The 60,948-nt window shown below is 37.2% G+C and overlaps 3 protein-coding genes across 5 annotated transcripts; 1 reads left to right on the top strand and 2 right to left on the bottom strand.

The window, feature by feature from the left end:
* Window positions 1-229: 229 nt before the first annotated feature.
* LOC112186329 (probable L-type lectin-domain containing receptor kinase VII.2) lies at window positions 230-2,563 on the bottom strand. The gene is made up of 2 exons (XM_040514633.1): window positions 2,493-2,563; window positions 230-2,454 (listed from the first exon to the last, which is right to left on the bottom strand). The coding sequence occupies exon 2, from the start codon at window positions 2,435-2,437 to the stop codon at window positions 326-328; it is 2,112 nt and encodes a 703-aa protein (XP_040370567.1). The 5' UTR covers window positions 2,438-2,454; window positions 2,493-2,563; the 3' UTR covers window positions 230-325.
* Window positions 2,564-3,037: 474 nt separating this feature from the next.
* Window positions 3,038-8,835, bottom strand: LOC112186328 (probable serine/threonine-protein kinase At1g54610). Of its 2 annotated transcripts, XM_024324705.2 has the most exons (9): window positions 8,679-8,835; window positions 7,886-8,424; window positions 7,420-7,704; window positions 6,995-7,312; window positions 5,891-6,118; window positions 5,486-5,586; window positions 5,293-5,401; window positions 3,823-4,272; window positions 3,038-3,681 (listed from the first exon to the last, which is right to left on the bottom strand). In XM_024324705.2, the coding sequence occupies exons 2-9, from the start codon at window positions 8,315-8,317 to the stop codon at window positions 3,493-3,495; spliced, it is 2,112 nt and encodes a 703-aa protein (XP_024180473.1). In that variant the 5' UTR covers window positions 8,318-8,424; window positions 8,679-8,835; the 3' UTR covers window positions 3,038-3,492. The 2 variants fall into 2 exon arrangements, with proteins under 2 accessions (XP_024180473.1, XP_024180472.1); XM_024324704.2 differs by having other exon boundaries at window positions 7,886-8,828.
* Window positions 8,836-55,873: 47,038 nt separating this feature from the next.
* On the top strand, window positions 55,874-56,979 carry LOC112187658. Of its 2 annotated transcripts, none has more exons than XM_040514787.1 (2): window positions 55,874-55,892; window positions 56,086-56,979. In XM_040514787.1, the coding sequence occupies exon 2, from the start codon at window positions 56,204-56,206 to the stop codon at window positions 56,729-56,731; it is 528 nt and encodes a 175-aa protein (XP_040370721.1). In that variant the 5' UTR covers window positions 55,874-55,892; window positions 56,086-56,203; the 3' UTR covers window positions 56,732-56,979. The 2 variants fall into 2 exon arrangements, with proteins under 2 accessions (XP_040370721.1, XP_024182307.1); XM_024326539.2 differs by lacking the exon at window positions 55,874-55,892 and adding an exon at window positions 55,973-55,990.
* Window positions 56,980-60,948: the final 3,969 nt, after the last annotated feature.

Here is a 60,948-nt window from a genome sequence, read left to right as displayed (position 1 = left end):
AAACTGCACAATTGAATTTGCCAAAAACGCCTTTCTGGTAGCATTTTCTGATATAAGTCTAGCTCAAAAACGCCTATCTGGATCAACTATTGAATTTGCCAAATGATGCTCTCCAACGTTCTGTCTTGGAGTTGATTTCTTTATTGGGTTGTTTGGGTGGTTTCCATGTTGTTTAATTTGTACTTGACAAGTTGATTTATGTAAATTATGGGTTATGGACATATCCAGAAAGTAAATGTATTGCAAAATTTGGTATATAAGAATGGACCAATCTTAATGTGTTGGAACACACAAAACCAAAGCAAACAAATCCTGACATCCTTGATCATCTACCAACTCGAATTATGTCTGATCCAAACAATGATGAAGAACCTAAAGATTGCTTGATATCTTCAAATGTAGGGTGTCCCCTTCCTCCCAGCTTCAGTGGGTAAGTAGACCACATTGAGGTTGTTATCATTTTTTGCAGTAAATTTACTTCAATTCCTTCCCCTTCTTGCCCTTCAGACCGATCAATGCTTATATCAGTTGCCCCTTCCAGAACTTTCATAACTTGCCTCATTGTTGGGCGACCACGAGGCTCAGGATATGCGCACAACAAACCCAAACGAAGAAAACTCTCAACCTCCTCAATGCTAAATCCACCTGCACTCTTCAACCGCTCATCAAGACCATGAATCATTTCCCCTCTTTCCATTAATGTACAAACCCAATCGACCAACCCTGGCTGTCCTGCTTCAATCGGTCTTCGTCCACACACCACTTCTAGGATCAATATCCCAAAACCAAACACATCAATCTCAGCTGAGGCTCGTCCTGTTCGAACCAATTCTGGTGCCATGTAGCCCACCGTCCCAACCACTTGTGTCGTTGTGCCCCTCAGTTCACCCGGATGGTGCATTCTGGCCAACCCGAAATCCCCCAACCTTGCATTCATATCCTTATCAAGCAGCACATTGCTTGCCTTAATGTCTCTATGCAAAATCTTAGCTTCCCAACCTTCATGCAGATACAATATCCCGCAAGCCACATCTTTCAGGACCTTTATTCTCTCTTCCCAACTCAACATCATTGTCTCAGTGCAGTCAAATAGCCTCTTATCCAAGCTCCCATTTTTCATGTAATCGTAAACCAAAATCAGGCTGCCTTTCTCTTTCTTGCACCAACCCCTCAATCCCACTAAATTTCTATGCTTCAGTCTTCCTAAGCTTGACACCTCAGCCAAGAACTCTCTCAACCCATCTTCACCTTCATGTGAAATTCTTTTAATTGCAACTTCTTCTCCTGCCAGCACCCCCTTATAGACCTTCCCAATCCCTCCGGTTCCAATCACATTTTTCTCCGAAAATCCCTCCGTTGCCTTACGAATCTCTTGATAATCAATCCGGTGTGGCCAATATTCCGATTCCCAAACTTCAATGTCCTCCGTTTCCCCATCCCTTTTCCTCCTTTTGGTCTTCACAAAAAGCACATACCCCAAAACCCCACACCAAATGACCAAAACACTACCAACACTAATTCCTATAATAAACTCTTTTGATCCAAACACGTAGGCCTCAGAAACCACAAATGAAGGCAAATTCTGAGTGACCAAAGCGTCACCGATTGAAAAATTCGAATTACTAAAGCTCCAAGCCAATATCCTATGGCTCTCTACCAATGCCCCGGTTGCTCCACTAAACCCCACATACATTTCATCCAAAAGCACCCTAGAAAGATCAACTACCTCACTGATCAATGGCTTCTGAGGCTTTTTAACACCTGCATGAGCCATCGTCACATTAATAGTTGAACCCTGAAAATCAATCCACACTTGGTAATTGACCCCATTATTGAGTTTCAGCTCCTTGAAATTCCCACCATCCTCACTACTAGTCCAATGCCCTGCAGCCTCTGAACGAATAGACGTGAGCGAGTTAATATCCACACCAACATGGTTATTATTAGGATCCTCAAATTCTTGGTTCTTAAACACATCAAATTCAATACCAAGAATACTGTTATTGGGGTCACCATTATTGGTGAAGTTGAATAAACCCAAATGCTGAGCGGAGCTGGCACCAGTTAAATCAGAAGAGGGCAAGAACACAAAGGCAAAACCATGGCCGGGCTGGAGGTCTTGGACAGGTGCAAGGGAGAAAATGAAGGAGGTTGAGAAGGGAATTGGAGATGAAGAGTTGGCGAGTTTTGTCTGGACTTTCTGAGCATACAAAGCACGTCCCATAGAGAATGTTGATTCATCTGTGAGGCTGAGGATGGAGGATTGGATTGTGGCGTTTCCATTGAGAAGGAGGCTGGTGGAGTTGAAGTTGGTGTTGAAGACAAACTCGGTGGTGGATGAAACTGAGTTTGATAAGCAGCTGAGGATTAATGTTATTTCAAGCACGAGTATGGTTGAAATATTGAGGCAGAGAAAGAGGGTTGGTCGAGAAGACATTTAGAGGTAGAGAAAAAGAGCTTACAGAAGGCAATTATTTGTTCTTGTTAAACAAAGGAAGTGCATGTGCATCTTGGGGGCTATCATGTTTGTATTTAGATAAGTCTAGTTTTGTTATCACTTGTTTCTTCATGAAGGTAAACCTTAATTGACCTCTTTGTGAACTGTTCATTAGTTGGACATTGTTGAAAACGTGTTTATGTTTGTCTCCAAGGCCTTGTTTCTAATTTTCTTCGCATTGCTTAAACTTGTTTGAATGTTTCAAGTTGAGCTTTATTGACTTCTATGATCATGACTGCTTCCAGACGCAAGGGATACAACTTCAGCATTTGACCATTGACTATTGATTTGGTAACATTAGTGCTGTTGGGCATACATTTTTATTTTGTAACAATTTGGATGAACTGTAAACTAGGTTTATCCTGTGAGATTATGAGTGATTATTTACTGTATTGCATATTTCAGTTTTACTGTATTAAGATTATTCGTTTCAGAGTTACCCACAGAATGCATTCCACCTTACTAATCAAACCTCAGTACAACTTACAAGAATTAGTTACCCATGTGGGCTTGACAGGGTCGTACCTTCTTTCTGGCAAGTGTCCCATAATGCAAAATTTTATTTTACCATCGGCAAGTCTCACAGCAGGGTCATCCCATACTTGGTTCCCAAAAATACCAAAGAATAGACAAAGGTACCAGTTTGACTAACAGATAACTATATGTACAATTTGGAATTATCAATCTATGGAAGCTCTTTTTTCTTTCTAATAAAGGGTAAAGCTGGCACAAGTATGCGACTGGGTACAACAGCACCAAAATTGGTCATTCTGATATTTCTTCTTACCAAGTATGCGACTGGCTTATCTGATGAAGCAGGACTCTTACATTAGTACTTACTATACAGGGTACAATACTATATTAGAGGGGAGCTTAGCTCTCTCTATCTCTCCTCCGTGTGTGTATGTGTTATATGGTCAAAGGGATCCAGGGACCCTGCTCGACGCTTGTTGAGGAAAATGAATAGAAATGATTGATGGAATAGCTCATACAGCTTAATGCCTTGAAGCAGAAGATGAATTTGTCGTCCCTTGCTTACCAGGCCTATTCTTGTCAAGTCGTGCCCGTCGAGCATATTCTTGGATCCGACGATCATGCTCTTTAAGCATCTGATCAACATTGTTTGACGAAACAAGTAACGGGCCAGAGACATATATTTTGTTTCCCTTGGAACCACGACCATTCTGAAAAGAATTTTGAGGATCAATCCAAGTTCAACTAACTATGAAACAGAATCTGACAAGAATCCAGGGTATCACACAAAAACTGGGTAAACTATGACAGGTAAGAGATAAGAGAATGTTGTAGAGAAAAACAAAACTAACCAGATTTGCTTTCTCATCTTCTATCTGATGACCACCGGTGATTCTCTGCGGGTGACGCATCTGATCCTGCCTTTTGGTGAAATCCTCTCCATCAAATGACCCTTGAAATCTGCCTACTTGTCTTGCTGTTTCAGGCCGTGAAGTACCTGGTTTCTCTTTTTGATCTTCAGAGGGAGCAGTCGTCCTAGCCAATACTAAACCAGATAACTTTGACAAGTTGGTTCTATTAGAATCACCACGTTCCCTCCCAGATTTAGCCCATGCAGGTCCATGGATGAGTGGTCCGGATACTGAAGTCCTCTTATTATGGTTCTCTGAGAAATCCTTTCTAGCGTCTTTATCCGTTCGCAACTGTTTGGATGGATCGATCATGAAACTAGAAACAGCTTCCTCCCTATGAGGATTGAACATTTCGCTTCGTATATTTGGATTGGAATATCCCTGTCTTTTCTGTGCGTATAGAGGAACTGACATCAGACAAAACTAAACCAGAGACAGATGCATTTTAAAATTTCTATTAGCACACCTCAATTTCAAAAATAAAGGGCAAAACAATTATACAGCAAAAGTATAATATAAGATCTGCATGTGTTGAAGATGAAATCTTCAAAAACCATAAACAAAGACCATGGAAATATGTCTTAAAAAGAAAAGAAAAGAAAGTTTCTTTTGAAACGTGTACATCCAAGCAATTTTGAAAGAAGCTGCAGTTTAATCTTGATGCATAATACTCAAAAGAAAAAATTGAGATTCTTCGGAAAACAAACTACTTGTTCTGATTTGTGACACTCAATCAACTGGCATTCTGTAGTAGAGGGAGCTAACCTCCGATATGATATATACATCTACATTCCTAGTATCTTCCTTCTAACATTCGATATGGACAGCATGAAGTTAAATGTTTAAAAAACAAAGTATCCATAAGCCCAAGACACTTGTAAGTGAAGGATTCACTGCTTGAAACACAAAAAGTCCAAGAAGCCCATAACAGGTTTTAACTAACTCTCAGATTCAATTAAGAGACAAAGTTCAAGAGTTCAGAAACGAAGGGGTCATGTTGAATTGATAGTCACTACACAACTTGCCCTCCTATGGCATACAATTAAGTAAATCTAAGCCATGGGCAAAGTCAACTAGAAATGGCTGCAAAACATCATAATTTTAGACAATGATTTAAGACAATTGTAAATCCGTGCCCTTGGTAGAATATAAGAGGAAAGTTCCATTTTCTGATATTAATGTCTTTTTTCAGGGTCCACTGTTATATTTTCTTATCTTAGGTAACAAATGAAAACATCAGTTTTTCTTTTCGAGTGTAAAACCTCATTTCAGAAGTATGTTTGCTTAATATTAAATTTTTTTCACCACATTTATAAAAAAAAAAACTTCTATTAACTTCATTTTAACCAAAGGACGAGACTTCATGCCGCAACGGCGCAACACTAGGATTAAAAACTTAAATAAAGTTACCTGTACTGATGTAGTTGACTCAGCATTAGCATTTGATGCAGAAATTGCTGAGGGTGGTCCTCTGGTTCCTAGGTCTGATTTCTGTGCCCTTCCTCCACTTGCTCCTTGCCTAAAAGAAGTGTTCCAAAAATTAAAGTTCCATCATCCTTGTACAATATCCAAAAGAGTACCGATCTTAGGAATTAAAATGTACCTTCTAGCTTCTTCTTCTCTCAATTTTGCATCAATCTCTTTGCTTGGGGGGTACTTAGGCAAACTTGAAGGCTCACAAGCCAGAGGTTTGGTGGTAAAGTACTGTAGAAAGAATATTATATGGTTACTACAGCTAAAAGAATTCATGGACCCCATTGGTTATCAATAAACAGCTCCTAAACAAAACAAATCATTGATTTCTTTTAGGAGGTTTAGAAAATGCAAGTTTTCAGGTAATGTTTTGACAGCTATTAAAATAGAATTCTTATTGTTGGTTTGGAAGAAAAAGCGTTGTTAAACACTTCATAATAATAAATAGATACAAAAATATGTATCAGCATTCATAACACTAGTGGTGTTGCAATTAAAAATATATGTGTGTGTGTGTGTGTCTGTATCCGAGCACCTCACTACTGAGAGCAATAGCAGCAGTTCCTCGATCAGCAGGATCCACAGATAGTAAACTTTCCATAAGCTGCAGAGCAACAGGAGGAAGGTCCTTAAAAGTCTCTGCAACACATCTTCTATAAGGTTGTGGCGGTCTTATCACTGTTGAATGTCGCAAGTGTAATTTACGCCAATAATCCTCAGATGGTGAGCCACAGAGCTTAAAAATTTTATGCAACTGTTCAACCTACAACATACAGATAAACTACTCAAAATAATAATAATAATAATAATAATAAAGAATAAAGATGCTTATAGGCACCATATAATACAATCATGATAGATTGGAGAAATGATTAACCAACGGATTTCTTAACATATGTGCATATGTTTATCTGTCAGAAGACAGAAGGGTAAGTTCACTTCAAATCTGAAAAGGACAGAGAACAGATGTACCTCTGAAGAACATATGAACCTTACATGATTCCATTTGTGCTCTTCCTTATTACAGTAGATCATAAAAATGATTGGTCTCAACTTTATTTTTCATACAATACAAGCATGATATATTGGAGGAACGATTAACCAACAGATTTCTTAACAAATGTGCATATGTTTATCTGTCAAAAGACAGAAGGGAAAATTCACTTCGAATCTGAAATGGACAGAGAACAGATGTACCTCTGAAGAACATATGAGCTTATAAGACGGCTCTTCCTTGTTACAGTTGACCATAACAATGATTGGTCAACTTTTATTTTTTGTATATAATGATGAGTCATTTGAATTCAACTATTACCATCCAAGAATTATTGCAGATATAATTAGTGAAAAACTCTGTCAATGACATGATTATCATATCTAATCAAGCTTCTATAACTAGCCCTTATACATGAAATAAAATATACTTCCCATGCAACTTCCAATCTCAACAACGTCTATATAAGCCAAAATTGAAAATAAGAATCAAGAAAATAGAGTCATAATTCAATTTTATACTTAAGTCTAATTAAAACTGTGATAATTCCACAGTATAACAATGATTTAATCCAGCCCACGAGGTCATAAATGATGGATGCATCTCAGAGAAGGGGAGAGGCGGAGGAAATTGTAAATTTGTTACCTCAGTTTTTCCTGGCAGGATTGGTTTTCCAGAATATAATTCTCCTAGAATGCAACCAGTGCTCCACAAATCCACTGCAACCCCATATTTAGAGGCTCCAAGTAGAAGTTCTGGAGGTCGATACCAGAGAGTTACCACACGGCTTGTCAGTGCAACACTGTGATGTGGATCATAAAAGCTTGCCAAGCCAAAGTCCGCAATTTTCAAGATTCCATTGTTGTCAACAAGAAGATTTGACCCCTTTATGTCACGGTGCAAAACACCATGACTATGACAGTGATCAAGTCCACTGAGAAGTTGCTGCATGTAGCACTTAACCTAATATGACATAAAGATTCTAGAAGTTAGGTATGAAGATGACTAGCAAAAGTTAAGCTTAAGGTGAAAGTACTAGAATGATCAGAAGTGTAAAATTGTCAAACTACCTGAGGTTCAGAGAAATTAATCCCTGGTCGTGATGCAAGTCCTGTAAGATCATGTTCCATATACTCAAAAACAAGGTACAAGCTGCTTGATGTCCGTGATGTAATCAATCCTTCCAATTTTATTACATTAGGATGATCAAGCCTACGCAAGAAAAGGATTTCCCTTGCCATAAACTTGACACTCTCAGTGTCAAGATTATCAAATCTTACTTTTTTCAAAGCAACAAATTTATCATTCAGTACATCACGGGCCTTGTAGACGCTACTATAAGTTCCTTGCCCAATCTGAAAGAAGTAGATGCCAAAACATGACGAAGAAAGCAAGAATCAGTAAATATTAAAAAAAGAAAAGAAAGAAAAAAAAGGGAGTAATAAGGTAATATTAAAGCTCAGTCTAGATCTATATTTACACAAGACCAGATGAGAAAAATTGAGTATCAAATATCAAGTAAAGAACACAGCATACTTTATTTAACTTCTGGAAAGTATCAGCTCGACGAGGTGTCCAGCCGTTGATAGCTTCAGCTGCAGCTGCAGAGAGCCAGCCAGGCCACCCGGCGGCTACCTGCTCAGCCACAGTAGCATTTGGAATTCTTCTTGAACCCGGATGATCAAGAACAGTAACCTCAGGCTTTTCTATCTTCTTACTCTTATTCTGGTCATCATATAATCGCACAGAACCACTGATTGCCTTGTCAATCAACATAACTTTCACAGCACCACCGGCCCCAGCAGCACCATCCAATCTATCTTTAGTACGAACAACCTCTCTTTTTGAAGAATTCAACCGCGGAACCTTGATCCCTGAGTGTCTCTTACTCGAAGCCAAAGACGATCTTTTTGGTGGGCTTTCCCGGCTATCTTCAACCGCAGAAGGCTTCCCACATATTAAACCCATTTTGAACTACAAACAATAAATATCCCCCTCCAAAACCCTCCTTCACAAGCCAAAAAAAAACCAATCCAAACCTCCTTCTTTACCCAACTATAGAACAAAGAATCTACCTGCACAATCAAATGTCCTCACATACTTGATCCAATACCCATTTCTTAAGATAAACACCCGATTCAAGGTCAAGACCAATGATCAGCCAGCAAAATGAACTATAACAACCCAAATTCAATACCCACGTCACCAAATTCAACCCAACAAGACCTCAAAGACACTAGCTTTTTTAATCAATAAACCCAGAAAAACTCAACACTAAGGCTGTTGCTGCGGAAAGTAGGAAACTTTTTTGAGCAAGTGAGATGAATACCTTGAGAAAAACAGACCCAGAAAAAGGCAATCAAGAATTGAGCAATGAATGGATTGACGGAGGCTTAATTACCAAGAAAGAGCAGCAGAAGCAAGCAGGGGGCTTTTTTTTGGGGTTGATTGTTCAAACTTCAACGCGTATTCAAAACTTATATATTGATTTGTGCATAAAAAAAATAATTAAAAATATATGAGACGGCCTTTGCCGGCTATTTTTCTCAGTCAACAAAACACACACTCCTAACCTCGCTTCTAGTTTTCCACTTCGACTATGCACTAAAAGTAAAAAAAAAAAAAAAAAAAAAAAATACAGTTGGAGTTGGTTTTGCGTTCAAAGTAGGTTAGTGGGTTCTGTTTGGAACTTTGATGCTTGCATTAACGCGTTTTTATTCAACCAGTAACCACCTTCTTCAATATGTTTAAATAAAATAAATCCTGGGTACCAATCAAAATTAGGGTCTTGATGATGGTCGGGGAAGGCTAACGGAGAGAATAGGATTTTGGGCCTTCGGCCATGTACAAAACTCGGCTATAATTGTCATATTCTATTTTAGATATATGAAGTCAAAGGATGGAATATAAAACCTAGATGAGAATTCAGACGGAGGATATGACAATTATTTTAGACTGAAACGATCAAAGACTAGAAGCCGAAAGATCATTAACATGGTGACTATTGAGTCATGCATGGCTACAATTCAAGTGGTACGGCCTAAATTAGCCATAGCAGTCAGAACGTACAGGGTCGTCTTTTTGTATTGAATGGTTGTTTTGAGCCTCTAAATAGAGTTTACAATGAATTTCGAGTCATATTCCGATTGGGGGTTTGTTGAAACTTTGCACATTTCTTGCACCAGCTTAAATTGAAAGCAGCTATGGCTTTTAGCTTATAAAAGCTACTTTTTACCAACTTCTATAAGTAGCAACTTAATTGTGTAACTTTTGAAATAAACTGCTTTATTTAATTTTACCAAACACCTTTTGCTACTTAACACACCTTAAGCAGTTTTTTGCATAGCATAAGTTATGCCACTGAGCCTAAATCTCATCTGCTTATCCATGAATTTGACAATGACTTACACCCCCTACGGGTTAATGTCTAAGGTCAAACACATGTTCCAATAAGGGAAAAGAAGCGTTGATTATTTAGCTAAGTTCAATTCGACAGCTAATTGTAGGATTGTGGTTCTGGATAAGATTATTGTTGATGATATTTGTGGTGTTTCTCTTCGCAACCTGGTGCCTAATAACATAGTTTAATTCTTTTTTTTTTCTTTTTTTTTGCTTGGGTCTTTGGCCCTTGGCCCCATGTAACCACACACACACACACACACATAAAAATTTGACTCAAAATGAACCCAAAATGATGGAACAAAGAAAATGCTACATTTTCATTCATCTCCACCTTCAACTTCAACTATATCATTATCATGTTGAGAAAACGTAAAAGTTGTTCTCCTTCTAAAGTTTTCTTTCTCTATTGCATATCTGTTTTGAGAGTCGGAGGTGAAATCCACCAACCGGTATTTTGCCCCATTGTTTTTCGAATCGTCTTTACCAAAATCTTTGCTCTCTTCATCTTCTATCCGTTTCTTATCTCTTCTCTTTTGTTTCATGGCTTCACTGCTCTGCTAGGAAGCAGGCCCGGACCTGAGATTTTCAGACCTTAGGCGAACTCTAGGAGCTGGACCCTCAAATCATAGTGTGCATTAAAAAAAAAATCTGAAACTAAAGCTATAAACTCAAAATCTGATAGTAAAACAACAAACAACATGTAATATCTAAAAATATTTAGATTATAAGTAAATAATATATCCGAAGATTTCTTAAAACAATATTTAAAAGATTAAGCTAAAAATATAGCCAAATTAAAAATATAAGAAATAAACTAAAGATGAACTAGACAAAACAAAACTAAAGCTAGAAACGTTGACAAGAAGCTATATTTGGAGATCATCATACATCACACGCTCCCTTGAAGCATCAAATGTTTACTTAAATACCACTCGCCTTGCAGTTTTGGAGGCAAACATAGTAATTAAGTTTGCATAATCAAGTTTTTCAACCACTTTTTTCTCAATTGATAACATAGCCAATCCATTCAATCTTTCTTGTGACATAGTTGATCAAAGATAAGTCTTGATTAACTTCAACTTGGAGAAGTTTCTTTCTGCAGATGCAACTATAACTGGTATAGTCAGCAAGATTATGTAAGCAACATAAGCATTCGGAAAACTGTTGTAAAAATTTGGGTTTTTTTTCCTTTGTAAAATTGATTAAAATAGAAAATAAATTTGGTAAAATAAAAGAAAGAAAAGTTAAGATAAAAATAGATAGGCTAATATATATATATATATATATATATATATATATATATAGTAAAACCAAGGTGAGAAAACAAGCCTGGTATAGTGAAGCACGTCAAAAGACGCTGTCCTAAAGCTTTTGTAGCCTCCCTACGTTCAGGTGCTGATGGTCTACAAGACTCCAAGATACGACCCCAATACAAGCAACCAAAAGTCCGCTATGAGCACGTTCACAGTCGGATAGAATCTCCAAGTCACAGAACCGTTGCCCAAAATAATGGTAAAATATGGAAAGTAGTAATCGAAGTGGTAGTATGTAAATGAGGAGTAGAGATAATCCTTTTGTTGTTAACAACTTGGGAAACATTTTTTCCTTTTATAGGCTCCAATTATCTCATGTAACCTCCATCACAAAACACATCATAAAATCAGAAAATTGAATCCAAATTGAAACTCCTATAACCCCCAAAATAATTATAGGATTAAAAGCATAAGTTACAATTGAAAATCAAATTAAATTAAATTAAAGATTTTAAAATCTTTTAAAATACCAACAATCCCCCACAAAAGGTTTTAAAATCTTTAAAAGCAAAGAAAATAATATATATACATAGGGGCAACATAATACTATGCAGTAGGTGTAGGTGCCTTCCGGGCTTAAACCTACACTTAGTGATGATAGTTTCCATATGAGTGATAGGCGCATTTTAATGTGATATTTTAAATGTTAATTCCTCACATTTTGCTTAGTTATTCCTTAACGAATCGATTTTTAACTTAATTTCTAATTTTAGGTACATTGGAGTAGATGAAGAAGAAATGAGTGTTACGTCCATAATTACCTAGAAATGATGGAGAAGAATGAAAATGCACTAAAAAGTCAACCTTGAATATTTTCTTACTCCGGCTAGGAGAATCAGAGCCAAGCAAGGAAGAAGGAGCGGCCACCTGACCAAATGAACTTGAAATGAGCTGAAAATCTCCAGATACATTCTAGACACCCAAATGATCATTTCTTATGAAGAGTTCCAGAGAAAAATATGAGTGGAAGGCCTTCAAACAATCAGCCCAATTTTCTACATAAGTAAAACCGGAAAACTGGACCTGTAAGAGGTCCAACAGCATTTCCGGCCCAACCACATGGAATAAAGCTCTAAAAATTTGTCAGGATGATCTACACTCATAGTGGAACATTTTTTATGAAGAAGTCGAAGGCTCATTCTGAAGTTTTGATGGAGAAATAATTGAAGGAATAAAGGGGAAGAAACTGACCTGAAAACAGCTCAACACCACATATTCATGTTTCCCACCCATATGAAGAAAGCATTTCTTTTTCCTTGGATACATTTTTTCTACTCTAAAACATCATCATCACTTCCACATTTCTTCACCTTCATGCTTTGCTTTCATCATTACCTCATCTTTTACATATTTTACAAACCACTTTCATACTCCACTTTCATTATTTTTCTTCATCTCATCATTTCACTCTTCTTTTCTTCCCTATTTAAACACATTCTCCTCTCACTCTCAATCACATATTCCTTCATCCATTTCATCTCCTTGTCTCTCCATTTCCTTTCCATTTTTCTTAGTCACATATTCCTTCATCCATCTCATCTTCTTTGTCTCTCCATTTCCTTTCCATTTTCCTTTTCCATTCTCTAGTTTTAAGTTTCTGCATTTTCAAGCAAGGAGAGGAAGAAGAAGAAGGAGCCGTGAAGATCATATCCTCCATCATCCACCTTGAAGGCTTGCTTCCAAGATTCAAGATCCAACCATCTAGCTCTCCATCTCCATCTCCACTCACGGTGTAATTCGTTCCTTTTCCTTGTAACCTTTTTGGTTTCCTTGTTTGATTTCGTATGAACTTGTTCTTGTTAACCTAACGTTTAGGGCAAAGTTTAAGCCCAATTTCTATGTTTAAATAAAGTTTTTGAATTCTATAATTGTGATTCTAAGTTGCTTATGTGAGTTTGTTCGATTAAATTTGCTTTACAGAAAACTTTTATATGTTTATCTTATTTGGGTCGACACTTATAGGATTTGCATGTAATTGGTGCTAGGTTTAAGAACATGAAATCGACTTTTCGTTTTGTGTAACTTGAATCAAAAGTAGTAAAGGTTCTGGACAAGAATCGAATTTAATTGAAGAGGATTGCAATTAGGTGGACTTTTCCATAACTAAGTTGTACACTTGAGTTGATAGCCTTTCTCTATGTCTAATGCGTTGAACATGTCATGATTGACTAGCTTTCTAGGGCTTGATTGCATGTTTGATAGGATTAATCTAGGTGCTTTCGCTTAGGTTAATTAGCATTGAAAAGTAAAATATGGGAAATCATTTGCTTTCGAATGTTTCACATGATCAACTCCTCTCTCATGACTTGGAAGAACAATTATAGGGTTTGAATCGAATTTGATTACATGGAATTGATTTTGATCTTTGTTCCTTGCGTTCCACCCTTGTATATATGTTTTTACATTTTCTTTACTTTATTTATTTTAATTTTAAGAATCCTAAACCCCCCCCCCCCCTTATTTGTGTTTACTTGTATATATTTATTCTTTATTTTATTTTTGTAAATAATACTTTATTATTTTAATTCTTTATTTGTTTATACAATTGTATATATTTATATTCTTTATTTTATTTTTGTAAATAATACTTTTCTTTATTTGTTTCACAATTACAAGTGTACCCTCAATCCCCGGATAGAACGATCCCTATTTGCTTATACTACTAACGATATTTTCAGGGTTAAATTGCGCGCTTGCCATGAGCGCATCAATTTTTGGCGCCGTTGCCGGGGATTGAAAAATCACTTGCTAAATTGTGTCATTTATTGTATATATTTGTTGTATATAAATTGTTTAAAACTTAGTTTAAATATTATTTATATTATTGAACACGAATTTTAATTGTAGGTTGTAAATTGAGAGGAATAGGTGAAGTCTCTTTTGTTAATATTGGCCTAAACCCCTTATTGGTACCTAGCTCAGGTCCTTTAAGGTTGAGGGCGGCCTTTATTAACACTTGTTGAATTGTCTTCACACTTATGAACTTTTTCATCTTAGTAAGTATAGCCTATGTGGAATGGTGTCTAGGAAGGGGATAACGTTCATGACGGGTTTTTGAATCCAGAAGTGCTTGCAAATGGGCGTAAACCACTATGTGGGAGTAGCTCATGCCAAAATGGATTTTTCCTCTCGTGTTCGTCCTCCCCCACCTGGCCATTTCAGTAAGGTTGCCCAAACGATTTGAAAGGGAGTTTGTGTCTAGGCGACTATACTTGGGCCGCACGTCCACTTGATTTACCGCTTGGAATTTGATTCAATATCAATAATGTTTATAATAAAAGAAATACTTGTGAATACTCTATACGTGTAAATTATTTTGTTGTTTCACACTTTAAACTTGTAAAAATACTTTTCACGTTTTATACTCACTTGAGTACTTAACTTGTGTCTTATGTACAATATACTTGTTAATTATACTTGTAGTTTGTAATTAATAGTTATACTTGTTTTTATTTTGTATTTCTTTGTTAATTATAGTTACTAACTTTATTTAATGTAGGTACCGTCTGGCTGCAAGACGTAAAATACAAGCGCTACTTGGGAGGCAACCCAATTCAGAATATAATCAAATTTGCTTTCTCTTTCCCTATTTCTTTTTATTTTTCAATTTTTCTCTATTGTTTTTATTTTAGGATTTGTTTTCGTAAATGTCTTCTATCTATGCTTACTTATTTCATTGCATGCTTTTAATTGATTACATTGAAGATAATGCAATATTTAAGTGTGGGGGAAGAGATTTATATTTTTGTCTTTCATTTTGAGTCCTATATATATTTTTGTCTTTTATTTTTGAGTCCTTTATAAAAAAAAAATAAATAAATAAAAAACTGCATTTATTCAGTCTTTTTAAATTCAGCTATTTACAAAAAAAATTAAAAAATTAAAAAAAATATATATATATATAAAATTAAAAAAAAAAATTTATACACTATACTAAGCCATGTCTGCATCTCCGTAGGACTTTGCTTCAAGGACAACAGAACCATACCAAGGACATTGCAGAGCTCAAGAAGCAAATGGGACAAGTAGTGGACTTCATGACCAAGTTTCATGAGAGTGGTAAGCTTCCAAGCAATACAATTCCAAACCCAAAGGGAGGCTTTGAAGGTTCCACTAATTGAGGACAAGAAGAAACCACGTCTAGGCTGAGAAGACGTTAAAACTAAGCGCTACTTGGGAGGCAACCCATGCAAATCAGATTTGCTTTCTTTATCCTTATCTTTTATTTTTCGTTTTTACTTATTTGTACTTAGTATTATTTTCGTAAATTTCATCCCTATATGCTTAAGTGTTTCATTGCATGCTTATTATTGAATACATTGAGGACAATGCAATATTTAAGTGTGGGGGAAGGGATTTACACTTTTATCTTGAGTCATATATATTGAAAAATACAAAAAAAAAAAATCAAAAAATGTCAAAAAGTCATATATATTGAAAAATACAAAAAAAATCGAAAAATGTCAAAAATGTAAAAAAAATTTGGTTAATTTTGTTTTTGTTTTTGAGTCTTAGGATGCTCTTAACGTCTAGGATGAACATGTCTCCGAATTCATGGCTGAAGGTTTTCACAATCAAAATAGGACTTAATTGAATTCTGTGGTTAATCGACATTGTGATGCTTGTATGAAGATTTGAGATAGGATTGTAACTTGGTTCATTAAGCATCCTAGGATTAAGTCTAATTCATTTGACCCTAAGTGAGTTGTTGAGCTAAAATACTTTCTTTTCGAGTGCTTATTGATAAATTCAGAATTTCATGGCTGTATATGCAAAACCTCATCTTTCTTTGAAAATCCAATGATCATATGCCATAGATTTTAATGGACTAGAGAGTACTAGAACTCGGCTGTTGTGACTGTCAAAACTTGTATGCCATAATATGCACTGATCCTGGATAGGATAGAAGGCATTAGGGTAACCACCATAGCCAAACAAGCATGTGTCCCAAATTGTGCCCGTCGTGGGACTCCTTAGAATGAACCCCTTTGAGCCTACGTTGAAAACCTTTGTTTCATCACCCTCACTACCCTACCATGAGCTTAGTACAGGATATCTCTACCCTTGTCTTAAGGACTTAGTAGAGCATGACATAGTATGTAGGGGTGACGATGAAAGACAAGTGTGGGGTGGGGAAAATCCAAGAAAAACAAAAAAACAAAAAAAAAAAAAAAAAAATTTGCCTTGAAAAAAAAAAAAAAAAGAGAAAGAAAGAAAAGCGGCAAAAGAGAAGAAAACTCTTGGGAAAATGTTGAAGTGTGGTTTTGGACTTGCAAATTTGTAGAAGGCTCAAAGTTGAAAATTATGCCTTTGTCCATTCCCATGTTGGTTAGAGTGAAGGTTTGGCCCAAAACAATGATATTTGGTCTACAAAAATGATGACATAAGGTGGTCCTTATATGCTCTGCTAGGTCCTTAGGATTTTTTGTATCCTTAATCTTCATTTCAAAAACCCTAGCTTAGCCCCATTACAACCTGTTTTAAATGCTGACTTGATCCTTGAGATGGGCAGTCTTTGGTTAGTGGAGTCAGTTACGCAGTCGAGCTTATGGTTTAGGTCCATTTGTGCACTTAGTCAATTCATGAGGTCTTTAAAAATTCTTCACAAAATGTGTTTATTGATGAAATATGCAAGCTGTTTGTTGCCTTACAATTTGTTCTCTTGCATATACTTGAGTGTGAAGCTTTTAAGCATAGCCATTTCTGAGAGAAAAATCGAGAGTATGCCCTGTGAGTTTGGATTGGACTTGTTCGAAACATGCTATCATTCACTGTATAACTTAAGTTCTCCATATCTTACTTAGTCATACGAATGTCACAGGTTTATTAACCATGGAATTATCTTTGTGATTTTGATTAAGTGTTTAACGTGAAAGCCATGAGTTTGGAGTCTCTGAGACAACAGTTAGGAGCAATAGAGTCATTTACTTGCTTTTTGTCAAGTCTTTGTTCTGTTTTGGATTTTTTTTTTTTTTGTTTTGCTAAGGGACTAGCAAAAGCTAAGTGTGGGGGAATTTGATAGGCGCATTTTAATGTGATATTTTAAATGTTAATTCCTCACATTTTGCTTAGTTATTCCTTAACGAATCGATTTTTAACTTAATTTCTAATTTTAGGTACATTGGAGTAGATGAAGAAGAAATGAGTGTTACGTCCATAATTACCTAGAAATGATGGAGAAGAATGAAAATGCACTAAAAAGTCAACCTTGAATATTTTCTTACTCCGGCTAGGAGAATCAGAGCCAAGCAAGGAAGAAGGAGCGGCCACCTGACCAAATGAACTTGAAATGAGCTGAAAATCTCCAGATACATTCTAGACACCCAAATGATCATTTCTTATGAAGAGTTCCAGAGAAAAATATGAGTGGAAGGCCTTCAAACAATCAGCCCAATTTTCTACATAAGTAAAACCGGAAAACTGGACCTGTAAGAGGTCCAACAGCATTTCCGGCCCAACCACATGGAATAAAGCTCTAAAAATTTGTCAGGATGATCTACACTCATAGTGGAACATTTTTTATGAAGAAGTCGAAGGCTCATTCTGAAGTTTTGATGGAGAAATAATTGAAGGAATAAAGGGGAAGAAACTGACCTGAAAACAGCTCAACACCACATATTCATGTTTCCCACCCATATGAAGAAAGCATTTCTTTTTCCTTGGATACATTTTTTCTACTCTAAAACATCATCATCACTTCCACATTTCTTCACCTTCATGCTTTGCTTTCATCATTACCTCATCTTTTACATATTTTACAAACCACTTTCATACTCCACTTTCATTATTTTTCTTCATCTCATCATTTCACTCTTCTTTTTCTTCCCTATTTAAACACATTCTCCTCTCACTCTCAATCACATATTCCTTCATCCATTTCATCTCCTTGTCTCTCCATTTCCTTTCCATTTTTCTTAGTCACATATTCCTTCATCCATCTCATCTTCTTTGTCTCTCCATTTCCTTTCCATTTTCCTTTTCCATTCTCTAGTTTTAAGTTTCTGCATTTTCAAGCAAGGAGAGGAAGAAGAAGAAGGAGCCGTGAAGATCATATCCTCCATCATCCACCTTGAAGGCTTGCTTCCAAGATTCAAGATCCAACCATCTAGCTCTCCATCTCCATCTCCACTCACGGTGTAATTCGTTCCTTTTCCTTGTAACCTTTTTGGTTTCCTTGTTTGATTTCGTATGAACTTGTTCTTGTTAACCTAACGTTTAGGGCAAAGTTTAAGCCCAATTTCTATGTTTAAATAAAGTTTTTGAATTCTATAATTGTGATTCTAAGTTGCTTATGTGAGTTTGTTCGATTAAATTTGCTTTACAGAAAACTTTTATATGTTTATCTTATTTGGGTCGACACTTATAGGATTTGCATGTAATTGGTGCTAGGTTTAAGAACATGAAATCGACTTTTCGTTTTGTGTAACTTGAATCAAAAGTAGTAAAGGTTCTGGACAAGAATCGAATTTAATTGAAGAGGATTGCAATTAGGTGGACTTTTCCATAACTAAGTTGTACACTTGAGTTGATAGCCTTTCTCTATGTCTAATGCGTTGAACATGTCATGATTGACTAGCTTTCTAGGGCTTGATTGCATGTTTGATAGGATTAATCTAGGTGCTTTCGCTTAGGTTAATTAGCATTGAAAAGTAAAATATGGGAAATCATTTGCTTTCGAATGTTTCACATGATCAACTCCTCTCTCATGACTTGGAAGAACAATTATAGGGTTTGAATCGAATTTGATTACATGGAATTGATTTTGATCTTTGTTCCTTGCGTTCCACCCTTGTATATATGTTTTTACATTTTCTTTACTTTATTTATTTTAATTTTAAGAATCCTAAACCCCCCCCCCTTATTTGTGTTTACTTGTATATATTTATTCTTTATTTTATTTTTGTAAATAATACTTTATTATTTTAATTCTTTATTTGTTTATACAATTGTATATATTTATATTCTTTATTTTATTTTTGTAAATAATACTTTTCTTTATTTGTTTCACAATTACAAGTGTACCCTCAATCCCCGGATAGAACGATCCCTATTTGCTTATACTACTAACGATATTTTCAGGGTTAAATTGCGCGCTTGCCATGAGCGCATCAATGAGGAACCTCAATCTTGAACTCAGCCCCTTTGATCAAACTTCAATGTATTACACACATAGTATTGGTTAAGATTTGGATGCGGGGTAGCGCTATTTATGGCCATGCGCTCAATCTTGATTCTCATGAGAGTTTTTAGAGAATAGCCCAATTCTCACGGTCGCGGCCTCACGACGACTCTCACTAGGTGAGTTCTCCAAGGGAACATGTGACCTGCATCCCGCGAGAGATTGCCCGCCTCGAAACTCATTCAGGGATACTTTAAGTCCCTTCCTAACGTCACACTATATGGCAATCATGTCATAGGGATGAGCAGAGAATATCTCAATATCTCATTTAGGATATCTCCATCATATAAAATAGTGCTTAATGAGTCACGCAGTATGGATTGTTTCTACCCATTGAACTTCCTTCATGGGATCTCCAATCATTGAAGTTGGGTTACCTCCCTAGGTGACTCCCTTGTGGGCTTAATCTCATCCCCCTCGACAATTCTAGGACTCTGCTCCTAGAAAGACCCTTAGTCAAATGGTCTGCAATATTATTCTTTGACCTTACAAAGTCTAAAGTGACGATGCTCTTTCTAATTAGGCCCTTCACAGATTTATATCTCACATGTATATGTATGTTCATCTTCTGGTTCGTGTGAGATTGCTTTAGCAAGTGTATGACTGCATTACAATCACAATGTACAGGTATAGCAGATAAGGGTTTTTCTACTAAAGGTATTTTCGTCAACAAACTCTTAATCCACTCAGCCTCAGTACAAGTGACATCTAGAGCTACAAGTTCTGATTGTGTGGTGCTTCTAGTAATTATAGTTTGCTTCTTTGATCCCCAAGAAATTGCTCCTCCTCCTAATAAGAATATATAACCACTAGTAGACTTCACATCCGCATTATCTGTTATCCAATTTGCATCACTATAACCCTCTACCATAATAGGGAATCCCTTATAGCATAATGAGTAATTAAGTGTACCTCTAAGGTATTTAAAGACTTTCTCCAAAGCATTCCAATGCTCCTTACTAGGGTTATGTGTATATCTACTTAGTCTCCCAACTGCATAAGCAATATTTGGCCTAGTCTTATTGGCAATGTAAAGTAAAGAACCTATCATTTGGGAATATTTCAATTGTGAACAAGGTTCTCCTTGATTTTTCTTCAAGTGCACGTTTGTGTCATAAGGTGTCGACACGGGTTTGACCTCAAAATAATTGAACTTCTTCAACATCTTTTCAATGTTGCTAGATTGACTCAAAAATATACCTTCAGGGTTTCTCTCAATTTTCATTCCTAAAATCACATGGGCTTCTCCCATGTCAAAATTCCTAGATGGAAATGATTTTACATTATTAACAATCTCCAAATTTGTCCCAAAGATCAGTATATCATCAATATATAAACATAAAATCACGTGTTCCCCATTTTCTACTTTGAAGTATAAACATTTGTCATGACTATTGATCTTAAAATCATAATCTAGGATCACTTTGTCAAACTTTTCATGCCATTGTTTAGGAGCTTGCTTAAGGCCATATAAAGACTTAACTAACCTACACACCTTGCGCTCTTGACCTTTAACTATAAATCCCTCAGGTTGCTCCATGTAAATCTGTTCATCTAAATCTCCATTCAAAAATGCGGTCTTCACGTCCATTTGGTGAATGACTAGATTATGTACGGATGCTAAGGATATTAAAGTCCTAATAGTGGTAATCCTAGTGACAGGTGAATAAGTGTAAAAGTAATCTAAGTCCTTCTTTTGTGTAAACACCCTTGTATTTGTCTATACTTCTGTCAGGTTTCAATTTCTTTCTAAACACCCATTTGCAACCTATTGCTTTGCTTCCAGGAGGCAAGTTTGTTAACACCCAAGTGTTGTTTTGGATCATAGATTGAAACTCATCACTTATTGCCTCTTTCCAAAAAGGTGCATCTATAGATGAAGTGGCTTCCTGATAAGCTGTGGATTCTCCTTCTATTGAAAAAGTGTAGAAATCATCTCCAAATTTCTTTTCTACTCTAGCCCTTTTACTCCTTCTAGGATCTAAAGGTTCTGCATTTTCAATTGTAGTTGAGCTAGAAGGTTTGTCTCTAATATGTACTTCCTTTGGAATTCGGGTTTTGAAAGGAAAAATATCTTCAAAGAAAGTAGCGTCTCTAGATTCTATGACAGTGTTGTTTGCAACTTCCTTAACATCAGAGTTGAATACTAAGAACCTATTGGCGTTGCTATTTTTGGCATAACCTAGAAAGATGGTGACTACGGTCTTGGGACCTATTTTCTTTCTCTTAGGATGTGGTATAAATACTTTTGCTGAACACCCCCACACTCTAAGGATTTTGAGATTGGGTGACCTTCCTTTCCACAATTCGTAAGGAGTTTTGTCATTCTGTCTCACAGTTATCCTATTAAGTATGAAACAAGCTATCAGCATTGCTTCCCCCCACAAATTCTCAGGTACTCCACTACTAAGGATCATGGAGTTGAGCATGTCTAACAAAGTCCTATTTTTCCTCTCCGCTACACCATTGGATTGAGGTGAATAAGGTGGAGTGACTTTGTGAATAATTCCATGTTCTTCACAAAACGTATTAAGATCATTAGAGGTATACTCTCCACCTCTATCAGACCTAAGTCTTTTGATCTTTTTATCTAATTGGTTTTCAACTTCACTCTTATATACCTTGAATTTCTCAAATACCTCATCTTTTGTTTTGATAAGAAAGATATAACAATACTTAGAGTAGTCATCAATAAATGTCACAAAGTATTTGTTTCCACAACATCACTATGTATGAGTTCTAAAACTTGAGTAGGGGTTCTATTTGAGTCACATACATCACTATGTATGAGTTATAAAACTTGTGTGTCTCTTTCTACAAGCTTGTTATAGGATAACTTGGCTCGTTTGGCTTGAACACACACTTCACATTTTTGCTTAAAATCTACACTAGACTTTGGTATTAACTCTAAGTCCATCAATCTTTTGACTTTGTTCAAACTCACATGCCCTAACCTTCCATGCCACACATCACAAGATTCAACACTAAAAATTTGAGGAGAAATTTTATTCATTTCATGTGCTACATTCAAATTAATTAAACCTTCACTAACATATCCTTTTCCAATAAAACCATTATTCTTTGTAATAACAATTCTGTCAAACTCCATTACAATTTTGAAACTTTGTTTCATTAAACATGAAGCACTAATAAGATTTCTCCTCATTTCTGGAACATGTCGCACCCCTTTGAGAATTAAGGTCTTCCCTGACGTCATTTTCAGCTCTATGTCTCCTACTCCATGTACTGGTGCGACAGTGTTATTTCCTAGGGTTACACTTCCTCCACTTGAGTCATGATAATTTTTAAAAAACCTTTTGTCAAAACACACATGTACATTTGCTCCAGAATCTACCCACCAATCACTATTAGAGTGTGTAAAATTAATTAAGGGCTTAGAACTATACCTCAAAATATGATCATTTTGATCATCTTGATCTACAAGCATATTTACTTGAGCTTTTGGACCCTTTTGCCCTTTGTTCCATTTGGGTTTAGGCTTGTAGACTTCTGTCTTCTTAAAATGGCAGTCCCTTGCTAAGTGATTGGTCCTCCCACAGACAAAGCATGCTTGCTCTCTCTTGTCATTGGAATTGTTATGGGACCTATTTGGGTGGGAATGGAACCTATGGTTGAAGTCTCGACGAAAGGAATTTTGATTTTGGTGGAAGGAATTGTTTCTATTGGTTCTCTTGAATGAATTCTTTCTACGTTGGAACATATTCCTATTGTTTGAATTCTTTCTACGTTGGAACATATTCCTATTGTTTGAATTTTCCACTAGATTCACCTTAGATTTTCCTTCTTCAATCTGCTCCTCTAACCTATGCTTCTCTTCTACCCTAAGGTTGTTAAACACTTTGGTTAAGGTCAACTCTCCTTATTTGTGACTAAGACTCTTGGCAAAGTTTGCCCAACTAGGGGGTAGTTTATCTATGAGGCAAGACACTTTGAATTCTTCTGTAAACTTAGTTCCCTTTGACTCTACTTTTCTTAAGAGGTCTTTACACTCATGGATTTGCACACTCACGGTTTTCTCCTCAACCATTTTGTAGCTGTTAAAGGTTGACACAGTAAAACGATCTATGCCTGCATCATCTATGTGACGTCCCGAACCCGAATTTACCAGTTTACAAGTTTTTCGATGGGTAAACGACATTTACATTTACTTTTTGGCTCCGTTTCGACATTTTAGGGGGCCCTAAAAGTTGACTTTTTGTTCGGGTCAAAATTTGGGAAAATGTTCTTCATGGAAGTCGTAGAGGACGTTAAACTGAGCGCGTGCATATGTGGTGCGTAAAAATCGGAGTTCGTATGTGAAAGTTACAAGCGAAATAGTAAAGTTACTGTTCATTGGTAGAAAGTATAAATTTGAAATTTTACTGTTGGGGCCGGTAATTTTTCTTTTCTCCCTCTCTCCTCCTCCCCGCGTCTCTCTCCCTCTTCTCTGCAACTCCGGCCACCTCTTGATTCCGGCCACCTGGGAACGAACAAGTGCCACTGCTGGACTCCTCTACTCCTACCCAACCTCCCCACGGCGATAACTCACGGCGGTTTGGACGGAAAACGAAGAATCAAGCCCGGAAACTTTACTGTAGCAGTTTGAGTCAACGCCGATTTCTCTCGATTCCAGCCATATCCGGCCACCAAACCGGCGTCGAAGGTTCGGTTTTTGCCAAGGATCATTTTCCCCCTAGCCTTGAGCCACGATTTGCAGTGTAGAGGAAGAATCGACGATTGGAAGATTACGGTCACTATTCACAGTTTGAGTTCAAGCTTCTCCTTAATTGTTGAGGGCGATGTACCGAGCTATTGCTCGACGAAGGAACTCGTATGCATGGTCGCCTAAATAGTACTGTGAGTGGACATTTGTTTTTAAATTAATTCCGCATGCAGTATTATTATTATTTTCTTCCAATTGAGATTTAATTATGTTTTGAATATTTGAGATTTAGTTTATCGAGATTTATTTATGGATTACGAGATTAGTATTGAAATTCCTTCCCGAGGGCTTTTAGTAGATTTTTGAGATAGTCATTCATGAGTTATTGAGTTGGGAAATGAATTTCGGGAAGTGACTGATTCGGAAAAATATTATGAGAATTATTGTTTTCGAATATCAGTTTTTATGAAGATATACGAGTGCGAGGGATTTAGCAAATATTTGAGCATGATTGATTTATCGAGATTTATTGGGTTTTGAATTCCGCACTTATCAGACTTGGGTTAGATGGAGCTTTCTTTCCGAAAGCAATTATTGAATTATAGAGTATGTGATTATGCTTTCGAGGATTTATTGAGATATCGAGGATTGAGTTAGTGAGTTATTACTGAGTTATGCTTTCGGTGAATTATTATTGATTTATTGAGCTAATATCGAGTTTCTTTCCGAAAGCAAGTGATTGAAAGAGGTTATGTTCAGTTCTTGAGGAGGCTATTCAGTTTATTAAGGAGGCCAGTTTTGGCGCATGCGTATCTTACCTAGTTGGCAGTCCCTTCTAGGTAATAGTCTGGTTGGCAGTCCCTTCCAGACTACAGCTCGGTTGGCAGTCCCATCCGATGCGTCACCTGGTTGGCAGTCCCTTCCAGATGACATGAGGTAGCTAGTCGGCAGTCCCGTCTACTACCTGTGGTTAGTCGGCAGTCCCGTCTACTACATGTGGCTAGTTGGCAGTCCCATCTATCCACCGCCTCCTATCCCGGTTGGCAGTCCCTTCCGATGCGTCATCTGGGTGGCAGTCCCTCCTAGATGGCATGAGATGACTAGACAGCAGTCCTTTCTAGTCATCAAACGAGCCTCATGAAAAGGATGTTTTTATAAGGATTGAGGATGAGATTTTAAGAGGTTTCAAGATGTTCTTGTTACGTGATTGAGATTTCAGTAAAGAGGATGATTAAGAGTGTTTTCAAGATTGTTACTGCATGCGAGGTTTTAGAGAATAACTTGGGAAAGCATTAAGTTTTACTTATTCATTTGAAATTACTTATTTTTCGTCCACTCACTCTAACGGATTTTAAATTTTTTCCCCTGGGCCCTTCGGTTTTAAATGCCCAGTTTGCAGGCCAGTTTAGCTTGAGGTCGAGCGTACTTGGGGTTGAGGCATAGCTGTCATAGCTTCCGCATTATAAAAGCATCGGTCATTTATCTTGCTTTCTATTCTCTTGTTCGTCTGTATATTAGATTGCTCTGATAACCTATGAGATTAATATTCTTAAATTCAGAATTGTTTATGAAATGAGATATGTGAGATGTTGTGATATAGGGAGCAGGGTGGCTCCAGAAGAATAAGGATGGATGTTTTAGAGGTGTGGATGTTTTTCTACAGGTTTTGGGTTGTCCATTTTTAGGGGAAGTTCTGTCAAATTTTTGTTAGAATTTCTTCTAAAGTGGGCCCCGCAGGGCCTCTTCGGATTTCAGGGTGAAAACCGGGGCTGGTCCTGTCAATCTAACCCATACTTAGCTTCTAACTCTTCCCAAAGGATCTTTGCACTAGTGGTATCACGATAGACATCATAGAGATCATTAGAAAGGGCGCTAAGAATCCTATTGTGACAATGATATTCTATTTCATCTTTTGTCATCTTAGGAGTGGTGGATTTTGAGCTTTGTGTTTCACTAGTGGGAGTGGAAATTGTAAGTGTGGTTTTCTTTGAAGGAGTCTCACTAGTTGTATCTTCTAAGGCGGAAACTAGCCCTAAGATAGTTAGCCAATACCTCATTTGTTTTTGCCATCTCCTATAGTTTTGGCTATCAAATTTTTCAGGTTTCACACTATTGGTTTCTATGGTATCCATTCTAATTCCAACAATCAAACAGATGCAAATATTTCTGAAAATTGAAATACAAGTCTATTTGAGATTTCCTAACTTGAATCAAGGACAAAATATTTAATAGAAAATATATGTATTCAAGCTAACAATAACAATGATATCAATAAAAGCTGATAGTAAATGATTGAATATATATAATAGAAAGAAACAGACACAATAATTACTATTTTCTTAACTAATTGTCAATTTGATTATAGAAAGCAAAACAATCAATTAAATGTAAAATTGTAACAGCAATTTTAAAGGTTTAAAATGAAGTAGATAGTTGATTACAATCGGTTAAAAGAAACTTAACTTACAAAGGCTTTAGATTGTTGTAAAAATTTGGGTTTTTTTTTCCTTTGTAAAATTGATTAAAATAGAAAATAAATTTGGTACAAAAAAAGAAAGAAAAGTTAAGATAAAAATAGACAGGCTAATATATATATATATATATATATATATATATATATAGTAAAACCAAGGTGAGAAAACAAGCCCTGGTATGGTGAAGCACGTCAAAAGACGTTGTTCTAAAGCCTTTGTAGCCTCCCTACGTGCAGGTGCTGACGGTCTACAAGACTCCAAGATACGACCCCAATACAAGCAACCAAAAGTCCGCTATGAGCACGTTCACAGTCGGATAGAATCTCCAAGTCACAGAACCGTTGCCCAAAATAATAGTAAAATATGGAAGGTAGTAATCGAAGTGGTAGTATGTAAATGAGGAGTAGAGATAATCCTTTTGTTGTTAACAACTTGGGAAACATTGTTGCCTTTTATAGGCTCCAATTATCTCAAGTAACCTCCATCATAAAACACACCATAAAATCAGAAAATTAAATCCAAATTGAAACTCCTATAACCCCCAAATAATTATAGGATTAAAAGCATAAGTTACAATTGAAAATTGAAAATCAAATTAAATTAAATTAAAGATTTTAAAATCTTTTAAAATACCAACAAAAACAACCATCCATCTTCTTCAAATAATTCAGCACATCAATTGCTCTTTTTGTTTCTCTTGGTAAAGAGTACTTCAAGATTTTTAACTCTAAAAATAAATCATATCCATCAACATCTGAATGGCCATTATGTGTTAAAGAATTCTCAAGATTGTCACAAGACATCATTAAACTATGATCATTAGCAGACTTTAACCTCTCCAAACTAAACAAAAACCCAAAGGTTTCTTCATATTTTTGAAATTGTTCGAAACGAGTTTGAAGTGAAGAACGGGCTTGATCAATTATAAAGAGGAAGTAATTAACTCTAAAAGATTCTTCAGATGATTGCATTGCCTCATCACTGCCACTGTCATCAAACTGCTTCTTTGTTCGAATGATGCATTTTTCGCGAATACAGCTTCAATTCTCAATTCACTTGCCATTTGTTTAGCTTCATCCATGGCCATATCAAGCCCGGATTCTCTATACTCTTCAAGAAACAAAATAAGTCCATTTAATTCTTTAAGAGCAGCATCAATATCCATGTTTTAAGCTTGAAGAAATTTACTCACAGTGTTGATCGCATATTACAACTGATACCAAATAACCATGCCAAGCAAAAACTCAAAGTTCTCAAGTTCATGTGTTATTAAGGACTCAGCTTCACTCTTTGTTTTCGGATCTTCACTAGTATTTGCCAAGTCAACTAAAACATCTCTTATTTGTGAAGTTTTCTCTTTTATAGGTTAGACACTTTCGACATGACTTTCCCAGCATATTTGTGACAATGGCTTAACTGTCAAACCTTCCACGTGATCTTTGAAAATCTTCTAACGCTTGGTAAAAGAAGAGAACAATGTGTAGATGCGTTGTATCACTCCAAAAAATTCGCCATATCACACTATGCTAGATTAAGACTATGACAACCACATGAAGTATAAAAAGCTCTAGGATTTATTTCAAGTAACCTGCTCTGTACAACTTTGTGTCTCTCGCTCATATTAGATCCGTTGTCATAACCTTGACCTCTTATATCATCAATATCAAGTTCAAGATTGCTTAACACATTTTTAACCTCGGTAAAAAGTCCATGCCCTGATGTGTCATCTACCTTCAAAAATTGTATCCAATATTCTTCTACCACTGCAGAGTTTGCTGAATCATCCACGCATCTTATCATAAGAGACATTTGCTCCTCGTGACCCGCATCTGGAGTACAATCCAGTATGATTGAAAAATATTTTGCTTGTTTAACTTTTGTAACAATTGAACTTCTCACGTCATTGGCCAACATCTGTATCAATTCATTTTGAATTTTGGGACTAAGATAATGGATCTGACGTGCTTGACTACGCCGAATGTGCTCTTCCATTATTGGATCAAACTCAGCAATCATTTCAATCATTTGCAAAAAGTGGCCATTGTTTTCAACATAAAGCTTCTCACAATCTCCTTGAAATGCCAAGTAATTTTTTGCTAGTCTTTGCACCACAACGATTATCCTCTTTAACAGTTGTCTCCAAGTTGATTTCTACTTGCAAGCTTTCATCAATTGTCTTATTGTTTTGCAGCCTTCTTTCCAATTCAGTCCAACTTGTCATACAACTAATGTGCTCCTTACTAACTTCATGATTTCTAAGACTCCGAGACAATTTATGCCAATCTTTGTATCCTTCATTAGCCAATTGGCCAATTAAAGTCATATTTCTTTGCCTCTTGAACACTTTGCAACAAAAGCAAAAAATCTTGTCTAAAGAAATAGAATATACTAGCCATCTTCTATCACTTTTCTCCCCATTTGGCAACAGCTGTATAATGTGGTGAATCAAAATGTCTACTAGAACTAACGATCTTTGGGAAACAACTCAACACCATCATCTCTTTTTGGACCCCTTTCAACTAAGAAGTCCCTAATATTTTGATCAATTTTATCCCAATTTCCTGGATCATCAATGTCACGCCCCGAATTCTGAATAAAGAAATTCAAATCCGAAACGCGAAAACTTAACCAAATGCCCAAAATACTTAGAAACTTTTTCAAATAAATCTGAGCAACAACAAACGTCAATAAAGACTCGATCACTTAAGTCGAATATCACATCAACAAGTGTATACAAAACTTGAGAGACCTGATATACAAATGTACACGCTCGCTAGGAGCATACCAAAAACAGCAGTACGCTAACAAAAATAGGTCATGAACCTAACACTGCTGCACTCCTCGATCTCAACCCTGGTGGTCCTCACCTGTAGGAATAACCGCTACACCATAAAATAGTGCACCGGGATTGCAAACAACAAACCCAATAAGCTTTCTAAGCTCGTATGAGTAAATTCAATTAAAATGACTCACGTCACTCATGCTTATAATTTCTCAACTCGTGAGATAAATTAAAGCAACAACATTTAACTCCACAAAACATAACCAAACATACAATCACACAATTCAAATCATAGCAATTCCTGTGTAAAGTTTAGTTCAGGAAATTACATTAAAACAAACAACAATTCAAAAGGCAGTAATCCCTGCATATAACTTAGTTCAGGAGATTACATCAAAACAAACAATAATTCAAAAGGCAGTAATCCCTGCATGTAATTTAGTTCAGGAGATTACATTAAAACAAACAATCTTAGTTTAATCATTTTTCAACCCAAAATCAAATTAAAGAAATCAATGTCACCTTCACAATTCATTCGAAATCAAGTCCCACATGGACGACAAAAGAAAGGACACCAACACTCTCTTTTAAACAAATATACCCAAAGGCACACAATAACTTAAAGTTATTCCCCAAGAAGTATATTGTACTCAAGGGCACACAATAACTCAAAGTTATTCCCCAAGAAGTACATTGGTAGACAGACTAGAGCTCTAACTGAATCGTAACCTATCACCTTGTGACTCAACACCTCACTGAACTCAACTACTCATTCATCACAATAAGCAACAGTTCAAAACGATATTCTGAATAAATCACAATTCACTCATATCACAATGTCACGACATCCAATATATATATTACACGTAAATATATATATATATACACACACGTAGTCATTCACACAGGAATGACCACAATACCAACTATAGTTTTATAAATTATACTTCTCGAAAATAATTTTATATCAAAACATTGTTTTAACTTACCCATGAACAGTTGTCGATCAAGTTCATATATTTTAAAACAAATAATTTGTTTCGATAAATACGATTTTTCATGCTAACAATTAAATATACTAAATTAAAACATACTACTTTATCAACCGAAACACCGTGAGATTTACTCACCTCTAATCCAGTTGCGTCTTCAATACAGCCCAAAATCACAATCACAAGCGTCCACCCAACCAAAACTTTCAATCACCTAATCAAAATACGATCCTAACTTAGCAATTGATTCATAACACACTTCCACAACGATTCAACTGTCAGATTCTCACGGATCGCCCTTGGGATCATCCTATCAAAATTATACGAAGATCCAACGGTCGGATCTTCGTTGATTGCAAACCGAAGATAATGCATAAAACTGAAACCCTAGCATGCATCAACTTTCTCCAAAATAACCTTATAATATATCAAAACGACCGTATCGATGCGTAGATGAATAAAATGAAAACATAACATAAAAAGGAAGCTAGACGCGCCGCCACGCTCCGTCGACAGTGGGAAGTCAACGCCCGGTCAACGCCGGCCAACCACCTCTGAAGGCAAAGTGACCAACTACAAACTTGTTCATAATTAAGGGATGAGCAACTTCCATACCTAGAGCTAAGTGAGATTCGGTCTACATCGTCCTAGATCAAACTTGGAAGTTGGATTCATCTCGGCCGTCTGATCAAGATTCCAGATCCAACCAGAACTGCTGATTTTCAAACCTTGATCTTTCACTCCTCACGCAAAATCGTCCTACAAGGTAGGTATGAGGATGATCAGGAGGAACAGAAGATCCCAGAACCGTGAAGAAATTAGCCGGGAAGTCACCGGAGATCGGAAACCGGTCGGGTCCCGATCGTATAACTGAGGGCCTTCGATCTCCCTCTGAGGTGTTCCACCAGTGAAACCAACACCAGGGGTCGACGACAGAGGCTAAGGCGCGTCTGTCGAAGCTAGGTCCGCCGCTGCTAGTGGCCGAAAAACGGAGAAGGGTCCGGGTCTGGTCACACGGAGTGAGGATAGAGAATCAGGGGAAGAAAATGGAAATTTCGGAAGTTTTGGGATTTATAAAAGGGAAAATGGTCCGTATGGTACCCTGTCTTTGGCTCCTTATAACTTTTGGTACCTGACAAAAAAAAATATCAATACGGTACCTGAAGTTCTCTGCCCGACCGAGGATTGGTACATATGGCCGTTAGCTCCGTTACAGAACTTGCCAGCTGGCAATTTTGATCATAAAATGACAAGTTTACCCTTTATTCTTTTTTTTTCCTTAGATTTTTTTTTTTGTGAACGTTTTTTCCTCATTTCTTCTTCTTCCTTAGTTCCTCTGTTTTTTTTTTTTTTAACTAATCCTCCATCAAATTCATGCCAAACCCAACTCCTCACCCCCAGAGACTTTTGTGTCTTCTTCTTCTTCTTCTTCATCTCTGCAAAAGACTCCATCTTTTGTCCTCCCCCAACTAACCCACAACCCAAGACCCATTTTTGACCCCAACCCATTTCGCCTGCAATGCTCAGAAACCTCCGCCACCTCTGCTCCCGTCTTCTGTGGCCGTCCCACCGCTGGTCCCGGAACAAAGTCGTCATCAAACGGTTCTGGAAAACGAACTCCAAGTCCCAATTTGAGAACGAACCCACTTCCAATAAGTCTTCGTTGGCGACGGTTCACCAAAACGGCCAGCTGGCAGGTCGGAAATTGAGAAGTCCAGGCCTATTCGGGTCACCACTTTCAACGCTATCGGCGAGGAGGAAGAGTTGGGAGGGGGAGTGATTAGGTGCCCCATATTTTTGAGCTTGAAAATCTTGCTCTTGAGCTCAGCTACCGGCAAGGAGGAAGAGTTGAGTGATGAAATCTGCCTCCACACGTCTAGATGTGGGAGCCACCGTTTCAGACCTGCGACGGACCAACGGCTCGCCATTGAAGCTGGTGAAGTGTGAGGACTGAGAAAAGTGAAAGGAAGGTATAGAGCGCCGTTTCTTTAGGTGGCTTTCCGTCCATCATCGCCGTTTCTTTAGGTGGTGGATGAGGAGCTTCGTTGTTTTCGTGTTTGTGTTTACTAATTGGGAATTTGATTGTGAAATGTTGTATTTGAAGTAGCCAAACTCCCCAATTTGGGGTTCATTTGGTGAATGATTTCGAAGACGAGTCGGAATTGGATTTTGGGTTCTGGGGGTTTGATTCGGATGTGCATAATATTCTGATAGGGCCCTGAGCTTGTGATCGGGGATCTGAGTTTCGAGAATATTTATAATGGCCTCGTAGGAAAATGCGCTGGAGCCGACGCCGTCCTCCCACACCGGAGGAGATGAGGAAGTTATTACTCCTCCTCAGCACACAGATATGTAGAAACAGAGAGAGAGAGAGAGAGAGACAGAGAGTGAGATGCTTAGGAAAAAAAAAAATTAAAGCATGAAAGGACGAAAATACCCTTCAAAAATTGGCAGCCGGCAGACTCTGTAACGCAGCTAACGGCCATATGTACCAATCCTCGATCGGGCAGAGAACTTCAGGTACCGTATTGATATTTTTTTTTGTCAGGTACCAAAAGTTATAAGGAGCCAAAGACGGGGTACCGTACGGACCATTTTCCCTTTATAAAAAAATCTCGGATTTTCTTATGTTTATAGAAATTTCCCCAAACTTCAATCGCTCATAACTTTCTCGTATGAACTCCGATTTCCGCGTTCCACATGTCCACAAACTCGTATAGACACGTTCTACCACTTTAGTGAAGAAAGTTTTCAGAGATACCCAATGAATAAAAAGTCAACCCTTTGTGCCCCCCCCCCCCTAAAATGACATTTCCTGAAAAATTATTCGCCCGAAACACTTCCGCTCCATCCACGAGCCCCGAAATCGTCCGATAATCACTAAATTAAGTTCCGGACAATAAATATGAATTTCCGGGGCATCACAATCAATATTCAAAGGAAAGCAGCTCTCTTGATTTAAATCTTCATGTTGAACATCTTCAATCATATTGACATCAACTTCCTCATTCTCATATGAACATCTTCAATCATCTTTAATTCATTCACATTGGCAGGTTGAACCGCTTCTTCATTCTCATTCTCATTCATAGATTGATCATGTTGTTCATTGGCATGGTCATTCTGATTTGCTTCCCTCTTTGCTTTTTTATTGCTAGTAAAGTACTTATCAATATTTCCAGCTTGACTATGAATTAATGCTTCTTCCCTCTGTTTCTTCTTACTTTTTTGAGCTCCAGACATATATTTAGGAGGCATGATAACAAAGTTGAATGCAACCCAAGACATAAGACTAGAAATTGATTATCGAGAATAGTGAATTCCTCTTATGTAATTATCTCCTATATATAAGTTCACCAAAAGACTTATTAATTATTATAGAAATAGGATTACCAAACCTTGATGTTTTAGTAATCCTATTTCAAAAAAACCTAGACCGCATTGAGAGAGATGCTCCGTCCGACGGCGCGCCCTCACGGCGTGGTCGTCGGACGGGCCCGAGGGGACCTAGTGTCCGGTGGAGAGTGGCCTAGTCGGAGTGAGGGCTGTGGGGGGATGGCGGCACTGTCTCGACCGAGTGGGGGTTCCGATGGAGGAGGATTGCGGCGGTTCGATGCGGTGTTTCCTTACCTGAGAGCGGAGCACAGACGATCGGGGCTGGGTCGGTCCGGGTTGCTGTTGCGAGACCGGCGATCACCTGAAGGTGAAGACTGGGTGGCGGCAGCGTTGGGATTGACGTTGAGGTCGGATCAATTGGATCCGATTTGGTTTCGGTGGTTTGTGGTCAATCTTGGGTGCAATGCTTCCTCTAGCCGGCGTAACAGGGAACATGGACGGATTGCGGTCTCTCAGCGACAGGCTGGTAGATGTGGCGATGCTGTCAGTGGTCGGAAGGAGAGGGCGCCGGGCGGATTGTGGTGTCGTGCCATCTGCAAACTCGAGCTCTGGCGTGGGCAAGCTGGTACTTGGGCTTCGGCTTTGGGCCCAAATTATTGTTCTTTTTTTATTTGTTGTTTTTTACATTTAGTAAGAGGCTTTATGCTGGCAATAATACCCTATCATACTTCGGTGGGGCAATATGGGTTTTGTCCCTGTATGAACACTCAGTGTGCCTTGACTGGCCTAGCGAGGCTGCGAGCTATTTGCTTGATCAAATGGACGCAACCTCCTAGTGGCAGGATGAAATTGAGTGTCGCCGGATTTATTTCCGTGCGGCAACATAGTGGGAAAGCTGTGTTATTTGTAATGATGCTTCTTCGTTATAGAGTTATCTTTCCGGTATGTCACCGCTATATCAAAGCAAATGGAGTAGTCATTCGTGCACTCTTTGCTAATTGGTGCTTGTTAGAATACATAGATTTTGTGGAGAGTTCTGGTATTATTTCAGGATGCTCTCTTTATGCTTATTGTAATCTGGGGTTCAGGCTCTATGTCCCCCCCTTATATTATGCAATTTCATAAATCAAGGCTTGAGGGCAGCCGCACCAGCCCTTTTTTTTCAAAAAGTAATCCTATTTCTGATAAATATTCTAGTAATCCTATTTACATTATGAATCCTATTTATACAATAAATCTCTTAGACAGTTAGGCTTCTACCCGTTTTTTTTTTTTTGTTTTTTTTTAATTAAAACTTTTTTTTTGGTACACTTTCAAGCATTAATTAATGGTTGTACCCCATTTTCTTTCTTTTACATCTGAATGGGTGTATACACTTTAACATTATATATTATATTATATATGTCAAGCATCATGTATATATAAATCTGTCCAATTCTTTGTGGGCCCGTTAAAATTATATTTCTTTCCCTTTAATCGGAGAAGTGATTGCTATTAATTAATATGTTCACAGACTTTTGTCTTTGGCGGAAAAAGCTATAAAAAAAAAATTGGGGCCTCCTAGATTTCTGGACCTGAGTTAGCCTACTCTGGGCCTCATGTCAGGTCCGGGCGTCCGGCCCTGCTGGGAAGATGGTAGTAGCAATTTTCCTCTTCATAGGACAAGGTAGAAAATCGACTAGCTGCCATATCTTTTCGGATCTCTCTTATGGAAAATTGGATTTGCAACCCCATCAACGATATCTCAATTTGTGGTTTTCACTCTTTTGGGACAAGCTTATCAAAGATGAAATAGGTACTAAATTGCTAGAGTTCCGTGGAAATGCATCATCTATGGAATCATTGGCTCGAATGGTGAAGTTTTTCACTAGATTGTTTGATAAAGCATGAGAAATATTATTTTTCGCGCTAGGCTGGAGGATGTGGGTTGTACCCATATTTTAGACCCTATCTGTTTTTCTTTGTAACCCCATATGTAGGTTATAACTCCTTTTGAAGATAGTTCATTTTGGACTCTATACGGGTTATACTTTTAAGAGGAATTTAAATCAAGGTCTAATTTCGTAGTTCTATAGTGGATGCAGTCCGATTACTTTTTCTTTGTTAATTGCAGTCCATTGACTATTTGTTCTGTCTAATTTGCCCATTCAGGTCAAGAAATGAAACAAATTTAAATTAATTGATTTTTGCGAAATTTTCATTATTATTATTTTTCAAATATTGAAATTTAACATCATCGTTCAAAAAATTATGAATAAATATAAAATAAACATAACTAAACAATATAAAACTTAAAACATCAAGTCAGCCTAACCACGATGTATAATTAAAGAACTTGAAATAAATTTAACCAAAAGGTTATCACAAATGGTACCTGAACTTATCTTCTATATTATCGATTACAACTAGTACCGGAACTTCAATTTTGATCACAACTAGTACCTGAACTTTTCGATTTAATTTCAAATGGTACTTATCACTAACTTCTGTTAATGTTCTGTTAAAAACTGACATGTGCCAAACATGTGACTCATTTTTCAAGGATAAATTTGTAAAATTACCTCTCTTTTTTTGTTTTTTTTGTTTTTGTAATATTACTTATTTTCACTTCTATTGTGGCTATAAAAAATGAGACTATCAAAAGGAAAAAAATTTCAACTTCAATTAAAAAAAGGAATGAAAGGGAAAAAAAAAGAATTATGAAAGTTTTGATAAGCTTTTGGTTTGAAATGTTTTATAACTTGTCCAAAATAAAAAAATATTTTATAGTTTTATTTGAAATGTTTTCTCTGTATCTATAAAACAAATTAATTTTGTTGAGATCTTGTTTGTAAAATTTATTTGAGAGTTTCTATTGGGAGTTTGGGACCTCTAAATCTACTCACTTGACCTCATTCTATTGTGAATTATTAAATGACATATATAACCTACTATAAAATGAATATTAAGGACAATAATTATACCAAAAAAATTGTTATATTTATTTTCTCTAGACTTTACAATTCAATAATATTAGGGGTGCGGCTATTGCCACCCTACTATTTTCTTAGTTCGCCCTACAAACATTTGAATTATTGAAAGACTATATTACCCAAGTGCAAAATGACTAATAAGTACACTAATTTTCTAAAATCCAAATATATAAGAAAAAATAAATATATAAGTAATTAATTAAATACAAAGACTACTTAATTTCTCATTGGATAACATTAATCTTTATCTTCTCCACCCAAATTTGAATTTATTACTAGTTTTTTGTCTTTTTGTTGTCTTCTTATCGTTAATTCGTTATTCAATTTACAAAACTATTACCTTTAACTTCATCAAAATCTTTCCAATATTCTTTATGAACACCGAAAGTAAAAATGTAAAACACGAAGAAAAAAAATCAATATCTTCTTTATCGATCATAGTTGTAAATTTACTAATCTTTTTACATAGATTGAAATTGAAAGAATTTTTTTTAAAAAAGGGAGTAAATCAGATTATTGTTAAGGTAAACCCTAATTTGTGTTTGGCCCAAACTCTAGGTTACTTGCTCTAGTGGTACTAGGGTTAAATTAGAAGGATTTAGATTCCTATTCAATGTATGATTACTTTCCTTGTATGATTGAGATTCTATGCATTGTAATCCTCTATATAAAGAGGCCCCTATTATCAATGAGAATACACAACGATTTCCTCTCAATTTCAATTTCTGTATAACACGTTATCAGCACGAAGCCCTAACCCTGAAACAAATAGCCAAACTCTTATTCAAGAAGCGAAAAACCTTGAATCCGAATACAAAACCTTGATTCCTTTTTTGCCTCCACCTCATACCTTGAAGAACTCGATCCCAGGAGTCCAGAACCGGTGGCCCCACCCCAAGAACCGAACCGACCACTGGAAGCTCCATACAACTCACAACAAATATTACACCAGTTAACCATCTTCCGGACCTCCAATTTCCACCAAATTTTGGTAGCAGAAGCCTCTTGATATGAATTTTCGGGAACCGGAATAAAAAGTCCAAAAACCGGTGAAAAACTTGCTGAATTGGCTGACTCAAAGTCCTACAGAAAAACCGGCAGAAGGAAAAGCAAAAGAAAAAAAAAGGAAAGGAAGAGAAGCCCAAGACCAAGCCCAAGGCAGAGGCCCACTGACACATCAGCACAGCCACATCAGCACCCTAGGTCAACGCTGGTCAATGACTTTCCGGGGACTTTTCCTGCCACTTTCCGGCGACTTTTCCGGCCATTTTCCTACCACTTTTTCCGGTCAAATTTTCTGGCGACCTATTTCGAGATATTTTTTACTAAACATTCCCGTTTTTTTTTTTAGAGTTTTTAAATTCAATCTCTCTTCTTTTTCGGGGACTTGCAACCTCCCTTCTTCTACCCCCCCCTTTCTTTATCATAGGGGAGACCAAATTAAGCCGAACTATGGGGGTTCATGCTCATTCCAAGCTTGGAGCTTGTAGAGTTCTCCAAACTTAGAGTTTGTTGAGATAAAATGATCGACCGCAAACATCATTATTTCGATCTAATCCAACCCCTCTTGGAATCGAATTTCTTGGAAGCGACTACGCTCAGAAATTCCTAATTTCTTGGAAGCAACTACTCTCAGAAATTTTATTTGTTTTTGTGGTCGCCTTTTTCCGCTCCGAAACTAACCCTAATTTCTTGTTCTATTTCAGGATGAGTAACCTAAACAAATTGGACTTTACTCCATTGGGAACAACTGGCTCTGAATATCACAGGTAGGTTTGTGATATCCACCAGCATCTCAAGGCCGATAGAATCTTGGATACGATTCTCGAGCCTAACTAGGACGTGCTAACTGTTGAGCAAGCTCAAGCTTTGGAAGCAAATAGAGCAGCCTTTGAGGCAAATAAGGCAAAAGCCACTCCAAGCGACTCGTCATTTGGATGATTAGCTCCAATACAAGTGTATGAATGAAGAAGACCCTAGAAGGCTGTGGGTCTCACTCGAAGATAGATTTGGCAACGTCCGTGACTCCCTGCTTCCTGACTTAGAAGTGAGATGGCATAGCCTCCGCTTTTGTGATTTCAAGTCAGTTCTTGACTACAACTCAGAAGCACTTCGCATTAAATCCTTAATGGAATTTTGTGGTAAAGAGATCACAAATGCGATGTTGATTGAGAAGACTCTTTCTACTTTCCCCATCTTTGCATTGATGATTACTAAGAACTATCGAATCCATGTTATTGCAAGACGAATCACAAGGTTTCATGAGCTCATTAGAGCTATGAATGTCACTGAAAAGCATGACAACATCCTTGTGAAGAACTATAATTCGAGAACCGTGGGAACAGAGCATATTCCGGAATCCAATTATAGTCGCGACCCAAAGAGAGGGCGCCAAGAGCGAAACCCTAATCTTAGGAATACATTTGGACATTCTGGTCCATATAATCGCTCTACTTGAGAAGGTAATCACCAAAATAGGTGAACACGAAACTTAAGAGGTAAACGTGGAAAGAGAGAGGGAGGCAACGCCTCTGGCCATGTTGGTGGCGCCACCAACACTAAGAGCCATCTAAATGACGCTTTCAAAGCACCTCAATCAATGGAGTTTGAGCAAAGAGATGTATGTTCTCGATGCGGAGTGTCTAATCATTGGGCACACATTTGTAGAGCTCATGAAGAAATTGTCACAGCCTACAAAGCATATTTTGAAGCAAGATAAGCTCACTATATGGAACAAGAAGCTTAAGAAGATGATCTAGAGTGAAGGGTTGAAGACTACAAACCTGGCTGGGATCAATAGATCGCCAATTATGTTTAAGTCTTTATTTTTCCAGGAGATGTAATAGGCAATTGCCATATATTTTTGTAGTAAATGCCAATGGTTTAGCTTTTCTTCAAAGTAGGCTCACTCAAAGTAAGTGTGATGTCTAGGAAGGTTCTGAGATTAGTGGTACTTAAGCGAGCCTTACTCCACCGACATCTCTCTACTCACCTGGTCACATTTATTTTGGAATTACCGAAAGAAGTTAGACGACTACCATTGTTTTGCATTAGCTATCATTTTGGATTAGATTTTGTTTAGTCAAAGAGACAAAGATGTAACTCCGTTGGCTTATGAATAAAATTTCGAGTTGTTTATGACTCCATTTTGATTCTGAGCATATGACTTTTGTGCTACGATGGCTGGGCCATCAGTATTAATTCAAGGACATGGAATTGCCCAAGTTCCACTTGCCAAATGGCACCTTAATTACTGTCACAGAAACTCTCTACGCTTCTAGGGCGAATCACACCTATGAATAGCCAACAGATTCCATGCGAAAACGCATGTAGAGAATGGAAATGAGTTCCTTTGCAATACCTTTAATGATTGCGAACAATGGCGCATCTTAGAGAAGTTTATGTGTCTGTCTAGTGGATTCTATGTCACTATTCAAGCTATTAATCCAATAAAGTTATGAGAGAAGATCTCTTGGATTTAGACACATATTGGCTTTGTCACGATAGGATATATCATCCTAGTCATGATATGATGACCCGTCTACTAAAGACTTCACATGGACATCATTGCTTTTGAGCGAAACGAAGCATGAATCAAAAGTTGATTTCTGGACTAAGTGTGATCGATGCTGCTGCCTAGGGCACCGCCTCCGTCCACCACCAGCCTGGGGCTGGCACAGTCCCCATCCATGACACCATCGATAGCGTCCGTCATGGTGATGACGCCCCAGGTGATGCTGTAATCACCAACTTGCTTCAAATAGCGTTTCAAACGCTCAGGCCTAACCAAAATTCTCATTGGTTGCTTCTAAAGCCTCTCGCTCGTTTTACAAAGCCCATTCCTTAGGGAAATTAGGACTAAGACCGTCCTATGCAAAGTAAATGAACATACTCATTCTGTTCTTACATAGAATCTATGGGGATTCTGTGGATTGATTCAACCAACTTGCGGACGCTTAAATATTTAATGATGCGGTTGACACGCAAACACTCTGGTCACTGATAGGAGCATTTTAATGCGACGTTTTAACTGTTATTTCCCTATATTTTCTGTGTTATTTCCTTAATAAAACTCTGTTTAGGAAAGTTTCCATTCTTCGAATGGGAAAGTTCCTAATTGTAGAAAGTTTCCGTTTTGTAGTTTCTATTTTCCATTTTTAGAAAGTTTCCATTTTAGTTTAAGAAAGTTTCCATTTCTTATTTTAGAAAGCTTCTATTTTCAGGTTTTTGGAATAAATAAGCTGAATTGAGTTCATAAATGGAAAGAGAAGCTTCATGAAGATGACATGGCAAGGAGAGAATCAAGGAAGAGTTTTAAAAAAAAAGGGAAATATATTTTCCTTGGGGATTAAATTTGCCGTGTAATACTTAAGGAAAAACAAGGTGACAACGTGGGAATTAAAGATGATTGATTGAGGATTTCAAGGAGAGATTTTCTTGGGAGACTTTTATGGAAAGAAATATTGTTGGAGGAATAATTTGGTGTGATTGCCAACTTGAAAATCAGAAATAATCAAGGAGATGACGCCAAGAGAGATTCAAGGGAGATATTTATGGAAGGAAAATATGTGTGCACCAAGGAAAAGCTAAAAAGGCGTCTAGATTCATCCCTAAATTCCCTAAAGGAATGTTGGCCGAAATTCATGAAGAAAATCAGAATAATTTCAAGGAAATTCGGAAATTAAATATTAGGGAGGTATTTTAGAGAATTTTGATTGGTTGGAACACATCACAAGGCTTACTTGGCATTCTATGATTGGTTAGACCACATCACAAGCTTACTTGGCGAATTATCATTGGTTGAAGCTATGTGGAAAATTCTGATTGCTTTGTGAACCCTAGCCGTGCTCCTATATATACCCACCTCTTTGACGTTGAGAAAGTCCTTCCCACTTTTGCGTTTACACTTTGAAAAAAAAAAATCAGAAAACTCTCTCTAGCTTAGCCGTGTTCTTCTCCATCCTCTAGGGCAACCACGAAGTTCAAGCAAGGCCAAGGAAGAAGAGGACAAGCCGTGCACATCATCCATCACCATCCTTGAAGATTGCTTTCGAAATTCAAGAGACCATTCATCACTTCATTCATCTCATCTTCATCACGGTGTAATCCGATTATCCTTGTAACCTTTGCTTTGTAATTTTCGTTGGTTATGCCTTAGTTGACACATATGTTTGAACAAGTATTGTTTTCTGAAATTTTATGATTAATAGTTAATTTTCAGATTCATATATTGCGATTTATGGTTGCTTTTGTGTGAGTGTTTGATTAAATTTGCATGATAGAAATCTTTTGTATGATAATCTTGAATGGTTCGAAACATTTAGGGTTTTTATGTGAATGATGCTACGAATTTGAGAACATGAATCAACTTTTTGGTTTTGTGTTCTTAAATCAATAAGTAGTAAAGGTTTTGTACAAAAACCGAATTTAATCAAAGAAGATTGCAATTAGGTGAACTTTTTCATACTAAGTTGCACATTTGAGTTGATAGCCTTTCTAGGTGCTTATTGCGTTAAACATGTTATGATTGACTAGCTTTCTAGGGCTTGAATGCATGTTTGATAGGATTAGTCTATGTGCTTTCACTTAGATTAATTAGCATTGAAAAGTAAAATATGGGAAATTGTTTGCTTTGAACGTTTCACATGATCAACTCCTCTTGCATGACTATGATGAACAATGATGAACTTGAATTAATTTTAATCATGAGTTTCGACTTTGATCTTTGTTCTCACATCCCATTTGTGTTTTTATGTTTTTTGCATTTTAATTATTTTGTTAGCTTAGCTTTTATTTTCGAAATTAGAAAACCAAAAACAAAAATCCCCCCTTTTTCGTAAATATGTATATATTTTGTTATATATTTGTAAATATTATACTTTGTTTTAATTTTAATTGTTTAATTGTTTGACAATGACAGGTGTACCCTCAATCCCCGGAATAGAACGATCCCTATTTACTTTATACTACTAATGACATTTCAGGGTTAAATTGGTCGCTTCCCAAAAGCGACATCAGTCACGTGTTGTGCCATTGTCCACTTATAAATGCTACTAATGCTACACTCCTAGCACATATCATATGACAACGGGCTCACTCCCCGTATCATCCTATTCAGTCAATTGGATTTGACTATGCTAGAGAGTTTACATCGAAAGACTTTCGATGGATATTGCAATGGGACTGAGGTTAGACATCACATTTCCATGTACACACCCAAATGGTCTTGCGGAAATGACTACGATGGTAGTCCGAACTTTGGTAGTGCGCACCAATCTCCTTATATCCGCTTGGGGTGATTCAATATCTCATGCAGCTATGCTAATTCATCTATGACCCACAGCCACTCAATGTACCTCTGCGTTACAGCTAGTGACTGGGTATAAGTATCGTACTTACACATATTTGAGTGAGCCATTTATGTGCAATTGTGCCGCAACAGCACTCTATGATGGGTCCTTACTGACGAATGGGCAACTACGTTGGATTTGAGACTCCAACAATCGTCCGCCACTGAATGCCCTTGCAAGGTGATCTCATTACCGTTAGATTTGCGGGTTGTCACTTTAATGAGACGGTCTTCCCGTCGTTAGGGGAAGTTAAGAAAACGGATATTCAGTAGGAACGACAGGAATTGTCATGGTCTGTCCCCACTATGTCTCATCTCGATCCCTGTTAAAGTGACGAGATCGCACAAATATGCTGCAAACAAGCCTATAAGGAAGGACATCCCTACGAGAGGATGTAGGGCCACCCTACACAGAGGTAGGCATGGCGCCAACTCCAAATAGAGTGGCACTCTGGCGTTACAGGTCATGGCCCTAGCTAAGATGTGTGGGAGGCCGGTAGGTTTAAAGGATGCTTTGGCACACTCCAATCCTTTGATCATCGACACTCAAAATCTGTCTCATGAGAATCTTCCAGGTTATGGTTATCGTTGGGGGACGCCTCAACGTCAAAACATATTCCTGAGAATATAGAGCTCTATGAAAATTACACTAGTGTACATGAGACATGGGATAGAAACTCCATCATAATTGATGATGTAGTTGCGCATGAGTTTGTTGATATCGAACCACGCTCCGTTGATGAATGAATGCCAACGTAGAGAAATTTGGCCTAAATGGAAAGATGCGATCCAGGTTAAGATGGATTCTCTAACGAAGATGAAGGTTTTCGAGCTAGTGATGCCAACACCTCCTACCATAAAACCTGTTGACTAATGGGTCTTCGTTAGAAAGAGTAGTGAGAAAAAGATATGGTAATCTCGCCTTATGGCACAAAGCTTCTCATAAAACGCCCTGAAATCGACTACGAAGAGACATATTCTCTCGTAATGGATGTCATTGCACTCCATTACCATGTCAGTTTGGTAGTTTCCGAATAACTGAACATGCAGCTTACAAATGTGATCACTACATATCTCTATAGGGATCTAGATACGAAATATACATGAAGGTTCATGGTGAACTTCATTTTCCCAAGTCAAGTGGCTCTAGACCACGGAGCGCGTTTACAAAGAGGTTGAAACGCTCGCTAAAATAACTACTTGATTGGGAAGGGATATGCCCATGCGTTTCCATAACAAGTTTCGGATTCCATCGCGGTTTATGTTGGACATGATCTTCATTAGAAGCCCTTAAAGAGTTAAGGGAAACCGCTGAACACTTGAAATCTGATTTTGAGATGAAGGATTATGGGAGAACACAATTATGTCTCAGTTTGGAACTTGAGCATCGTGTCGATAGATGCTTAGGCATTTTGACAAAGTCAAACCTTCAAGCATCCCCATGATCGTCCGTAGTCTTGAACTTGAAAAGGATCCTCTTCGTCTGAAGGATGATGACAAAGATGTGTTAGAGGCAGAAGTGCCTTACTTGAGTACAATAGGCACATTATTGTACTTAGCTCAATGCACAGGACCGAACATCTCATTTGTAGTGAACTTATTAGCTAAGGTATAGCTCTGCGCCAACGCGACACCATTTTGATTGGTGTAAAAGACATCTTTCAGTACTTGAGATGTACGATTGATATGGGCTTGTTCTATCCCTATAGAGAGATGATGGATTCTGACCCATCACACACCAGAAACGCCGCCAACGCTGGTCTGCATTCTCTATCCCCATCCCAAAACGATATAAGTGTTTTGGAAGGTTTTGCTAATGTTGGGGACCTCTCTGACCCACACAAAGGTCGCTCCCAAACTGGTTAAGTGTTCACCATGGGAAAAGACCTTGATATCTTGGAGGTCTACAGAACAGGCCGTAGTCGCTATATCTTCGAACCATGCAGAAATTATTGCTCTTCACGAAGTGGTTCGTGAATGTTTATGGATTGGATCCATCATCAAGCATGTTGGAACAATTGTGGTTTGAAGTCTACCAAAAGATGAGCCTACGAGCATTTAGGATAATGCTATTCATTTTGAACAAATGAAGCAAGGCTACATCAAAAGCGACAACACCAATCATAATCAGCAACAACAAACTCTCCTCAAATACCAAAGTGCACTAGGTTCGATCTGAGGATAATGCGACAGACTTGTTTACTAAGTCATTGCCCAAATCCACGTTCGAGAAACATGTTGCAAGAATTGGCTTGTAGAAATTATCTGAACTCCCATGATTGTAGTCATCAGGGGGAGACGCAGACATCAGGGGGAGATGAATACATGTTCACCTCGAAACATGAAGGGTGTGTTGTGTTCTTTTTCCCCTTCGACCGAGGTTATTTTTATCCCACTAGGTTTTTATTACTCGGCAAGGTTTTTAACGAGGCAACGAGAGAAGCACTGCTTTTGGGCAACACAAGGGGGAGTGTTCAAGTAAACCCTAATTTGTGTTTGGCCCAAACTCTAGGTTACTTGCTCTAGTGGTAATAGGGTTAAATTAGAAGGATTTAGATTCCTATTCAATGTACGATTACTTTCCTTGTATGATTGAGATTCTATGCATTGTAATCTTCTATATAAAGAGGCCCCTATTATCAATTAGAATACACAGCGATTTCCTCTCAATTTCAGTTTCTCTACAATAATTATGATTTTATTAGAAAACTTTTATAAATTAAATGAGATATTTTCATTAAAAATATTTATTTTTTAATTGGACGTGTCATATAAGGATATTCTTGGAAAGAGAAATGGGTTAAATAAGTAAATTTAATAATTGAAATTAGGGGTGGGATCGGTTTGGCTCGGCTCGGGAATGAGCCTATACCGAGACCGATACCGGAATTTTAGCAGGCATACCAATTGGTCCCGAAACCGATCGATTCGGTACAGTTCGACGTCAATCGGTTTCAACAGTCGCAGATGGAGATGAAGAGCTGTTTTTCGCTTTGCTTCTGGAGTTGGATCTGACCACGTGCAGGACACCACCACCCCGCCGTCTCCGTCAACCCATACCCATGGCTCACCACGAATCCCAGCAACTCAATCCGAGACAGAACTGCCACGGGAACCGTCGTCATGATCTGGTTTCAGCTCGGTTATGTCAATTCGGTATGCTTTTCATCCATACCGGTGCCGACCCGTTTGCAGAAGTTTCGGTACGGTTCGGATCGGGATTCCGGCGAAAGGACTCATCATACCGACCCAATCGGTTTCGACTCGGATCGGACGGGATCGGTTTCGGGATCTCGGTTTGGAATTCCCAGCCCTAATTGAAATTAAAATGTAGGTTGTAATGAGTAAGTAGGGTGAACAAAGAAAATAATATGGTGGCAATAACCGCACCCTAATATTAGAATGCATTCTTTATTATTTTCCCTATCTATTTTAATTTTCCAATTTCACTACATACTCATTAAAGCATTCATATATATTTAATAAGAAATAAAACTATGATTAAGATAAAAAATGTATGATATGCATATTGAACGCATATTGGTCAGGGAGAGCAAAATAAATTGTGTTATGACCTAAATCTAAATATATCCATTATATTTGCAAAAAGAAGAAGAAAAAAAACACAGAGCTAGCAAATAAAAATAAATAAAAAATATTTAAATAATTAATCATGAGGTACAAAAAATAGAGAAACATTAAGAAAAAAGTATTAATCTTTTTTTTTTGCACAGCTAAAAAAGAAAAAGTAAATAAACAATCACATAATAGTTCATGTTATTTTATTTTTATTAATTTTTAAAACTCAATACCTTGTGTTTGATTTTTTTTATTGGATAAGAGATTTATGTTTTCTGATTAAGGAATGGAGATGTAATTAAGATTTATAGAGTAATTAAATCATTGAAATGACTAAGTTTTTTATTATAAAGATCTTAGTTTGTTCGTAAATTATATGAGTGAGGTTATTTGAGGAACTTTAGTGAGGTTTAATGAGTAAATTTAGTATTTGAAAATTTGATAGGAGGTGTAAAAAGCATAGAGGTCAAGTGAGTAAATTTGGAGGTTCCAATAGAAAAACTCATTTTGTTTTCATAAGAGGGTAGATATACATTTTTAATTGAACTTCCATTTTTATTAACATATTAATTGATCAAATATCTAGTAAACAAAATTCTTTAAATGGATATTTTCGTCAAACTACTCTTAAGTATAAGTCATGTGTTTTGCACATGTTAGTTTTTAACGGAACATTAACGGAAGTTAGCGATAGGTACCATTTGAAATGAAATCGAAAAGTTCAGGTACTGGTTGTGATCAAAATTAAAGTTCAGGTACCATCGATAAGATAGAGGACAAGTTCAAGTACCATTTGTAATAATAACCCCTGAAAGTATGCAAAGCATGAGTTCAATTTTTAGATATATATGAGTAGATCACTTTTGCAAATTTTCAGCCAAATTGATAATCATTAAGGCATTCAAAAATGCAATTTACACGAACGGTTTAGGTTAGACAGATTCGGTTCGTTGTGTAAGTTGCAATTTTAGATGCCTTAATGATCATCAATTTAGCTGAAAATTTGCATAAGTGATCTATACATTAGGATCTAAAAACTGAATAGTTAAGATGTGAATATGTGATCGAAAAATGGTCAAAATATGGAAATCCGTTCCTTAAGCTAAGTTAAGGACCTCCTTTGCAGAGCAAGATTATAATATATATAATCTACATTGCTGTTGTATCATTACTTTTGGAGTTGCTTGCGTACGTTTGGGGGAAGTACTTTTGCATCTTGAATGAGCTGGCTTCATGAAGCTGCCATCTGGATTCTTGAACATGTCAAAATGCTGCCAGACAAGTGAACTGTTCTTCCTCTTGATCTTGGTTTATCCATCCGTTTCTTCAGAAATTGGTAGGAGTGGAACTAGAACTAGTGGTACTAGACGAGTAGCTTGATCAACTGTAAGTATAGGAGTCAGTGTCGGGGTAGTTCCAATGCTAGAATTTGTCATTAGAGTTGGTGCAGGAGTCAGAGTTGTGCTAATCTCTTTCATAATATGCAAATACAAAACCGTAAAGTCAATTTCAATGAAATCAGAAATCCCTAAACTAAAAACCCTAATTTCAAATTTTAAATAAAATAATAAAAAAAGCTCCAAATCAATATAGAACCCCATAACCCAGTTTGAAACTATGAATATCAAACTAGAATTTTGGAAGAACAATTGAAAAAAATAAAGAAGATGCTAACTCTAAAGAGTTTTAGACTTAATGTAAAACACTAAAACGAGAGAGAGATACAGAAGAGAAATCACAAATATTACCCTCAAAATTGGCTAGCGGAGAATAGAAGTTTGAGATTAGAAGCAAAAGGATTTGGTCGGAGAATTAAGAGAGAAGAAGGGATTTGGTCAGAAATTGGGCAAAGTTTTAAGAAAGGCCAAGAGAGAAGAGAAAGTTTCTACATGAGAGAGTTTTGGGAAAATGTGGTTGTGTTGCTATGTTAGAGGTTAGGGTTTCTGGATCAAGATAGGGTCAATCAACATTAGGTAAGCTTGGTATGTAACCAATTTCAATGTGATTTCAGATTTTCATAATTTCCAAGGAATTATTAGCAAGGGGATTTTGGGGGTTTCGTTTTGAATTTGGGTTTAGTTTTTGATCCTTTGATTGGTCGTTTGTGAATTATCATTTTGTACAGGACGTTAAGTAGAGACTTGCACGAGGTGAAATTCAACTAACGGTCATTTCCCAATGAGTGGACTTTCCTTTTAAATTAATCACATGCAATTCTATTTTCGATATGAAGTCTTATTTGGATAAGTTTCAACTTATTTTAGCAGATCTTCTTATAGAATTGAATTTGAATTGAGAAACTATATTCCTTTTCCCCATGATTATTATTCTATTTCGTTGAATATGTTGAAATTGAGATTTGTGATGATTTTCGAGTTTCAGTGATTCCAAGTGCGATACATGAGATTCGGTTATGAAATATGAGATATTTCTAAGTTGCAAAAATGTTGAGAGATTGTTGAAATTTGATTTCAATATTGCTTTGGTGGTTTTAATTGTGATTCATGAATTCCGGATTGATTTGACAGTGTGATTTTTGCCTCTTGATTTTATTGAGACTTTGGGAAGGATGATTCCAATTTTTTCATGGTTTTTATTTGTATATCACAATACTTTGATTTGTGATTATGACAACATGCATGCTAGCATACTTTCCCTTGTTATCTTCCGCCTTAGTGGCAATGTGACTATCACCTTCGTGCTGGAATCACAAAAGCCCCTTCTGCCTTCATGGTAATAGGGTAGCCACCTTAGTAGTGATACCATTGATACGAGCACAAGGTGTGACGTTTTTAATATATATATTTTCCCTCATTTGGCTAAGTTATTCTCTTAAAATTACTAATTATAATATAGTTTCTGTTTTTGGTACTTCAAGGACGGAAATGGAGAAAACATGTGAAAAAGAGCAGAAATAAGCGTAAATTAAGGACAAGTCATTTTAGAAACTTTCCTCTTTCATTTTAGGAAATATTTCCTATTTTATTTTAGGGAAACTTTCTTCATTTGAACTTTCCTATTTCTGATTTTCTTGTTTTAAAAAGAGAATTTAGGAGTCCATCACATTAAGAAAACTTAAAAGAAAAGAAAACTTGCATAAATCAGGAAGAATTCAAGGAGATAAAATGGAGTGTTTATAGTCAATATTTATTCCTAATTATCTTATATACTATTGATTATAACACTAATTAAATTCTGATTTTTCTTGATTGTAGGAGTTCATTATGTGCACAATTGGAAGAAGATATTAGTGCAATTCAAAGGAGAGGAATAAGGGATGTATCTAGTCACTATTTTAGGAATATACAATGAGTCATTAAGGGGAAAATGGATCAGAAAAATCAAGACTTTGTCATGAGAAAATCAAGCAAATTTGGAGGAGAAATCACCTCTAGATGATTGGCCATGATTGCATCACAAGAGAGGAGAATTCCACTATAAATAGCAGCCATTCTCTACTCCAAAATCATCACTTCTTCATGGAAAATTCAGTTCATTAGCTTAGCTCTCTTCTCTCCAAAACCCTCTCCAAAATTCAGAAAAAGCCTCTTGTCGTGAAGAGGTTTAGGACTTCTCCAAGGATGTTCGTGTTCTTGAAGGCCAAGCTGTGTGTTCTCTTGACATTCTCCAAGCTTCCTTGAAGATCAAAAAGTGTAACTCATGGCCCTTATTTATGTTTTCGTACTATTTAGTATTGAATTTTAGATTTTGATTATGAACTTTATTATTGGAGTTGGATTTTTGTTAAGAACGAGTTTATGTTAGTAATTTTCAGATTCATTTCTTTATGTTTTTGAGTTGTTTATGATATCTTTACTTACAATCTGATTTTGTGCCATACTTTTATATCTTTAAGCATATGATTTTGGTTGAATAATTATGTTAATTTGCAGGTTAATGAAGCCAAATTTGTGTTCTAATTCACCCATGTACAATGGTCCTCTCTTGAAGTGGTAAAGGCTATGTACAATGGTCGAGATTATATGCTACATGTTTTGTGCATTTGTAACTTCTTATGGATGCATGCATGTTTGAATTCAGAATTCTAATTACACTTAATGATTCATATTTAATGTTGACGGATGCTCTTCAGTATTAACGTGATGTTTTATATGAAATCTTTTAAGTTATGGACTTTTCCTAACTTAGGAGATTAAAAAGAAGAATTAAAGTGGTACTCGATCTCTTCAGACTTATACTTTGAATTCAGTTCTGATATTTAGTGTTGGCACGATTTTAGGTTGTATAGATTGAAATAACTCATTGCATGTTGATATGGTTTAAAAATTTTGATTTGAGTGTGAAGAAGTAGATCATTATAGATAGTTTTATTTGTTTTGTTTTTAATTTAAGTAAACTAGGAACCAAATTTCAAAACCCTCCATTTTTATTATTTTATTTGTTAACTGACCTTTTTGTGTAGGTGTACCCTACAATCCCTGGACTGAACGATCCCTGCTTATCCTATACTGACAACTACATTTTGCATGGTTAAATTGTGAGGCTATTTCAGCCGCATCAACCACGAAAATCCAGTATCCTCTCTACCCTAGTGGCGCAAAGACACATGAGTATTGAGATTACATGTTTTAGCTAGGGAGGTTGTTTTCATATGGTGATGTTTTTCATTCCCTTGATATACTTATGATTTGACCAGTGAGGTGAAACTGGTATTATTCTCGATTTATTAAGTTCGTTTTACTTACTTTAAAAGGAATTATGGTTTTTAAGAGAAAGTTATAAATGGAAAAGTATCAACATTATTTTTCTTTTTATTTTATTTTTATAAGATCATTTTTGTCCACTCACGCTAATACTTTTCAAATGTTTTTTCTAGGCCATTAATTTTCAAATGCCCAGTTTGCAGACTAGATTAGTTGTGGTCTGGCATACTTAATTGGAGTTGAGGCATAGTTTTCATCATAGCTTCCACATAATTACCCTACTTTTATATCCTTGTACACCTTGCGAATTAAATTGCTTTGATTACCAACTTCTCGTGTACATTGTATATTTGAGAAGATTCATATTTATATTATTTTATTTCTGATTGTGGTGTTGGTTTTGAACTGTGGGAAGCATGTAGGCTCCAGGAATTAAGGATGGATTGTGGTTTTATAAGGGTAAAATTCCATTTTCTACAGGTTTGAGTAGTCCAATCTTAGGAGTGATTCTACCAAATTTTCAGTAGGACCACCTCGAATTTCAGGGTGAAATCTGAGGTGGGTCCTTGATACGTGCAAAAGCAATCGCCAATTTAAACCCTGAAAAGTATCATCGTTAGTATAGAATAAGCAGGGATCGTCCAAGCCGGAGATTGAGGGTGCTAACATGTGAGAAACAAATTAAAATAAAGAATATACAAATTCACACGAAATCATTAGAACATATACAAGTTAAGTTAAAATTAAATTAGAAATCCATATCCAACACAAATACAAACAACAAATCCTAGTTAAACTCTAACTACACAAATCCATGTATAACACAAACACGTATTACTATTCATGAAAACACTATTCACGGATTATTTTCAGATTATTTACTTAACTAAATATGTGGACGCATCCCTAAAACCTAAAACCGATTTTAATTATTTACACATATACAAGAACACATAAGAAACAAAGCAAGGGGGTTTTTAAAGATCAAAGTTGTAATTTTCAGAAAAGAAATAAAAGATTAAAACATTTTACTTATTTACATAGGTGGGAAAAGAAGAATTTTTTCGAAAACAATTTATCAAGAACAACATATTCATGCATCCCTTAATCTTGTTAATCACCAAAAACGCCATCAACCAAGACACAAAGATCAAAGCAACCAATGTTCCTTTTAACTTTCTTTCTTATGTTAATCGAAATAGCGAAGCACTAGACCAATTTATTTCGAAAACCCGAATACACACATACGTTGAAAATTCATTTTCAAATCATTAAGTTTAAGAAAGAATTGATGAACATATAAATCCAAGTATGTCAACTCTTATCATCACATGCATAATTTGATTTCCGACTCAAAGCAAGCCTTTACTACTTATTCGAATTAGAGTTTACAAAGCATAAACCTAATTACTAGCAAGTTACATGCAAGTCATCTATGTTTCGAACCAAGTGAATCGTTAACATGTAATGAAGCATAAATATCATATTATCATTCTATCAATTCGTCAAACAACAAAGATCAAGAACACATAAACACATTAAACATGAAAAGAACATCAAAATTGAATCTAAAAATCAGTTTGTCACATCATAGTTTCGGTTTACACAACAGAAATTCCAAAGCAGAAATTTTAACTACAAGAAAGCCATAACCGTAAAAATACATGAAAAGATTATGGTGTGAGCAACCCTTAGTCACGTCCCAAGGTCCAAAGCAGATCCAAGATGATGCACAAGTGATGATCATGGCAAGGAAGGTGGATGGTTACGGCTATGCTCCTTGAAGATTGCGAAAACCTGAAATACTAGAGAGAACAAGTGAGAAATCGAATTTGTGGAGAAAATTGTTCACCTTGAAAAGTCTAATACACAAGGTATATATAGTAGAACGTCCCAAGGCACTCCCAATTTCGATTCTACTTGACTTCTCTTAGTTTGTGTTGATCTAGGACTTCTTTGACACAAAACAGATTTCCGGCAGGATTGACCTCAGTCCACTAAAACGGCCATAACTTTCTCTAGAAAATAGTTATTAACAAACCGTAAAAATATATGGAAACTAGACATCAGTAGCTTTCCAACCATATAAAGATCATAATTTTCAGAGCTTTAAGCGATTTTTTACACTCTGTTGAAGTTGACTGATCTGCACAGGCAGATTTCCGAATATGTAATGATTTCGACTTTTAAAGCACAAGTTGAGTCCAATTCGGTTTTCCTTTGCATCACATGCCTCTCACATGTCTTCCACGCCTATTCTGAAGTAGAAACGTCAAGAACTCCCTAGAACCTTCAAGAACCTCACGGCAATTCAATCCTTACTCAACAAGAAGTCCAAATTCCACATTGCTTTGTTATTCGAATCCCTTGTTTCTTCCTCTTCCATGTGCACGGCATATGACCTTCTTGAGACTTCTAGATGCTTCATGGATGTTCCATAGACTTCTCCTAGCTTCCACAGGTCTCCTAGTACGAGTAGAACTCCATATACGAGTAGGTTTCCTAGTTGAATACAAACTAATTCTTTTCTGCGATTCTTCTACACTCTTCTGGAACCTTCTTGAGTAATCCTTATCCAACAGGGACTCCTCGTCACACTAGGATTCCTTATCTGAGTAGAATTGGGTTTCCTCATCCAAGTAGAACTTCTAATTTTCGCGACTTAAGAGTTTGAATCCAAGTCAGCTTCTGATTCCTACTCCAACTAGGATTCCTTTTCCTAGTCAAACTGGGAGAACTTCCATTTCTTCATTTCTTTCCATTTCTGCGCCCTTTGTGCTTTCCTTAGCCAGTTTTGGACTTTGAGACTCCATTTTCACCAGTAAAACACTAACTAAGTTAAATTGATCAAGATAAAGGAAATAACTTAGCAAAATATAGGGTTTAAACATTATAAATGTCGCATTTCATGCTCCTATCAGTCCTCAGAGAGAGAGAGAGAGAGAGAGAGAGAGAGAGATTTAGAGATTGACCAAAGGATGAGACAAAGTGAGGTCGATTAGGATTTTAGAATCCTAGTTCGATTGAGATTAGTTATGCAACTATAATAATTTGTTAAGTAATTATTCAATTAGAATCAATACCTTTTTGGAAGCTGAATCCTTCCAATTGCACGTCTTGGGCCCTAGCCTCCTTGATTATTATTGTGAAAATGATTTACGGTTGCCCGTTCATTGAATGTTCGGTTACTGTTTCATGGAGGAATTGACACAAAGTTCAGGGTAATTGTGTTTTGAGTTAGTTTGTATATGATATATACTGACATTAAAGTAAATTTCTGACATGATTATACACATGTTGCATAATGATCATTGTCCATTCATGCGTTATGAACTCAATTTTTTTATGGAGTAAAATTTCGTGAGAATGTTTTTTGTTGAAAGTCACTAATAATAGTGAATATTTTTTATTTTATTAGGATGCACACTTCACTTTATTTTGGGTTTATTTTGAAGAAAAATGAACATAAATGTTATTTCTTTGGCAATGCAGATTTCGTGTTGTGTAATTGATGATGCAAATGTATTATCTACTAACTAGAAATCTATTTGTTATTAAGGGTCAGTAAGGATATTTATTTGTTACTGAGAGTCAATAACAATATTTATTTTCTACTTATATTGCTAGTTATGGAGTTACACTAGTATAAATATATCTTAGCATGTCAATAACAATATCTATTTGCTAGTGATTGTCACTAACAATCTTTTATGGCAATGAAAAATGTTTCTATTGTGTTGATGGAGATGCAAATATCTATTTTTTTAATATATTTTTTTGAATTAGAAGTTGAATTCATTAGATCAACAGTAAAAAGGTTGTAGTCAACTAAAACTTACATAAGAAATCCAGCAAGAAAATCCGGAGTAACCAACTTAACCTAAAGCAAACCATTAAAGATCAATGGGATGCTCACATTTAAGCGTGCCTATACAAGAATTAAAAAACCTCGCCTCTTACGGAAAATAGATCATTCAACTAGCCCCCACTTGTCAATCATGCAATTGTGGTACAAGCAAGACACTAAAAAGGTCATTAAAGACTAATAAAAGTTAACTCAACCTCACACAGGCTCGATACCCTAATACATTAGAGCCCAGATTGCCTTGATCTGAGCCCAAGCCCAAATCAACATTTGCCTAGCAGGAAGACTCCCCTTCCCCATCAGCCCTAGGATGCACCCATGCCTAGAGACCTAGGCCCAAACCCCCAAACCCAAGCCAACAGAGGAGTCGCCTCTACCATCTGCACGGCTACCGTCCCGTCTGGTAGCCACCCCTGCCCACAAATCATGTCCAACCGACACTGGTGTCAAATACTGAAGCACCAAACCGACCAAAACTCAGCCTGGAGCACCCCTGCAAACTGCTCTAACTTTTTTAGGGCTTTAACTCTACATTAATTAAATAAGACTGCATGGTTTTTAGTTCTGATTTATTTATGGTTGGGTATTAGACAGAGATACTTTACCTTACTAGTAAATAACTCTTTCTAAAATAAAAATAAAAAGGCAAAAATACCGTTATTCTATCTAACTAAAAAAATAAGGAGTTACTTCTAGAATGGCTAAAAATGAAATGGCATTCTAAACATCACCTCACTTGATACAACACGTAAGGAGTTGCTTTTCACTTTACTAGAGTAGTAGTGGAATTCTAGCCTTCTAGATCGATGAAGAAGAATGTATAGTGGAGGACGAGGGAAACTTGTCGGAAGTCCCCAAGTATATGCTGCCATTTTACTTTCAACAAAGGCAACCCTCTCATTGTCCTTCGAGTCATTGAGTCGCCCACGGAGATGCAAAAGTTTCTTTTCTTCACTCGCACAATATTCTCCAGGTTGGTAAATTTCCCTTTTTAGAGTTATACACATACAGAGAGAAAAAAAAAAGACGGGGAAACAACAAAAAGGGTCTGCATTCCCACGCCCTTTCAAAGTGCGTGCTGTCCACCTCCTGTAATGAATTTCCATTTTTTTCTTGTTTGGGTGTAGATGATAAGTACTTATTAGTTTTCCGTAATCTATTCCCAGATTGATTCATTCAAGAAAATCACGAAACCAAGCCCAAATCCTAGAACAGCCCACAGAGATTATTACCGTTGACAGCTAGGAAACTCCGACAGAAGAAGGTGACTGACCGTTGATCTCCATGGCAGACAAGGGTGAGGAAGAGCAAGACACAGCGGCGCCGCGGCCGCTGCCGCCCTCGTATTACTTGGTGTTCCTCAGAATCATGAGCAAAAGGAGAACCTGGGTATGTATTTTTGTGCTAGTCTATGCGATCCTCTTAACTAGCTCATGGAATTTCCTCAAATCCATACTCTCCTGGTACAAATTACAAGGCCAGCCTTCGCCGTCGTCATATGGGTGGCCCGCCCTCTACGCCTCCGTGCTCCTCGGCGCTGTTTTCGGGCTGCTCTCCATGTTTGCAGCGCTGGCTGTGATGGTGCCCGCCACTCTGGTTACGTGGATTGCGATTGTGGTTCTCTTGGCCTTCTTCGGGAAGCCCAGGACGAGTTTGGTCGTCGAAGGCAGGAAGATTACTAGAGAGATTGTTGGGATTGTGTTCAAGATTTTGTTGAAGGAAGGTAATTTGGTGGCTGCTGTTTGTGCTATTGTGGGCTATTTTGCACTTTTCAGGAGGAATGGGAATGCTACCCCTGACCTCATTGACTGAATTTCTTTGCTAATTTTGGTGGCTGTGGAGGAGGTTTCAAGGGTTTAGAGTTTGGTAAAGTTTCCCTTTCTTGCTCTGAGAATTGAGAGAGGGTAGAGCTCTGAAATTTGCTGTAACATTATACTTGTTTCCATTTTATTCTATTTTGTCATCTCACTGGTTTGTGTGATCTGCTATATTTCTCCTTCCCCAATCCATCAATTTTGTACCCTATAATTTTTATATCAAGGGTGAATGTTTCCACGTAATTTTCTGGTTTTAGCAGTTGCAATGGTAGTTCAATTGTGCAAGGAAGCAATTATGCTTCAATGTGGAGAACACAAATATAAGTAGGAGCTGCGTATGAATCATCTTAATTGGAGACCATCCAAGTGAATGTTTTGATGATCTGGTTTAGCATTGAAGTTCTCTAGTGTTCGACAATTTGTTCATTTCTGAAATTTTCTCTTTTGCTTTTTCTTAGGTACCGCTTTTTTATGTTTGATTCTTTCCCACTCTATAAGATTAGTAGACTTGTAAACTAACCAACCCAACATGTTAGAGTTTTTAAAGCAGGAGGTGGAGTTCAAGGCTGGTTTATCAGCAACATGCTATATGTTGTCAGCTCTGTGTAGCTTTCAGGAGTTATGTTTTGAGTTGAAGAAGAGTGAATATTCCAGATTTTGTATTCCTCTGTTTATGCCAAAAGAGAGCAAATGAAATGGACTATAGTGGAATAAGGGTTGGGATTGCGAATAAAGAATTAGTTCAGGACCGAGTCTTATTCCCTTAAACCACGAAACTAATAACTCTGTGTTGAGAGATATGGAGCAGTGGGAATTTTTTTTCCTCCATGTTTATAGGTTTTGACGTTATTGTGTTTGTTAATTAATTTTGTTTTTGTTTTAGAAAATTGAAATTAGGAGAGAAATTATTGTGTCTTTCATTAATAATAAGAGTCTCTTTATATTAACAGCTAGCCCAGATATCCCAAAATCCTGTGACCCAAAACCCTAGAGAGCGGCGCTCTAGCACAACAGTAGCTTTGATTGCTTTAGGCCGACTAGGGTTCCCTACAGCAGCGCTAGCACTAGTGAGGAGATGGCTTTTCGCCTACTTGCTTGGAATTGCAGAGGGATTGTTGGAAACTCCCGGCGACGAGCTTTGATCGACTTGATCCGGCAGCAGAAACAAAAGATTCTTTTTCTCTCAGAGACTCTTTGCGATACAAAACAACTGGACACTCTACGAATCAAAGTAGGGTTTGATAACTGTTTGGAATGGCCTAAAGATGGTGAGAATTCAAGGGGAGTGGCTTTCTTATGGATGAATGATGTACCGGTGAGGATTAGGAATTATTCTTCAAGGCATGTTGACGTAGCCATTGGGGTAAGAGGAGCACCGGATGAATGGCGTTTAACAGGCATATATGGGTATGCTCAGACTGCTGATAGGAATGAAACATGGAATTTGATGCGCCAATTGGCATCTCAATCCTCCTTGCCCTCGCTTATTGTGGGGGATTTCAATGAAATTGCTGACAACTCAGAGAAAACGGGTGGAGTCCCTCGAAGGCATGTGCAAACTTAGTGAACAAGTCTGCCACATTATCCTCAGATTGAACCTTGTTCACTTTGATCTTGAGAAAAGTCTGTTATTGTTGATTATGCTTGGTGTCGTCACCTTTGATGTAGCCTTGCTTCGTTTGTTTAATGCAAGTGGCATTATCCTCATAAATGCTCGTAGGCTTATCTGTGGTATACTTCAAACCACAATTGTTTCGAACATGTGTAATTATGGATCAAATCCACATACATTCACGAACTACTTCGTCAAGAGCAATAATCTCTATATGGTTCAAACATATAGCGACTAGGGTCTGTTTTATAGACCTCTAAGATAACGAGGTTTTACCCATGATGAACACATAAACAATTTAAGAATGACCTTTGTGTGGGTCAGAGAGATACCTAACATCAACAAAACCTTCCAAAACACTAAGGTTGTTTTGGGATGGGGATAGGTAACGCAGGCCAGTGTTGGCGGCGTTCCTAGTGTGTGATGAGTCTAAATCCAACATCTCTCTGTAGGGATAGAACAAGCTCATATCAATCGTACATCTCAAGTATCAAAATATATCTTTTACACCAATCCAATGGCGTTGCGTTGGCGCAGAGCTATACCTAGCTAACAAGTTCACTGCAAATGAGATGCGCCTATTGTACTTAAATATGACACTTCGGATGAAGAGTCCTTCCTTTTAGGATCAATACTACGGATGATCATGGGCGTGCTTGAGGGCTTAACCTTGTCAAAACGCCTAAGCATCCATCATTAAGGTGCTCAAGTTTCAAACCGAGACAAAATCGTGTTCTCCCAAGATCCTTCTTCTCAAACTCGGATTTCAAGTGTTCAGTGGTTTCCCTTAATTCTGTAAGGGTTTTCAATGAAAATCATGTCACTAACATGAACCGCGATAGAATCCGAAACTTGTTATAGAAACACAAGGGTATTTACATATCCCTTCCCAATCAAGTAGTCATTTTAGTGAGCGTTTCAACTTTATTGCAAATCCGCTCTATGGTCTACAGCCACTTGACTTAGGTAAATGAAGGTCACCATGAAAGTTCATGTATATTCCGTATCTAGATCCCCATATAGATACGTAGTGACCACATTCGCAAGTTGCATGTTCAGTTATTCAGAAACTACCAAACTGATAAGGTAGTGGAGTGCAATGACATCCATTATGAGAGAATATGTCTCATCGTAGTCAATTTCAAGGTGTTTTGTGAGAAGCCTTGCACCATAAAGCTAGATTACCATCTCTTTTTCTCATCACGCTTTCTAATGAATACTGGCCAATTAGTCAACATGTTTTATGTTAGGAGGTGTCATCATCACTGGCTCAAGAAACCTTCCTCTTCGTTAGAGAATCCAACTTAACATGGATCGCATCTTTCCATTTAGGCCAATTTTCTCTACGTTGGCATTGATTCATCAACGAAGCGTGGTTCGATATCATCGAACTCAACAAACTCATGCTCTATGAAATGCAAGAATACATCATCAATCATGATTGAGTTTTTATCCCACGTCTCATGTACACTAGTGTAATTTTCAGAGCGCTTTATATTCTCAAGAATAGGTTCTAATGTTGAGGCGTCCCCTAACGATAACCATAATCCGGAATATTCTCATGAGACGGATTTTGAGTGTTGTTGATCAAAGGATTGGATTGTCCAAAGTATCCTACGAACCCACGGGCCTCTCACTTATCCTAGCTGGGGTCATGGCCTGTAATGCCAAAGTGCCACTCTCTATGGAGTTGGTGCCATGCCTACCTCTATGTAGGGTAGCGTTACGTCCTCTCATAGGGACGTCCATCCTTGCAGACATGTTTGCAGCAGATATGTGTGATCTTGTCACTTTAACGGGGATCGAGATTAGACATAGTGGGGACAGACCACGATAATTCCTGTCATTCCTGCTAAACATCTGTGTTCTTATATCCCCCTAACGATTGGAAGACTGTCTCATCAAAGTGACAATCCGTCAAACATGCGATAAAGAGATCGTCTGGCAAAGGTATTATGTGGAGGACGATTGTTAGAGTCTCAAATCCAATGTATTTGTCCATTCGTCTATGAATACCCATCGTAGCACGTTATGGTGGTGCAATAGGCACATAAATGGCTCACTCAAATGTGCATAACTACGAGATACTTGTATCCAATTACTAGCTGTAACGCAAAGATAGATTAAGTGGCGGCGGGTAGTAGACAAATTAACATAGCTGCATGCGATACTGCATAGCCCCAAACGGATACAGGGAGATAGGTGCGCATTACCAATGTCTGGGCTACCATCATAGTGGTTTCCGTGAGACCATTTAGGTGTGTATATGGGAATATGATGTTCAACATCAATCTTAGTGCAATAATCATCCATCGAAAGTCTTCGATGTAAACTCTCTAGCATTGTCATGTCCAATTGACTGAATGAGATGACAAGGGGAGTGAGCCAGTCACCATATGATCTGTGCTAGGAATGTAGTATAAGCAGCATTACAAGTGGACAATGGCACAACACGTGACCAGCATGTTTGCGTGTCAACCAACATCATGAAATATTTACACATCCGCAAGTTGGTTGAATCCGTTCGCAGAATCCCCTTGGACTATATGTAAGAACAGAAGGAGTATTTTCATATCATTTGCATAGGACGGTCTCAGTCC

This window comes from Rosa chinensis, chromosome 2 (genome assembly GCF_002994745.2).
Source record: "Rosa chinensis cultivar Old Blush chromosome 2, RchiOBHm-V2, whole genome shotgun sequence".
Classification (NCBI taxonomy): domain Eukaryota; kingdom Viridiplantae; phylum Streptophyta; class Magnoliopsida; order Rosales; family Rosaceae; genus Rosa; species Rosa chinensis.
The sequence above is the reverse complement of the archived record's forward strand: the minus strand, read 5'-3'. Positions and strand labels throughout refer to the sequence as shown.

Excerpts from the sequence above, each read along its gene's own strand:
- LOC112186329 (XM_040514633.1), bottom strand. The coding sequence starts at position 2,437 with ATGTCTTCTCGACCAACCCTCTTTCTCTGCCTCAATATTTCAACCATA.
- LOC112186328 (XM_024324705.2), bottom strand. The coding sequence starts at position 8,317 with ATGGGTTTAATATGTGGGAAGCCTTCTGCGGTTGAAGATAGCCGGGAA. Across the intron at positions 7,705-7,885 it reads CTTTCCAGAAGTTAAATAAA|ATTGGGCAAGGAACTTATAG; the intron begins GTATGCTGTGTT and ends TACTTCTTTCAG. Across the intron at positions 3,682-3,822 it reads AAGATGAGAAAGCAAATCTG|AATGGTCGTGGTTCCAAGGG; the intron begins GTTAGTTTTGTT and ends AATTCTTTTCAG.
- LOC112187658 (XM_040514787.1), top strand. The coding sequence starts at position 56,204 with ATGGCAGACAAGGGTGAGGAAGAGCAAGACACAGCGGCGCCGCGGCCG.